This window comes from Cyrtonyx montezumae, unplaced genomic scaffold (genome assembly GCF_038088225.1).
Source record: "Cyrtonyx montezumae isolate F1298 unplaced genomic scaffold, pur_monq_1.0 scaffold_3, whole genome shotgun sequence".
NCBI classification, from domain to species: domain Eukaryota; kingdom Metazoa; phylum Chordata; class Aves; order Galliformes; family Odontophoridae; genus Cyrtonyx; species Cyrtonyx montezumae.
In genome coordinates this window covers 61,796,787-61,868,875 of record NW_027072034.1, presented here as the reverse complement: position 1 = coordinate 61,868,875, position 72,089 = coordinate 61,796,787, and positions in this window count along the sequence as shown.

Sequence of the window (72,089 nt, the reverse complement as noted above, 5' to 3'; positions counted from 1 at the left end):
CTGAATTGGAGCAATGTGATAAATTAAGAAAGAGGGAAAATCCAGTTAGAATGTTCTTGCTCAGAGATCTAACTAACTGCTCGTGACATTCCATAGTCCGGTTCACTCTCGAACCTGAAAGAGCAGTTACTCATATTCCATTTGCACTTATATACATAATTACGTGGAAGCCACACTTCACTCTGCTGAATTCATTGGCCTCCTTTTAAGGGAAAAACAGAAGTAGATACAATTCCTCATTAAACTCGTCAAGAATATTGATATATATATAGGAATATTTTAATTCTGTTTAACAATCATCTTACAGGCAACTAAGGAAAGAATATTTAGAAATGAAAAGTGTTGCTGAACAGCTCATAGTAAGAAGACATTTGTTTTTGGTGTCATTTATATCTTTTATTTAATGATTGGAGCCAACTAGGAACTTCTTGTCTTAATTCTTTTGCCATTGGGAATAAACATAATCAGCAAACTTCAAGGCTAGATCTGGAGACAGAAAGTTTATTCCGAGGGTGTCAACTAAACTGCCTTTGACAACTCAGAAAAATGCACCTGGAATAATAGATTTCTCACTGTAAGAATTCAGCTTCAGAGTAGGAGGTGAAAATTCAAAAATGTTTGTAATCACAAAAGGGGAAGAAACTGGAAGAGCTTTTGAGAGTCTTTCATGGCTTTATGGCTGTACGGACACAATAGTGGAAATCTGGCTAGATAGCTTTACATTTGCCTGTGAGAAAAAGAAATTTAAAACAAACAAACAAACAAACAAACAAACAAAAAAACAAAAAAACTGTTCTGCCACAGGCTTCAGATAGGAGAAAGACAAAAATTTGACTTTGTTAGGTGTACTGGTACACATTTAAACTTCAGATGATCTTGAGACAGTGAAACAAATAGAAGCAGATAGAAATATTTCTTACAAGAAATATTATTTCTTCAAGATTTAAATATTAAATTTAAATTTTTAAATATTATTTCTTCAAGATTTGTCTTGGTCTGTTAGCACTTCTTACAGACTGCAATGTACTTTGACATTTAACAATTACTTTTTACTATCTCATGAGATTCAGTGCAGGAATTGACCATGAAGGCGTATAGACTGCAGCTGGGCCAATGTTTGGAAACTTTTGCTTTGTCCACCAGTGTCTGTAGGAATTCTCACAGTTGACATTTTTTAAATAAAGAGGTCATCATAGAATAAAATGGTAAAGTTTCTACTTCTGGAGTAAAGCCATCTTTCTTCACCATTTTTTCTGTCTACTGCCAAACCATAAAGCTGTTCCTGTTTATTTAAAGAACTTATTTAGAAATTTGAATCTGGATGAGGAAAAGAAATTGAAGTCAATATTAGGTAAGGAAACAGCTTTTGAGTTACTTAGCTTGCACTGGGCTCACCCTTATTTATTTATTATTGCTAAATTAACTCTGGGCTGGGAAGAGGGGGAGAGTTATGATCATTTTCTTTTAACTCAAAAACTGTAGCCAATTTTTTTTTTACTGTTCTGGGTTCCTTTTAATTGCACCCACACACTGACAATACTTAAAGCAATTCAAATAAGTTGCTTTTAAGGTAATTTTTTCTTTCCATAGCAGTGAGAATTGAAGCACTTGGTATTAGATTTTAAAGCTATTTATTCATTCATTCATTCATTTATTTATTTATTTATCTATACCGTGATATAGGATTTTTCAATTAGTCAAAATGCCTCAGTGCAGCTTTCCTGTTGCACAGTATGAGCATACAATGTATGAGATAACTGTTGAGTGTTCAGATGTGATTGTTTCTACAAAACAAATTAATGACTCATGGTTTTTTCTCTAGGCACTCTCACCAAAGCATAGTTGCAAAATCATCTGTAAAAGTTTGGTAGCCAGCTAGTTGTTGCTACCTAGCTCCTAGGAGGAGGGGAGCTGTTGAAGACTAGGTTACTTTTTATTACTATACACTCTTCCAGATCACCAGGAAAAGAACTTCCTGTGTTATGTGGTGGTCTCATGGAAGAAATTGTAATCCATTTCCTTGTTGTTGGAATTACTGTTACACTGAAGTCTCTGAATGGATATGAGGATAATTGGGTCTTAAACAATACTGAGTCTTGTGCATGACCTTCCTATTTGCTGTTTCTCAACTATGAAGAGCCAACCTCACTGTGCAGAGTTGTTATTTATGTTCAGGGCATAGAATTTTATTGCTTCTGAAAAGTTGACTTAGACTTGACAAAATGCCCAGCTGTTGCTTAAATGTTTTTGTTTTCTTCAACAACTATGGCCACGGACACAGATACACAATGCATACCTTCAATATTTTGCTTCGACATGCCATTTCAAGGAGGTATTAAGTGATAGAAGTTGCTTCACACAGCATAATTAGTAATCTTGCTTGTATATTTTGTCTAACATTACTGTTAAGAAAGCAAACTTTGTTGTTGTTGTTGTATATCTCTCTTTCTCTCTCTCTCTATATATATTTTTTTTATTAGGAAATAACAACTCTGAATCTCAAGTCTCTCATCATCTCCACTGTACAAGAGTAACGTGGCAATTCCACAACTGGATTCTACTGGGATCTTTTGTTGGATGAATGCCCAATCACTCCTCTCTAGTTTTGAATATATGTGGGTTTAAACTTCTTTAAAAAGGGGAAACAAGAAAAAAAGGTAAATTAGATTTGAAATCTCAGGGCCAGATGTTGTCAGGTCCCCTTTGCGTACTTCCAGAGGACAGAGGTGAAGGCAGTGCAGTGTGTTGTTCTGTTACCCACACTGCCTTGTGAAAGTGCTAACTAAGAGTGATAACCTTTGCTTGCCCTAGAAATAATAGTCTACTCCAATTTAGCATGAGTCTTAATATGCCAACATGAGGAACATCTAGGTAGACTTTCAGTTATGCCTTTGTCTCTGTGGTAATATTGTTACGAGAGATTGGCCATGTGTTTTAGCTTTTTAGAAGTGAATAGAGGCAAAATCCCTCTGTGAAGTTGTACTTTTGGAAATTCCAAAATTCCAGAATGCACTTTGCTGCAGCATGCATCCTCTCTGCCTCCCCCTATTCCCCCAAACAACTTAAGCACGTAGTCCGAAGTTTTAGAAGCACAAGTACTTGTGCAAAAGTTTTTAATGACTCTCTCGATACTGGTGCTTATAGGTTACCAAAAAAGAAGCCTATCTGAAAGGATAAGAGGGATTCATCTGAAAAAATTCATATAGTGAACATTTCAGAGGTTGTGTCTTTACATACATGAATGAATAAAGCCCTCACATAGAGGTCTTCATGGATGCTCTTGGCTCACTACATTTTCCTCTGGTAAGTACACATTCCTAACTGAAAGACTCTGCATGTTAGAATAGCTGCAAATTTATTTGAAAATGCAGTTTAAATCTATAGATACAAAAAGCAAAGACTTTGTTGATATTGAGAGTATGCTGAATTGTTTGTTATCCATCTGCCCATGTATAATTTAATCTGGCACTGTTTCTCGTGATGTCATGACAGGAATGTCCAGCCCTGAGGAAAGATACTCAGAGGGCTGGATCTGCTGTGTGAGGCAGAGAGACTAGCAGATGTGGTAGTTCACTCCTGGAACTGAATTCATATCAAGTTACATATCTGAGTAAAGGCAGTCTTTGTCCTTTAAACCATGTATTTTGGAACACACATATGCAAAGTACCAGGTAGGCCATGAATTCTATAGCTAATTTGATAGCCAAAATATTGAAAACTTAAGGAAAAACGTTCATTGCATCATTTCATTTCAGTTCTGTTCTAGGCAGCCTGATTTGCGAGTGAGGAATATTATGAGACATCCCCTAACTCCCACCCCAGAATTTCCCTACTAAATTATGGTCTTACTACAATGGATTTTGGCAATAACTGATGCATTACTGTTTGTAAAGAAGTCTGCAAGAGTTTAATTGCTGTAGATACAGTTCCACAGTAGACCCAGTTCAGGTATTAATGCTGTCCAAAATTTTGTTTTGTGAGCTGACTTGTTAAAGGCAAAAACATCAAAACAGAGTCAGATATTACAGATTACAATGACATAATCTTGTGTTTTCTGATAAAAACACAGTCAGATGGTGTGATCACTCAATTTTTTCTGGACAATTCAGTCCATGCAAGAAATGTATGGAGTGAAATTATCTAATTTAGAAACAGTTAACAGTTCAACTTTTTGAAACTAAAGCCATGCACAGTGCAACCATCTGCTAATACCTGGTAGCTACTTTGACAATATCTTCTTGGATTTAGTGGATTTAGTGTTATGTTTGAGCAACCTACAGCTCTCTACAACTACCTGAAGGGAGGATGTTGTGAGGTGAGGATCGGCCTTTTCTTCTGTGTAACTAGAGACAGAACTAGAGAGAACGGACTCAAGTTGTGTTAGAGGAGATTCACGTTGAATGTTAGGCAAAAATCCTCCAGAAGTGTGTTCAGGGCCTGGAATGGGCTACTTAGGGAGGTGGTGGAATCACCATCCCTGGAGGTGTCCAAGAAAAAATTAGATGATGTACTGAGGGACATGGTTTAGTGAGAAATATTGATGATAGATGAATGGTTTGACTGCATGATCTTGGAGGTCTTTTCCAATCTTGGTGATTCGATGGATCTATATTTCTATGCTGGTAAAACATAGAAGAAATTAAATGCTACAAAACTTGTGTAGGTACAGAATGTACCACGTCTAAAGCCACATCTATCATGGCGTTGATATATTCAAAGTGATAAGAAACAGTTTTCAAAATTTCTGAAATTGAATCCTGAACAGTATTGTATAAGTTTTGATTCCTCAAGAAATTTTTATTTCTAAGAGGATCAAATACCTACTTTGGCCTTTCAGCATTAAACTACTGACAAGTTCAATCATCCTCCATCAATTATTCTGTTTTTAAAATAGATTCCCGCTTATTGGATGTTGTCTGTCTAAAGAACAGCCTTTTACTTCTCTATAGCATCACAAGAATTGAACCACAGATGTAGAATAAGGTTCTTGTACATTGGATTTCTATTATCTAGGGAGTATGTTTGAAATTACTCATAACTTTCCAATTATAGTTGTGTATTTTAAATAGTTTGCACTGTGTTATTAATCCAAATTCAGAGTGTATAATTTAAATTGGAAAAGACATTTTAATTTTGTGAATAAAAAGTACTGTAGGACAAAACTCCAAGTATCAGGTTAATCTATAAAGGAAACCAATAGAGAACAATCCAAATTCAACGATTAAATAATGGAAAATAAAATAATTGGAGGCACAGATTATAACTTACCTAAAATAAATTTTAAATCATTCCAGGTTAAAAAAAAATTAAAAAATCTCTGCTTTAAGAAACTTCTGTGTTAAGTTGTATTTTCCAAAGAATGACATTAATAATATTATTAATAATTAATAATAAGAAAAACGATTTTATTCCAAGATATATCACATTAAATACTCCAAAGTTCTTTCCTTTTTCATTCCAAATGTTGATTCTGTTCTACTATTTAGCACTGCAAAATGTTTCCACAGATATTTATTTTACATTAAAGATACAGAACTAATATGAATCAGGTTTATGAAAGAAAAGAAATGGGTAAGGAGAGATATGATGCCCTTTTCACCTAGTTTTGAAATTGGACTATATACTGAATTTGATAACTGCAAGTTTTTAAGATGTAGGTAGACTACGTTCCATTTCCATAAGACAGTCAGGAGCAGCATACCTGTAAGCACTGCTAAAAGAGAACAACAGTAATATCTCCAAGTATTGGCCTTTCTAATAAAAATTTCATAAAAAAGTGAAAGCATTGGGGATCACTTTTGATAGGAGAGCTCTACTGCTTACAGTTTTATAATAAATGTAAAATTCCTAAGAATATGCTCGGTTAAGCCTTTCTTTTCAAAGGTCTATGAAAGCACTACGTACCTTGAAACAAAAAAGGAAACAGTATGAGTACTAGGCCTAAATTTATTGCTTTGTTAAATGAATTACTTCCAAATAACTTTCTTGTCTTAAGATGTAAATATAGGAAATAAAGGATAGAAGCTGAAAATATTGCAAAAGAATTCATTTGTAAAGCAAGAATCTCCTAAGCACTCTTACCACCTGTGAGATATTAGCAGCAAGTTGTAAATAGATCTGATAATGTTAGTATGTATTGCTAGGATAATGCAGCTGTTGCAACATAACTCTTGGCTTATACACCAGGCTTTTTCATAATCTATTTTTATGATTTTCAAAATCCAACAAAATTAAAAAGACTACTGTCTAATTGTTACCATACTGTTGATTCAGAAGCTATTTGCAGTGCACTCATGGAGCAATTCTGTCTTCTTCCCCTCTACAGATCTCATTCCCCCAGCCCTTTCCCAAACTGCAGAGTGCTTCTATTTATAATGTTTGATTTCTAAAATTACACTGGGGTCCATCTGCAAACTCTTTTTTAAGCGAGATTTCAGATGAATGGAATGACATGTAAAACATCCTGTATCTGTCATACCTTTTTGGTGTTCTCTTCTGTAATGCAGAAGCACAGCATAGCTTCTTCATTGTCTAAATGTTTACTTTTAAGAAGCTTTTACTGTTATGCTTCCCTTTTTTTTTCATATCACTATTTTTTCAAGCATCAAATATATACATTTTTTCCCAATTATTTTGCATATACAAGAAATCAAAGAGATGAATTCTATGTTCAATATATGCTGATGTGAATTATAGTGATACAAATGCATTTACATCTAGACATGACACATGGACACAGAATTTTTTGTAATTGATCCACTACAGCATCTCCAAAATAAAGCAAAGATGACATTAGAAGAATTGAATAATCGTGTAAGTAGTTCTAAGCAAATGAAGTTTTAAATATGTGTAGCACATTCTCAATGTGATTTTAAAATTTCCATTTATGACCTAAGTAAATGTGTATCTAAACAATTCATAACAATTCATAATAATATACAATTCATAATATTCATAATTATTTCATATTTTTCTTTTATGTTTGATTTAACTACTATTTTATATTAGAATAATTTTACTTTCAAACAAAGAAGAGGGCTTCTTCTTCATACTTTTAGACCTCTAGCATACATCTAGTCTCCAAACACGCATAAAAAAGAATAATTCATGTACTCATCTGACTCACACTTGAACTATATTCATCTAGGTGTCAAAGCCCCCTTCTTCTTGCTACTAAGAGAACTACTGATCAACGTAGTGGGTGTTTTGTATGAGATAAAACAGTATGCTTTAAAATTTAATACACAGACACTAAGTCTAGTTTTTTATCAGAAGATACTTTAATCCTATATAGTCATATAACCATTTGCATGCACATACATGCACATGGATTTTACTCAAATCTAAATCAAAGGGAAGGGCTGGCTTCAAGGTTGAAATGATGGTGCAGAGATCTTAAAGTCTTATAAGTTTCATGAGTCAAAAACCCAAGAGACGTGTTTTCTAAGTCATTCATATCTCACAGGAAGCCACCGGAACCTAGACTAATCTGACCTGCACATCCACAAGCCTGAATAAATACCTACTTGTAGTGCTTTAGAACAGATAGAATGAGAAACACCAATCCACTGCACAGCAACACTGAAGAGAAATTGCAAGCAAATATTGTAGTAGATTCATTATTTTCAAATGCTTGTTCTGTGCTATTCTTTTCTTCCTAAAATACTTAAATTTCCTTTCCAGAGTGATCTGTAAAATTATTTTTTTATCTTCTTCCCCTTTTTTGGGTAATTTGTGTATTTCAGTATCTGCATCCTATTTAGTTACTTGTATAGTGCATTGTTTTGCAGTTACATTAACACTCACAGTCTAAAAATACAAAATCTGTTCACCAGCTTTCTTGAACCTTTGCCCAAAGCTATTTCTCTTCCAAATGTGTGCAAATTTACCACAGGAAAAGAGGAAGCAAAGGTTTCTTTGTCCCACTTTTCGTCTCACTGTGGATAAACAAAAAATTTAATCTTTTGTGAGTGAAGATCTATCTTAGAAAGAGAGATTCAATTTATTCTTAGCAAATAATAGATAATTTACTTAATGTGGTTGTGAAAACTAAAGTGAAAATTAATCAGAATTTGACATACAGCATAGCCTTGGCCAATTGGAAAGTCTCAAAAACACTAGATGTGAAATAATTCTCAAAAAGAGATTTCTCTCCCTTTCTAATATTTTTTTTTTGATTGTTAGGTATTGCAGGTATTCAATTGTCTTTTTTTCATAATTATTTCCAAAACCTAGGCTCAAAGTTAAGAGAGATATAGGACTTTATTGAAAGGAAGGTTTTCAACACAATTCCATGTAACAACTAACACAAATACTAATTCAAAAGTTCAAAATACATTCTATAAACATTTCTTGAAATTCAGTATCTTCAGTTACATATTGCATATAATTATTTCAAACATTGTTGAAAAGTGACTCTACCTGTAGGAGTTACTAACTTTTCAAAAAACTTTTACATCTGTACACAAAACAAGCCATGTCAAAAATACTGCTTACTTCTTCCAACAGATGTGAATAAATTTTTGTATACTCATCCACTGACACACTCCCTACTAGTTGGTGAGAAAGGAGCTCAATACAATCCATAACATTTCAAAAACCTGAAAAAAAATAACAATGAATTAGTCTGAGGAAGTCACAACCTGCCACCACAGATAGAAAAATGGACTCTATGTATGCCAAACAAATTATTTACTAGACAGATGTCAACCTCAAGTCATATTTTACACTATTTCTATAAAGTAATTTCACTATATACATCAAAATATAATCCAGCATTTTTTATACTCTGAAAGAAAGCGCACAATCATAGAATCATAGAATCATTTGCGTTGGAAGGGACTTTAATGGCTGTCTGGTCCAACCCCCTCTGCAATGAACTGGGACACCTACAGCTAGATAAGATTGCTCAGAGCCCCACCCTGCTTAACCCTGAATGTCTCCAATTATCAGATGTTGAATTCACACCCTTGTTCAACAAATAACGTATCCATGTTCACACTTGGGGCAAAGACAGATGTTAGGTTTTATTAAAATTAGTAAGGCAACGCCTAAGATAAAGCTAAGTAGATGCTCCAGTTTTGATAGGCTTAAATGCATTTGCAATACTAAAAGAAAACTAAATAAATGAAATAATTCTTATTAAATAACAAACCTCTTGGCTAGAAATACTGTGATAATAATTCCCTTATGAGAAGCACTTGTATGGGCAATAACTTAGAAATATCTCTGTGGAACGTGCAATGTGTAAATGTCAGAGGATTTTAGACGAGAGTTATATGTTACCTTTTGGCAATAATTTATACTTATCTGTTATCTTAATACTTTGCAAGTGTTATCAAAGACATTACAAATATCCCGTATTTCATCATTCCTGAATATACTGCCAAATGTGGAAAAAACAAAGAAAAAAAAAAACAAACTGTGATTTTTTGGATTATATTTCAGTGAACTAAATCCTTAACAAGAGATTTGCTACCACTGGCATCAAAGGTAGATGAGACTTCCAAACAGAATTCAAAAATGAAAATCTCCCAAAAGAGTCATTTCAGAAAACTGAAATATTTTATTTAGATCTGGAAAATCAAAACTACATTACTACAATCAACTCCTGATTACGTTAAGGGAAGATGCACTGAATATTATGATAAAAGATTGTGGTTATCAATTCTATTTGCATGAAAAAAACCTGTTCCTAAGACTGTTCAGTTCCTTCTTTCACTTGAACTTTGTCTTTTCCTGCTGACCTTTGCAAATAAGTTTTGAACTGCTGAAGCGTAATGAGCTGTACTTTGAGTACCTACAAAATAAAAATAATGAAGTAAAATAAAATAAAATGTGTTTGGCATATTTAAATTATTATAAAAAGCCAGTGTAGTCTGCCTTTGAACCCTTATGCCATTGTAAAATATACTATTGATTACTATAGAAACCTGTTACGAATGTCTTTCTGCAAAGCATCTTCCCTCTTACTGGAATGTAGCCCTTGTTTACTCTCTATACTTATTTTAAAAAGTCTTTTGAGAATTACTTTAAATAAAAAAAGTCTGAATTTATCTAGAAGAATAAACATTTAAAATTTACAGCTACAATCAATCTCAGAAATCTAGTGATCTACTATGAGAATGAAAACACACATTTTGTGATCTTCTCAGCGGGAATAATCCACTTGTAGTTTTACGACAGATTTGGGTATGACAAATTGCAGATTTTATTCCATGGCCTCTGGCATACCTGCTCACATTTTGTGTTTCAACTTTTCCATGTAGTGAACTGAAAAGAATTTTGCGTGGTCGATCATGACAGCAACAAAGCACTTTAAAATGATCTATTTTAAACAGCCCAAAATTTACTTTTCTTTTTTAACTTTACCCTGGACAAATGTAAATTTATTTGCTGAAAGTCTAAAATTACAGTCAGTTTGTGACATAATCTACTAGTGCTTTGAATACCAAAAATCATAGTCTATGATTTCTGAGCTCAGGGGCACTTTGCCTAAACAAATTCAGAAATTCATCTCTTTATACACCTAATACATAAAGTTGAGAAAAGATTTATCACAAATGACAAGGAATGTAGTAAGAATAGTTCATTTGGAACGGACCTTCAAAGACCATCCAGCCCAAGTGTCATAAAAGTATATTATTGAAGGCATTGTCCAAAAATCTCTTGAGCATTAACAGATATGGTACATCAACTGCCTCAGGAGGAAGGCTCTTTCAGTGTTTGACTACACTCTGACTCAAGAAATTTTTTTCTTGTTTCTGAACCTCTCCAGTGCAGCTTTGTGTCATTCTTGGATGTAATCAGGTTGTAATCAGTTACCAGGTGTCATGTTTTTATGATTTTTGGTATTTGTATTCCACATCATAGCATCATGTAGTGCATTAAGAGTTAAAGAGTTAATGCTCCAGCTCTGTGGATCATTGATAGTTCTAGATATACCTGTCTCAGAAGAGAAGAACTACATTCTCCAGAGAACCTTGTGATGCTTTGCATTTTTACGTATTGCCACTCAGAGGGAAAGCTAAATACTGTTTCCGTGTCATGGGACACTCTCTTTCCTTTGGGATGGACTCAGCAGTGGGTGCTCGCTGCTGTCTGCCTTCAGCGTTAGCGTAAGGCCTTCAGTTTATTGGACAATCTCTCTTGCTCATTTTATTTGATTTATTAGCTTAATTTCCAATTATATTGTATTACATTATTTTGCTTTCTGATATCTTATTTAGTAAATTAGCTTTCCTCCTCAGATCATTGCCACTGTTTTGTTTCTAGGCCCATCTGCCTTTTCCCTTTTCCCTTTCCTCCTTCCCCTTTCCTGGCGTGTGGGTCCATGGGTCCCCCGCAACAACTGTCATGGAACTGGGTCGAACCAGCCCATAAACTGTTGACACCAGGAAGAGCACAAACCTGTTCTATATTTTATCTTTTCTACCATCTTCTTACTTTCAGGCTCCAAAAAGTTCAAAATTGCATTGGAAAGGACCCTACTGTAAGTTGCACATCATTAAAAAATTTCAAGACAGTCTTTTGCTGTAGTGAAAGGAAGCTCTTCCCAAGCTGTCTCCACTGTGAGATTACTTAACATGAGAATTCATTGTAGCAGGAATGCATTAGAAATGTGGAGCATGACATAACATTTTAATTTAATGCTTATTTCAGGGTGATAGTGGCTGAGAAAAAAAACTTTGCATTTGATTTTGTTTTGTTTGTAAGTTCCATCTACTGCAAAACTGTCATGGTTTTATGATTTTTGGTATTGGTATTCCACATCATAACATCATGTAGTGCATTTAGAGTTAAAGAGTTAATGCTCCAGCTCCGTGGATCATCGATAGTTCCAGGTATACCTGTCTCAGAAGAGAAGAAGAACTGCATTCCCCAGAGGACTTTGCGATGCTTTGCGTTCTTACGTGTTTACGCTCAGAGGGAAAGATAAAAGCTGTCTGCGGTCACGGGACACTCTCTTTCCTTTGGGATGGACTCAGCAGTGGGTGCTCGCTGCCGTCTGCCTTCAGCATTAAGGTTTATCAGACACTCTCTCTTGCTCATTTTATTTGATTTATTAGCTTTAATTCCAATTATATTGTATTATATTGTGTTATTTTGCTTTCCGATATCTTATTTAGTAAATTAGCTTTCCTCCTCAGATCGTTGCCGCTGTTTTGTTCCTAGGCCCATCTCCCTTTTCCCTTCTCCCTTTCCCCCTTCCCCTTTCCTGGGGCGTGGGTCCGTGGGTCCCCCGCACCAATTGTCACGGAACCGGGCCGAACCTGCCCGTAAACCGTTGACAAAAACATACATAAATGCATACATATGTCAAATATGTATATATTACACAGTCAAATGTCTCAAGGGTATATCAGGAACATTCACATGCAGGGATGTTTCATCTAAGGTTCCTAGCCATACGTCCTACAGTAGAAACAAGTAATCTTTCCCTCTAACTGAACAATCCCATAGACTGTTGAAAGTTACCATTCCCCGGGTAAACTTCAGGGAACAGTTTTTAAGGACATATGAAAATTACATAACACAGTAAAGATGAAGATCTATTTTTAAAAGGGGAAGAATAATATGAATTGATGTAACACTTCTGAAAAAATGTGGCTTGAATTTAATCTAACTTCCCTCTACACAATGAAAAAAAGCCAGCATTTGGCTTCTGGGATTATATAAGGTAGGTAGGTATTTAACAGCAAAATAGAGTTTTCATGATATCTAGGAAACATACTCTGTCTAATCAATAGCAAAATGTTAGTAAGCTAACCAAGTTACTAGCAGGTTTCTTTCCACATTAGACACTGAAATGTAAAACTGAAATACATAGAGATTGAGGGAAATCCTTCACTGTTTGTGTAACATTTCATTTAGATTATTGCTCCAATTTCTAAAATGGATGGCTAACACTTTTGTTAAATTGTCAGTACAAATGTCATGGAATAAGCTCATAAAATGTGGGAGAAAATATATTTTGATGTACTAGAAATCAATATAAAGTCACAGTGTACTTTCTTGAAGTGCATTTGATGCCATATCCTATTTGAGTCTGAAGAATGGCTAAATATCTTGACTGTTTCAAGATTAAATCAAAGAACTAGGGGCCCTGAAGGGAATTTGGAGCAAGTTACAGACTTCTATTTCCTTTATGAGCTTCCTCCAAGAGCTACATACAAGTGTGCAATAACCCAGTTCTCATGAAATCTGATTACTTTGTTTTTTTGCAGAAGAAAGCACTTAGGCTAGGAACATAGAATAAATTTTAAAGATCAAGAATTGACAGGGTGAGAACTTGGATGAATTTTGCTGCTGCAAATGTGTTACTGAAATGAGAAACCTAGTTAAAGAAAATCAAGCTAGTAGATGATGGTATTTCTGTTAGCAATTAAGAATATTTCTGTAAAAAATGTCAGTATGGCATGGAATGAATCTGTATGCATTTGTCCACTGGAGGTCTGTGCACATACTGAATCATTGTGTTATATTTCAGTGGCATGGCAGCACTGCTCATATACAAACATTTCTCATTATAAATTGATCACTTCTGGGGTTTATAATGACTATGTATTAAACATTTTGCTGTGGTCTGAAACACATATGCTTTCCTTATGTCCAAAAGTTTTTCACCAATCTTGAAAATGTGCAATTTATTATTGTTACTACCACTTGAATTATCAAGGTGTCCAGGAATCCTAGTTATGGATGTGGGCCCCACTGTGCTAGATGCTGATAAAATACAGTTGAAAAGTATATCCAAAATTCCTTAAAATTGTAAAACAAGATGCTAAGCAACAGCTGAATACATTCAAATGGTTGTACAGGCAAGGGAGACTAGCTGGCATATCTGACTTAATTTCACCCAATAGCCTGTATATTATTAGGTTTAATTGTTGACATCAAAAGCAAGTGCACGTCGTTGTCACTGTTTTTTTTTTATTATTATTTTAAAGAATTCTATTTTTAAATATTTTGGAATTTTTATTCTATTTTTTTTTTTTTTTATGCAGAGCGACCTAGACAGGCTTGAGCAGTGGGACCGGGTGAACCACATGAAGTTCAACAAATCCAAATGCAAGATCTTGCACCTGGCTCGAGGCAACTCTCACTACTGACATGAGCTGGGGGATGAAAGTACTGAGTGCAGCTATGCTAAAAAAGACCTGGGGGAACTGGTGGATTAATGCTGGGTGTGAGCCAGCAGTGTGCTCTTACAGCCCAGAAGGCCAATAGTATCTATGCTGCATCAAAAGAAGTGTGGCCAGCAGGTTGAGGGAGGAGATCCTGTTCCTCTATTCTGAGCTGGTGAGGTTTTACCTGGAGTACAATGTCCAGATGTGGAGACCTCAGTACAGGAGAGACATAGACCTGTTGAATCGTATCCAGAGGAGGGTCACAAAAATGATCCAAACGATGGAACACCTCTCCTACAAGGACAAGATGAGAGAGCTGGGGCTGTTCAGCCTGGAGAAGACTCTGAGGTGACTTGAGAGCGGCCTTTCAATAACTAATGGAGAACTACAAAAATGACAGAATCTGTAGCAGGGTGTGTGGTGATAGAACGAGGGGAAATGGCTTCAAGCTTTAAGAGAGGTGATTTAGGTTGGATATGAAGAAAAATTTATTCACAGTGAGGGTGGTAAGGCACTGGAACATGTTGGCCTGTGATGTGGTCAATGGATTGATCATCTCCAGATTCCTGGAGACTTTCAAGGCAAGGCTGGATCAGACCATGGGAAACCTGATTTATCTGTGCATGATCCTGTTCACTGCAGGGGAATTAGATGACTTTTCTATGTCTATTCTAGCTCTGGGGATTCTATTATTCTAATTTTTTTTTAACTTCATCAGTCTTCAAGGTTGACAATACTATTAGTTCCAGTATATAGTACTACATGAAATAATAGTTTCTTGTTTGCTGACTTCTCATTCCAAATAACATAGCAGTCAAAAAAATTCACAACAAACGAGGAGGGAGGTAGATACAAGCTCAGATATGCATGATTATTGTTGGATATTTCATAGCAGTGAAACCTAGGATTTAGCATTTGATCACATTAATAATTTGCAGTGTTTTAGGGTTGAACATAAGCTGTCTTTTTAAGGAAGGCTGTGGGAATTTCAGTCTCTGCTGCTAAATGAAAGAGAACTTCAAAATAGGAAGCGATGTTGGCAAAAAAATGTTTATGGAAATATTTTTAATTTGGGTTATCTGGTGAGCTGAATGAAATGGCTATCTCTACACCCATCATTAACACTAAAATAGAAAATTGCTGTGGAATACATAGCATTGTATCTAGAGAGTTTTGACTTTATGTTCTTCCAGCCATTTGCCTCTGAAATCCTCAACACTTATAAACTTCAGGTCCAAGCAAATGAATTAGAATATAACATAGCATCTATCTCCATATGGTCATAAATTTTCAGGGATAATATACATGTGTCTGTATGAGCTATGCATGTGTGTGCATACATTTAAATTTGCATGTGCATTTATCATTCTCATATTCTAGACATGTAAATCTCTTTCTCCCATGATATGAGTGCCAACTGAACAACCAAAAAGTCTGTAGTCTGTGTAGTAGATATTCTTGAGAACAGACCACTTTTCTTATTATTTTACAGCTCAGGAAACAGATATTCTTTCTATTTTGTGTATCTTGTATTTAATATATCTAAGACATATATGGGCACAATTTCAGATACTTAATGCCTCACCATCTAGGATGACTATCGAGCAGAACTACAGTTAAACCATTAGCATTGTTCTTCAAAGGATATTTGTGAGCAAGACAGAATGCACTGATAAGGTATTGTCACGTTTAATTATAAAGAAAAAACACACAAAAAAAAAGAAAAGAAAGGCAAGTCATTAATATTGGAAGATTCAGGAAAGAGCTTCCTCATATGCTATTGTTTTCAGACTAGTTTTATACAAAATTATAGCACAAGGATGCCAACATTTCAGCATCACAGGCAATTATGAGGAGAGATAGACAAAGAAAAATAAATAGTAAGTAACCTTGTAAATAAAGTCAGACAATAATTACAACACAGCATTTATAAAATTATATTTTAAATCATTGTTGCATATTTGGTACTAGAATACTCTTGAGGGAATAATTGCCAATGTCTAAAAGCCTCACAATAATGTATCTTCAGAATGAAACTTGAACATGATTTAAACATATATGTCTCAGCTTCGTTTTTTTTCCTTCATCAGTCTGTACCTGTTTCAATTTTTATCCAACAGAACATATGACATTACATTACTGAAGCAGCATGAATGTGCACTCCAAAAGAAAAGATGTCTAGTAATTTTCCAAGAATCTAGAATACTCAGGTGATGAAACAGTGAATGGTGATTATTTTATTGGTTAAATGTAGTCTTCCCGGAAGCTCTCCGTATCTTAAGAAGTTTGAATGCTTGATGATTCATGGATCCCATATCCAACAGAACTCTTAGTCAAAATGTCAGAATATTCAAGGATTTAAATGATCTTGCTGATAGATTATCACATTTAAATAAAATATGGTTTTTTTTCTTCTCCTTTTCACGTTACAAATAAGAAAATTGTCTGGCCCCTCAAGCCATTATTTGCATTTTTTCACCTTACTATGTGTTGTTGGAGTAAAAGTTTAGTAGTTTCTAATGCCTCACCTCTGCTGACATTCTCCATTCATGTGTATTCGCCTCATACAAGCAGTACTTTAGGAGGTTGTTGAAGATTCCTTTGTCCGCTGTTTCCCAAATTGGCTCAGATAAAAATCTAAATGATCCAGTCAGCAGGGTGGAACCACACAAAAAGAAGAATGTTGAGGTAAATAAAAAAATTGACTTAAAATATATCAAACTTACTAATAAAAAGCCTTTAGCATCTTTAGATATCCTCATAGGTTTTACAAAAACAGATGCAGATAGCATTCTTTGGGGTTGGATTTATTTCTTTCTGAAGAGTTACAGATGTTTTGGATGTGAGCTATTGTCCATAAGAGCTTGAGTGTTTGTTTCTGTTGCATTTGTGAAAGAATGTGCATTTGTGAAACCAAGCCGAGTGATAACACTGGCAAGGCTAAAAGGACAGAATTCCTCTGGGTTCAAAATCCTTAAAGGACTGTTCCTAATGAACTATAAAAAACAGTTGTGATAATTGGTAGGATTTAGGATAGACAGTTCTCTTTACTGATAAGTGAAGCATCAGGGCAAAGAATGGAGTGTGTGATTATGTCTGGCATGTTAAAACAACACTTAAACATAAGTTGGCTTTTAAAATGAGATGTGATACTTCTGCCTCAACATTAGTATGAACACATAGTCGTACAAGGAAATCAGAAATAGCTAAATGAACTATGAGGCAGTCTTATTATTTAAAGTGTAGATAGTCTTATTTAAAGTCTTATTTAAAGAATCCAGCCAAACTAGTGTTTAGTACAGTTCCTAGATGAAATCTCTCACTTATCAGAATGTGTCTCTGGGTTGCTTTGGTTAGCTGTGACTGGATGCCATGACTGTATTTGCCCATTCAAGTTTAGAGCTTCTTTCCAAATACCATGAGTTTGAGTACATGAAATGTCCTGTTGCATATTCTGTGTGGCAAATTTTGATGATCATACAGTGGAAATGATTCATAATTATTTCTTACAGAAGATTATCATTGCAAAGAAGCAACCCATAATGAAATTGTCAAATATTGGTGAATCAGATCTGTAAAAGAAAAAAGATCTTTAAGGGAAGAAAAGATCAGATGTTTTAGAGAAAAAAACAACAAATCAAGTCTCTACACAGTGCACCAACCATTTTTTACAAAAGAAGCAAAAACTTCCATATTCTTCAATGAACTTCCATGATTTCTTTGTCTGTCCTTGCAAATATAACATGTGGCAGGATTTAAATAGAATATAGAATGCTGAGACAAAGACACTGAGCCCAAAGATTTCTGTGTAAGGGAGATTGTCATTTAGCTGTAAAGTCATGGTTTTATGTTTTTTGTTACGGTATTCTACATCATAACATCACGTGAGACACTGGGAGTTAAAAAGTTAATTCTCCTGGTCTGTGGACTGCCAAATTTTTGGTCTCTCAGAAGAGAGTTACATACCCCAGAGGACTTTGTGTTCCTGCTTTCCACCCAGAGGGAAAGATAAAATTGGGACTTGCCAGAGACTTCATCTTTTTGCTGTTCATCTCAGCAATGGGAGCTTCCTAGCCATCTTGCCTTCAGCTTTATAGTAAGGTCTTCAGTTTTGGACACTGTCTTATTGTATTTGATTTATTTGCTTCAATTCCAATTACATCTATTATACTGTATTATTTTGCATTCTGATATCTTATTTAGTAAATTAGTTTTCTCCTCAGATCATTGCCGCAGTTTTGTTTTTAGGCCCATCTCCCTACCCTCTCCATTTTCCCCCTCCTCTCCCTTTTCCCACAGCATGGGTCTGTGGATCCTCAGCCACATTAGTCATAGAATTGGGCCAAACTGACCTGTAAACCATTGACATGTAAGTATGGCACTACTGTTGCATATTTTAAAATAAACAGTATTCTGTGTAGATATGTCTAGTGCTCGCTTCATGGAGTCATTTATCCTATGCTAACTAAAAAAATAATCTGATATATATCATGTGCTGTAAAGAGTTTTAGTCACTTGTGATTTTGCAATAAAATAAAAAGACCCTTAAGTAAAATTTATGTTAGTTACAATTTAGAAGATCTGGCTTATTATTAAAATAGCTTCTTAAAACTATCTTTCTATTTTTTCTTCTTTGTTATCCAGTAAGTATAAGAAATTCCTTATATATGCACGTGATCAACAAACATCCTAAGACACAATAAATTAAAGAGGTGGAGAATTTGAAGCAAGAAAATTATGAAAATTTCACGGCCTTCTTCCCTTCTATTTTGTCCTGAAATTCAAGTGTGATATCAAGAAAAAATAAAAAGAATTTCCCTGTCTACTTTATGTGAAAAAGTAAAAATGACAAGGATCTTCTAGAAAGAGTCCAGTGGAGGGCCACAGAGATGATAAAGGGCCTGGAGCATCTCCAGTATGAGGAAAGACTGAATAACATGGGTCTCTTCAGCCTGGGGAAAAGAGGACTGAGGGGGGGATATGAAAAATGTTTGTAAACATCTGAAGGGAGGTAGGAGGCAAATGGATGAGGCCAAGCTCTTCTCAGTGGTGTACAGCAATACGACAACGAGTAATGGCGTAAAAATCGGGCATAGGAAGTCTTATAAAAACATGCAGACGAACCTCTTTGTGGTAAGGGTAATGGAGTACTGGAACAGGTTTCCCAGAGAGGTGGTGGAGTCTGCTTCTATGGAACTATTCAAAACCCATCTGGATGCTTGCCTGTGCAACCTATTTTAGGTTACCTGCTTTAGCAAGATTGGGCTTTAGAATCTCTTGAGGTCCCTTCCAAGCCCTGCAATACTGTGACTCCATGAAAACACTCGAGACTGTAACACTCTAAATGATTTTTTCAGTAAAATATATTCTCATTCTGAATACGAATCACTCAAGCTATAGATTTTTTTTAATGTATAGTTCCTCTGCTGCTATAAAATCTTAAGGATAGCATTAAGAATAACCTACTCTTCTTTTTTTTTTTTTCTTTTTTCTTTTATTCCTATTCTTGATTCTTTTCCTTAACTTTACCTTCTAGAGAGCTTACAGGTAAAATATGTGCACAACTGGAGTAAAGTGCAGGGACTAGTTAGCAAGTCTGCTCTGCAGTACAGCTGGCAGACCTTTTGCTGAGCTCTGTGATGTGGTTTGTCTTTCCTGCCCTAAGTACCAGGTTCCTGTTTCTTCAGTGTGCTAAAATAAACAGCTGGATTTTAAAAGAACACTTCTGTCTACAGTGTTTCATCAGTTCTGAGCTGCTGAGGAGGCGAGAGTCATCAAAGGGACACAAGACAGAAAAGTCATGAAACTATGGTAAAAAATGATTTTTTCCCTACATCGTTGTAAATGAATGAATATTATATGTTCATGCTGTATGTAATGTGAGAGACACATTACAAATTGCAAGTGAACAATCAGAAATGGACAAATCTTGAGAGAGGACAAGTGATCTGAAATGCATCTGTAGAAGAACTGAAAATTGAGAGTAAAACCACAGAAATGTTAAAGAACAGGTATATAAATCCATTACAACTGATCTAACATGCTAAGATAGAACAAATGAGAGAAAAAATAATTTAAGAATCCATACTTTTATGGATGTTGGCAGTTCTGCCTCAAACGTGGCTCTATCTGGAAAATGTACACAAATATGGATTTTATAATAATAAAAAAAAAGAACCAAGCATTGTATTATAATCCTTCCAAAAGAGGTTTCATATATGGAACAAATTTCAGAACTTTCTTAAACATCTCTAGGTTTTGACAGTAATGCTGGTAGGTCAACTCATATTCAAATTTGTTTTTATATCTGCGTTTTCATTTTCCATTTTCAGTATAAAAAATTGACAACCATTAGCATTCAAAATCTCATCAAGTTTCAAAATAAAATCCTGGCTTAAAAGTAATATTTCTTTATCTATCTATCTATCTATCTATCTATCTATCTATCTATCTATCTATCTATCTATCTATCTATCAATCATCTATCTATTTATTTATTTTAATTAGAACATAAAGGAAATATATGTTGTTTTTATCCCTTTTTTATTTGTACAGTTTTTTTCTGAGATGATAAAGTACTGTCTAGATATTCTTCTAGTTATTTTTGTGTCACTGCACAGATCAACAGAATATATATTTTTTCCATTTGTTTTCTCAGGATGAAAACTAAAATCTTCATGAAATAGCTCAGCTTCTGGAGCTAAGAATAAGGAATAGTCTAATTCTATTGACACATGCGAGACAGAGTAAATCCCTTACAGAACTGAATGTTGGGTTTAATTTTCACATGATAAGCTATTTGGTTGCAGTACGTACGATGTTATGGGTGAATTCACAAAGCACAGATATATCTAGTTACTCATAGCCATTGGTTGTCAAGGCACATTTCACCTTTAGTTAGGCAAAATTAGATGTGTCTTATGTCTCATCTGAATTTTCTGTATTTTCTAGATTTGTTTTTAGATCTCTGTAAGATTCTCTCCTGAGTAAGGCACGACTCATTTGTTAGCAGTATGCTGTTCTTTTGCCCCCTGAACTGCTAAATCTTTGATCTTACTATAATTGTTCCTGTAAAACTGTGGATAAAGTAGTAATGGAATACTACTTAGCACTATGGGAACAGTAACAAGGCAAAAAACACTTCCACTCTTGATACTAAATATTTGATTTCACACATTAGCTCATTTTACTCATAACATTAAAAACATAACTTAATTGCACTGCATAGTTTGTATCTTTTCCAAACACAGTAATTCTACAAATGCTTTGTAACTTTCAATAGATTATATTTTACAAGAGATGAGTCCAATAACATTTTTTAAGGTTGAAGCATAACAGTATAAAAATCTCCAGTGGATTGCTGGAGCACAAGGGGTTACAGATTAGTCCTCTACCTGGAAATACTGCAACCAGATTTTCTCTTTCGTCCCACCCTCCTAGAATATGAAGACAAAAATAAACTGGAGCAAGATCAGCAAAGGGAACTGATATAGCGAGGGCTGGAATGTTTGCACAGGAGAAGCAGTTGAGCTTGTTAGCTTGTAGAAGAGAGAGCTGCAAGGAAACCTACTGGCCATTCTGCCAGCACTTACAGAGACTTAATTAGGGAGATGGAACTCTTCCAGTGATGTGTGGTGGGAGAATGACTGACGCTGGCCATAAATTGAAACTGGAAATTCTGACAGGTTATAAGGAAAAAATACTTTCAGCAGAAGGACTTCTCCTTTGCTGAGAAGTTGCGCAGATTTCATTTTGGGAGGTTTTCAAGACTTTATTGACAATGCCATGAGCTATCTGGCATGAACTCAACGCTGATTCTGCTTTGGTCAAGAGTTTGAACTACAGACCTGAAGTCCCTTACAACTTGAGCAATTCTCTAATTCTACATTTAGATAATTATATATCCCAACCCAGTCCCACCTAACAGCAGAATATTGGTAACTCGGCTCTATTCATTATGGTTCTCTTAAGATTTGAAATTTGCTATAAGGAGCGGTATTAAACATGAACCTAGGCTTGTCTTGAGAACCTTCTAATATATATTGTATTATATTTGTAGTTTACTCTTCAAATCAGTCATCTAGAACAGGTTTTTTTGTTTGTTTTTTGAAAAAATATTAGCAAAGGTGAGAGAGAAATGAAATCACTGCCATTTATATTGACAGAATTATATTAAAGTCTCCACAGCTTTCTCCTGGTCTGTTGTTAACAGACTGTATTGCTCACTAGGCCTCCTGGACTTTCCTTTTCCATAGGTTCATAGGTTCATAGGTACATTAGGTTGGAAAGGACCTACAAGATCATCTAGTCCAACCATCCTCCTATCACCATCCCTACCCAGTAAACTACTAAATCAAATCCCTTAGCACCCCATCTAAACGCTTCTTGAACAGCGCTAGGGATGGTGCCTCAACCACCTCCCTAGGCAGGCCATTCCAGTGCCTGACCACTCTTTCAGAGAAAAAATTTTTCCTCAAATCAAATCTAAATCTTCCCCGGCGCCTTCTGGCCATTCCTTCTTGTCCTGTAATTAGTTATCTGGGAGAAGAGGCCGACCCCCTCCTCACCACAACCCCCCTTCAGGAAGAGGTAGAGAGCAATAAGGTCTCCTCTGAGCCTCCTCTTCTCCAGACTAAACAATCCCAGCTCCCTCAGCCGCTCCTCATAAGACTTGTGCTCCAGACCCCTCACCAGTTTTGTTGCCCTTCTCTGAACACGCTCCAGGGCCTCAATGTCCTTCTTGTAGTGAGGGGCCCAAAACTGAACACAGTACTCGAGGTGCGGCCGTACCAGAACTGAGTACAGGGGGATGATCACCTCCCTGCTCCTGCTGGCTACACTATTTCTAATACAGGCCAGGATGCTGTTGGCCTTCTTAGCCACCTGGGCACACTGCCGGCTCATGTTAAACCGAGCATCAACCAACATCCCCAGGTCCTTTTCCTCTCTACATTCTTCAAGCCATTCTGCCCCAAGCCTATAGCATTGCATGGGGTTATTGTGGCCAAAGTGCAGGACCCGGCACTTGGTCTTATTGAACCTCATCCCATTGAGCTCAGCCCAGCTATTCAGTCTATCCAGATCCCTCTGAAGGGCCTCCCTAGCCTCAGGCAGTTTGACACATCCTCCTAACTTGGTGTCATCTGCAAACTTACTGAGGGTACACTCAATCCCCTTGTCTAGGTCATCAATAAAGATATTAAACAAGATGGGCCCCAATACCGACCCTTGGGGGAGAAATTTCTTTCCACTTACAGTACTTGTAGAAGTTTTTTTGTATTCTTCTTTGCACTTCTGGAAGTATTCCTCCCAGGTTATCTGTTCTTCCTTTCACTGTCTGTGCATTTTCTTCATGCTTTTCAATTTGGCCAGCAGGTCCTGATTCAGCCATACAGGTCTCTTTCCTGACTTTTTACACCTGGGGTTGGAGAGCTCTTGTTCTCTAAGGAAAACTTCCTTAAGGATATGCCAGCTCTACTCCACGCCCTTGTCCTTGAGGACAGATTCCCAGGGATTTTTTTTTACTAGCTCCCTGAAGAGCTGAAAGTTGGCTTTCCTAAAATTAAGCTTTCTGGTTTTACTATTTGCCTGTCTGATATCCTTTAAGAGTGTGAACTCTACTTTTGCACAGTCACTACAGCCCAGGCAGCCTGTAATCCTGATGTCATTAATCAGTTCACTTGGGTTGGTGTGCAACAGGTTCAGCTTTTCATCCCTGTGGTGAAGATATCTGATACCTGGCTCAGGAAGTTATAATCTACCCATTCCACAAGCCTCTTGGTTTGCCTACAGTTCACCATACTATTTTTCCAACCGATGTCAGGGTGGTAGAAGTTCCTCAGCAGGATGAGAGCCTCTGAATGCAGCACCTCCTGTAACTGGGGGAAGAAGGCTTTCTCAACAGGTTCATCAGGTGGTCTCGAGTGGATAATGTCCACAGGGCTCATTTTCTTGCCTCGGTCTCTTAACCTTTACCCATAGACTTTTGACTGGTTCATGGACATTCCTCAGGGATAACTCTTCACAATCTATTCCATGCCTATGAATAACATCCAGATAATGTTAATTAACAATCATCCTGCCATTTTAAATAGGAACAATCCAGCATGGTAAACATAATTTGTTGAAGTACCGTTCTAGATTTTTTGTATATTTAATGAGGAAGTAAAGAAATGCCAGCAGTTATATGAAGAATTCTGCTATGAGTTAAGCAGCATGTAATTTTGTTGCACTGTTTTAGGTTGAGCATTCTGTTATTTTAATATGCAGTACATACAATCAGAGTAGAAAAGGTAGTTGACTTGTGACAAAGGTTAGAAAAATGTCATTGGCTGGCAGCACAGGAAAGCAAAAATACAAATTAACTTTATAACTTGGAATTTTCATTATCATGCATTATGATAAGCATATTAGTGCTACTTAGAAGCAGTGAAGTTTTTTTAATCATCTTTATGACATACTGCACTGACAGTAAGCCAAGAAATTCTTAATTTCCTCTTCAAGCACTTTTAAAGTTTTCAGTTATCCTGCTTCCTTTGATTTGATATTATGTAGTATTTACCCAGTCATATTAATATTACCTTGATTTTTGCCTGTTTTTTTTTTCCTTGTTATGGAAATTTCCATAAATCTTTTCCTTGCTTTTAATCTTCCCTTCTTCCCCTGTATCTGTTTTATCTTTTCTTCTTGTTCTTTCTTCTATCCTCTCTGCTTTGCAATTGCTCTAACGTCTGTCTCCTTAAAAAAATTTACCCTTTTTGTCCTTCTGCTAGAGACTTTAAATATCTGTATGCTTTTCCATCAGCAGGGAATTCCCTTTACTACTTAAAATACATGAAATTATTACATTTTTTGAGGAGAAACAGAAGTTTTATCTTTTTATTTGTATATCTCAATCACAGACTTGTCCTACCTGTTTTTTGTGAACTCCTTATTTCAATGAGCTATAAAGAAAATCCTGAACAAAATAAGGATCTGATGTCTGCATTTTCTACCCAGCAGCTATGCAAACAATCATTAGCCTTTTATAATTTGAGAGTAGTTTCTGTACAGTAAAGGATTTAAATGTGTAGAGTGCATTTCCTGAAAATTTGCATCATGGAGATATCTCTGCAGTCCTGAGATAAAGGCTACATCAAAGGTGGAGAAATAGTTTAAAATAACTCACCTGTGAGTAGGAAAAGTTTTTCACTATGGTCAATATGCACAAATTCATCCAGGTGTCCCTATGGCTGGATGTGCTGCTACATGTTGACTTCCTGTCAACATTTCTGATTCAGCCATAGCTAGCATATACAGAAAAGGCTTGTGTGACTGCCAGGAGATTTAGAAACACTATGAGTCTACCTTTCAAGCCTCTCTACAGATATTTTGCTTCAGTAACTGTGTTACAGAGCACCAGAACAAGAGGTCCAGAGAGGTTGTGGAGTGTCTTCCTCTGTTGATATTCAAAACCCATTCAGACACTCTAGGGCACATGTTTTAGCAGTGAGAATCACAGAATCACAGAATTGTAGGGGATGGAAGGGATCTCTAGAGATCATCTAGTCCAATCTCTCTACCAAAGCAAAGTCCCTAGCCCAGGTTGCACAGTAGGCATCCAGGTACGTCTTGAACGTTTCCAGAGAAGGAGACTCCACAATGTCTCTGGGCAGCCTGTGCCAGTGCTTTGTCACTCTTGATGTGAAGAAGCTCTTACACACATTTCTGTTGAACTCTATGCTTCGGTTTGTGTCCATTTCCCCTCATCATATTAGCATGCACCTCTGAGAAGAGCCTGGCCTTGTCTCTTTGCCTCCCACACCTTAGATATTTATAGACATGGATCAGGTGCCCTCAAATCAGTACTTACTTCAGAATTCCTAATTATATGATTTTTTTTTTCCTGTAACACATCTTGAAGTTTCTACAGGTAAATGTTTGAATACCCTGCTACAGTCCTGCAAGTTTCACTTCTGATTTAGAAGGGGAAACAGAATCCTGAGACTTCAGGTAACACCACTAACTAACTAGTTTGTGGTTTGTAGAAGATCTGGCAGAGATGAAGGGGATGATCTTCATGGAACTGAGGTGGTAAAAATTGGGAAGCTGTAACTCTCAGAGATCCAATGTGTCAGAATGGGCGGATTCTCATCACACATTTATCTTCTAACAACCAGTATTATCTGGGAAAGCATGCTTGGCAAGTTCAACTCAGTAGCTGAAGAAACGGAGCCTGGATCAAAGAGTAGCCATAGGATGAAGAGGAAATAATTTTTACAGTAGGAAATTGTTGAGAGGTAAAAAACTAAGTGATCTTTCTGTGTGCTTCAAATATATTATTAAAAATGTGATTAATGTAATTGATGTACTTCTAGGTCCTAGAATACTATACAATAAAATTTTACTTCTAAAACACTTTTAAAATAAATCTTTTTTTTTTTTTTTTTAATGAGAAGCTACAAGAAAAAGCCAAACCAAACAAAAAGCATAATAGCAAAAGTGATCTGGCCAGAGTAACCTGTAAGAAAAGATCACATAGCGGGTTATAGCAGTCTTTCTCTTCTTTAGGTGGCAAGTGACAGAGAACATTTGTAAAAATATTACACAGCATCATTTTAAATTCTAACAGAAATGTCACATTCAGCTGAGAACAACTTTTAAAACAGTTCAGTCACAGATAATAATTTTGACTGTGGGGTTTCTTATCTTTGTCCAGGATTTCTGAATTTCCTCTAATCTCCATGCAGAAAGGCAAAAATTCCAGGTTGATACTTGTCTCTATTAATCTGACCTCAAAAGCACCTCAGTAGTGAGAATTCTAAGCCTATAACATACCTGAAGTGAAAGTGGGAACTCCTTGCTTTGAAAGATTTGGGGAGTAACATGGCTTTATGCAACAACAGTGCACACACATGGCAAACATCACTATATTTAAAAGGAACTGCCTATGTACGATTGATCCTTGGTTGTCCAACATCTTTTCATAGCACAAGATAATGTGATGTAGAGTTCATAGACAATGGACACTGGCTACTGTGCACAGGATATAAGGAAGAAGTTTTCTATGATAAGGGTGGTGAGGCACTGGAGCAGGTTGCCCAGAAAGGTGGTAGTTGCCCTGTCCCTAGAGACATTCACGGTCAGGCTGGATGGGGCTCTGAGTAACATGATCTAGCTGTGCATATTCCTGTGCCTCACAGGAAAGTCGGATTAGAGGACCTTTAAATGTCCCTTTCAACTGAAAAGATTCTATCATTCTACATTTTCGTATTTTATTCTTGAACTTGTTTATACTGGAATTTGAAATTAAAATTATTCTCACCTAATCAAGAAATTGAAGGAGCAACAAGTGACACATATCCAGCTTCATCTACAACCTCACATTTCTGATGGTCACAATGAACCTCCTAAATCTGCAACATAATTGTAAGACAACATTTTTGCCAAATAGTGTCAAGAATATGTACTCTGCTGAAAACTGGTGGTCTAGATGGCCATTCACAGTCAAAAGAAGTGCTAAAAGTACGTCTTAAAATTATTATTTATGAAACATTTTTCTTGTTCTTACAGTCCTTTAATAATGATGATTATTTCCTCCTGTGTTTTAAATGTAGTCAAGCATCATAACGATGAACTCTGTTAAACAATTTCTATTTTGTATCCCTGTAGAGAAATTACAAATAGCAAAACTGTTGCTGTTTTCACTGCTAGGCTGTATTTTGGCTGCATATAATTTTTTAAATATGTAGATGAACCCTATATATTCAAGCTCTAGGAATACAGCTGGCACAGTTGTTTTCTTCAGACTAGCAGAGAAGAGGCATAATGTACTCCTCCCTCAGTTTGATGTCCTAAATACAAATCAAGAGGCCTCTGCATGCACTCATATCAGTTCAAGAAAAGCTTTTATTGAATTTCTGTGTTTACCAGAACTCCATCCTTCTCTCCACACAAACGAGCAGGACATAGAGACAGATGGTGAGCTGTAAATAATTTTAATTACATCTACCTGCACAGAGAAATGTCCTCTCCTGTGAGCTCTCTGGAAGCTGTCAGTGCTTAGTGATAGTGGCATTCCCAATATTTGATTGTCATTTAAAAATATGTCTATTTGCCTGCATTTGTTATCAAGAACAAAGGTAAACCTCAGAAGACACTTGAAGTACTTCATTCCCACAGAAGCTGCATATGATCAGTTTGAGGTCAAACATCAAGTTAGAGGTGTTTCATTAAAATTTAACCTGCAGTTATAAACTCTCTCACATGAACAGGCAAGCTAGTCAAGCAGATCACTGGGGGAGTGATTTGGAGACAGTTAAATCATTGACCTGTAACCTCAGGATGACTTTGTTAGTAAAGCATTGGCTTTGCTAGTGAAAAAAGTAGAGGGCAGAGTTTGACAGATGTAGGGAGGAATGTTAATGCAATTTTCATATCTGTTAGATGATTAACTGCAGTTCTTTTAGCTTTGTGTATAAAATACAGTGTACGGTAATACACCAAGGACAGATAAAACTCTCTTGAAAAGCTGCAGCAGTTCATAACTTGAATAAGGACAGCATTTCACTGTAAGGATTAAAGAGATTAAAGGTATTGAGATCCAGGTACAAGTAAAACTGCTTTTCTGTTTTTATAGCCAGGAATCTACAACCTACACCTTGATGACCAGCTTGAACAATGATTTTTTCAACTTTTCTGCTGGAATTTCAACATTCTGTGGAATGGATAGATGATATCTGTCACACAGGCCACATATGCTCCTGACTACAGACTAGCACTGTAATATAACATGCTTCTTTTTTAAGATAAATATGCAGTTCTGTAGCTTATGTGAAAGCTCTGGCTTTATTGACCAGCAACAGAACCCCTTTTTCACCTCTCTCCTTTAATTATTTCATAGGTCAGTTAAGGGAATTTCTATTCCTCTTCAGCAAAATTAAGATTTCATACTCTTTGTTTTATCTGGTTGCGTTATGCCTCAAATTATGGTCCTATGTTTCAGGTGTTGCTCACATTTACTTATCAATGCCACCTGCAAACATTCTCAGACAGTCACACTGACTTTTACCTCCCTTCCCATGTGCCATCCACATTGTTTGGAGCCAGTCATTTAAGAAAGAGTGATCATAACTGTTTCCTAATATGGTATTATTTAGGCAAACTACTCTACATTAAAAACTTACAAGTAAGCAAGCCTTCTGTGGAGCAGTGTCACTCTGTAGTCTGCATGGCAGGCAGTCTGGAAACTGTTTTACTTTGACCTCAGCAACTCCAATTTGTGGAAAACAGGTCTGACTGCATCGTGGATGCAAATCCTTGAGTCACATTTCTTGCTTTACTATAATAGTATTTTAATTAATATATTCCTAATACCATATAATGATTTTTTAATAATAAATAAAATCAACTGTTTTTACACTAGCAGTGTAATTGTGACTTCTGCCAGCTATCTATAGTAGACCTAATTTTCTGCTAGTTATGTTCTCTAGACAGTAGAGTGTGTAGTATTTTTACTTTTTTTCTTCTCTGAACACATCTATATATCTCTAAATATAAAAGAAATCTTATATATGTTACCATATTTATTTACTTATATCAAAATTTGCACATATTTTCCATTATTCTGTTGATAGAAGTTTATAAGTTTATTCCCAAACTAACCATTCTTTCACTGTATGAATCTGTACCAAGTAAATATTTGCTATGAAAAGGAGCCACATCACCACAAGTGTGACAGAAATGAGAAATCCACTGCATAGGATACCAGGGAAAAAGAAAATAAATAAATAAATAAACCCCAGCAACAATAAAAGGTTTCAGCCTACAAATGCTCAGAAATGTAACTCTATAAGATAAAATGTTTGGAAAAAATGACAGAGATTGCTATAGAATACACATAGCCCCTGTAATCACATTGCAGTTCTTTTTTATCTTTTTTTTTTTTTCTTTTCTTTTTTCATTATCTGCAAGGAGAAAATCAAATCAGTTTGGCAGAAATCAGACTGAGCAAGGTTGCCTAAAGTTTAAAGTCCCCTTTGGTATACTCTTTAGAAGTAGTGCATAAGGAGGAGAACTGCAGAACGGAAATCAGCAGAACAAAGAGAACAATAAAGTATAGATGTATACTGGAATATATGTATAAAGTATAGATGTACGCATGGAAGCTGCTTGTTTGTTTGCTTTCCTTTCTTTAGAAATGAATCTCCAGAAAGAATTCACTGCAACCTTTTGGCAAAAATAAGATAGAAGTTCTCATTTATTTGTGTATTTCCATAACAATACCTTAATAATGTTCTCAGGGGAATTGAGTTGCTGTTCCCAGCAGAAGAGCGTGGAGTACAAGAGCGTAAGGGTTTTCAACTTTTCAAATTGTGAATGACAACATAAGCTCCAACCATGATTTTATGAGTCGCTTACTCCAAGGTTCCCTGGGGAAAACAAGTGGTTTGCAACTTTGTTTCATTAATTAAACTAGAAACGTCTGCGTCCTTACTGCTGGGTGAATTGCCAAGATCCAGTGCTGTCCTTTTGTCAGCTACCTGACCTGCCATTGATGTCAGTTGCAGGAATTAGCCTGCCAGCAAAATCAAAGGGCGAGGGATACGGTGCCAGACACGCACCATGCTTACCCTCTTCTGTTTGTTGTTTGGAACAATTAAAAAAAAAAAGATTTTAAATGTTGCCATGTGTTTAATGATGTGTCTTTTCTTCCTTGCAATGCAGACTAACACTGCAAGTATCACCAGTCTATATATTTAACGTGATTATTTTTCACAATGTCAGAATTTAAGTTGTGAAACAGTGTGATGACAGAATTTACAGCAATGATGGCAGATTCTTTTTTTCTGCAAAATTATGGAGAAATAGAAAAAAAAAAAAATTCACTCCTTTTAAATTCACAGGAGGAGTGCATTTGAAACATACCTTTGATATTGAACACAATACAGTGTTTTCCAGTACAGGCAACTTAAGCAAATCCCTGTATTTAGGACAAAAGCTGATCCTGATCTTCTGGCAGGAAACTGTTAACAGACCTCACAGAGAGCACTCTGGTAACCTCAGAAGAGAGCTTACCTCAAGGACTTTTTGATGCCTATTCAGAGCTACAAAAGTATCTGCCAAAGCATCTTCCTGCTGACTGAATTAAAACCAATTCTCAGACTTTCAAAACACTGTACTTACATAGAACCTTACCTCATACCTTTCAAAATTGAGCATATATTTCTGCCATCCTTCTCTCATACTCTTCCATGTGTTCTGCTGATTTATTAGTAACCAATAGTCTCTCAGAGCTGTACCTTTCTGTTGACTAATTCTGTACACTGTTTTATACTGTCACACATAACATCAGAGTCACTACATCCTTGGACAGGAGTGTTAATAAACCCACTACCAGCAGCAAAATACTTCTTAAAGCATGATAATTTTCCAAGGGTGCACGGCCTTGTGAATATATTTGGCACAAGCAGGCTCTTAACATACCTAGCTCAAGTCCACTGCAAGGAGTTAAGCAGCACAATTTCTTTCAAACTCCTCTTAAGGTGATGTAACTGTTAAAATTCTGCTTCCTCATTTTGCTGCTAAGTGTTTTGGCCTTTGGTTATATAGAGAAATTTCTCATTTAGTGGTGCAAAATAATGTTTTCTTTTTCAATAAACTTTTTTTTTTTTTTGTTCACTCTTTAAATGACACTATAGATTCCAGATGTTCACATAGACATTTTCTTTTTGGAGATAAGTAATCCAAGTCTTTGCATTCTAATGACAAGATGAAGTATCTGAACAAGATATACATCTTTTGAATAGACACAGTTATATAATAATCTCTTCTCTTTGCAGTGCTGATTCTGAGAAGATTAACTGAGTTTTCCAATAAAACTGCATCAAAATTGAAAGATAATCAAGGATTGATTGTGGAATTTGTTGGTTGAATATGTTCAGTGACTGACAATAATGTCACTGAACCATTTTTGTTTTAGACTATAAAAGAAAAAATATATTCCTTTGCACTGTAGCTTTTAATGAATAATAATAAAAAAATAATAGAGCACAAAAAAAAAAAAAAAGAAAAACAGCAGAATAAATCACTTTTATCCTTAATCGGATACATACCCTGTCTTTGGCAAGTACTTACAGATTCTGGCCAGCTATCAAAGACTGAGAAATAGCCCTGTGCAAGTTTCATCAGTGTTTAGATGACCTAGTCCAATAAACATTCTGAGTACTGACAGTGAAAACAAACTCTACATGTTGATAAAACGGAATTTGAAGTGAAATGTTCGAATTGTTTAAACTCATATGGGGACCTACTATTTGAGAAAAATATTAGTAACCTTATTTGCCATCTTTTCCTAAAGAGCAGAAATGACAGCCCCTTTCTTTATCAATTCAGACAAGAAGAGTGCTCACAGGTTTTACAGTATTGGATTTTCCTGAAGAAACTCCTTCTCACAAATGGTTGAATCTCCTTGGGCTTTAAATAGACTGCATCATGATGCATGAAGTGAACAAAGTCCTATACTTGGCAGCCATTCCTTTTTCTCTTTACAAAATTTACTAAATCCTTGGGTCAGTAAATTTTACACGCTTTATAGTCAGACTGCTGAAATCAGAATCAACAGATACAACGATAGACTGGAAAAAATTCAAAACATCACAGTCAGTTAGTTATGTCAATATCACTTGCCACCTGTATCTATGGGTATGCAGGGGCCATGCTATCATTTTAAACTCTGGTCATATAATAAGTTCCAACCAAAACTACACTCACTTTCCTAGAGTGCAAGGCTTTATGGAACACAATTCACTGATAGAATCATATATTTGAGAAAGTGTATTAGATTTCATTTAAATTTATTATTATTAGCTTTTTAGATTCACAGTCAAATTGAATGGGACTTAGAGCAATCTGATCTAGTGCAAGTGTCTCTGCTCCGTGATAGGGGGGTGGATCTTAAAGAGTTCCTTTCAAGCCAAACCATCTGAGTCTTTGATTCTATGATATTTGCTTTCCAGATTTTTGTTTCAGCTGTTAAACTGTGTAGACTTCAAATCCATGTGAAAAAATAAATGGGACTGATCATTGCAGCACCTCCTCTTTTATCTTTCTGACAGCATCTCTGGTGAAAATTGTAGCTTTTTAACATCTCAGCTGAGGGTCCACAACCCACTAGGATTCTTTTCACAAACACAAATGCAGAGACTCCTGAGCTTGTCAAGCAATTTCTGCTCCCAGCTCAGTCCACCAGCAGTATGTCCTCTTTATCAAATGGAACCTGGCAATACACTCATTGAGAAACCTGGTCAGCACCCTTTTGTGAGCCTTGGGTTGTCTACTCCGTCAGACCACATCCAGTGAGAGCATCTATGATGATGGCTCCTAAAGGAAACAAACAGTACGAAGCTTGGAGATGGGGTTAGTTTAGTCAGTGAGTTCCCATATTTACAGTCTTCACACAATGAGGTCTGAAAACTGCATGCTACAGAGAGAAGCTTGGGTAGAGCAAGGTATCTGGAAAACCATCTCTTCCATACCCCTGATGTTTGGCACAGCTGACCCTTGACATATGGTGAGCCAAGGATTCTCCACAAAAGAGGACATATCTGGCTGCATGCCATTGAGGCAGCATATCACGTCCAAACTAACTCTTCCTCGAAATACTCTGTGGTCTTCTCAGCAGCAAACTGTTTTGGACAAGGTCTCAAGAACTAGAACATGAATATGGTATTTCTGTGCTTGGAGATGGGATTCTACTACCTCAATGGAGTCCTAAACTTATAGTCTTTAAAAGACAAGAAAATCCTAATGGTAATTGTGCTGGACGGTACTAAATTTCATGTGTGCAGACAGGTCAGTCTTTGCATTCACTCCTCCTGCCAAGGCTCACCTGTCTGTCTTACCTGAAGACTTCATCTGCTTAGGTAATAGTATCTCAGTGATTCATTCCACTGATGTGTTAGTTCCCAGTAAATGTATTCTGGAATAATTAATTTTTGAATTACAGTCATTGAATTAGTTGTTTTAAGTATTCCATGCCATACAATTTTATGAATTGGTTAAAGTCCAGTCAATAGGAAAATTTAACATTAGAATGTTTAACACTTTTAACGTCTTTTCAATTTCCATAATGGAGAAGCCAATATGGTAGTATACTAATCAAAGGGTATAAAAAGAAAAGATTCACAACCTTCCACTGTTCTTATTTTAATTGAAAGAAAATTAGAACTGGTAGAGAAAACACCTTAGCTTTCTACAAACCAAATCTTGATACTCAGAAAGAGCTGATATTTATTTAAATAATGAAATAAAAGGTGGAAAATGGAAAAAAAATGAACTAATGGATTGTGATACAGGATGACAAGCACACATGAATAGAGAACCAGTTTAAGGCAGATATTAAACAGAAGAGATAATTAAGAGCAAAAAGGAGAAAGGAGAAATAATATACTTGCAGGACTCAAATCTTTTTAACAACATAAGCAAAAGGTTCTTTGAAGAGTTATCAAGATCATGCAAAAAGTAGGAATATTCAGGTATGTTCACACCAGTACTTACTAATATCACAGTTATGCTTGATTGGAAATAGAGTTAAGGATGGCCTTAAGCCATTTTTAATACATTATAATTCTTATACTCTTGTACCCTGAAATCAAACACATGCAGCTTCCTGCCTGTTCTATTTTGAACTGGCTGCCAATGACTGAGTGGCTGTTCTGGGATGCATGCCAGGTGTAGGCCAGTCAGGTAGAGGGTTATATTAATTTTTTTTCAAAGTCATGATTAATTCAAGCACTAGAAACCTTGAAAACACCTTTTACCACTCTAGGTTTACCATGTTGAAGAAAAATCCTGAATGCTTGAGACATTTGATTCTTCTACATCTTTCTGGAAAGGTAACAAGAATCTTTCCCAATGGGTAACTACATATAGCACAGCACAGCAGATGCCAAATATTTTGGATCACTTCTCACAATTTCTCAGGCCATGAACACTCGTTCTGAAGAATGGAATTGAAAACAGTATAAAAGTAAATGATCTATATTTTGTAGTTATCCATTTGGGAACCACTAAAATACAGATCTTCTTCTGTAGCTGCACCTCTGTCCTAATCAAAATACTTCTGACCACCTGCATGTTTCCTCTACAAAGGGTCTTGTACACATGTTGTTTTTATTTCAGCTAGGACAGAATTAGTGATTAAAATCACTTGTCTTGTGTTTTGATATAAATACATGCACATATTATTATCATAGTCTATGAACCATCTGTGTAAATTGTGATAGTAATAAGTTAGGATAAGTAATAAGTCCTTAATAGTTAAGGATGTGTAGAAACTGTGGGACCTGAGCACGATGTAAATGGCAATTCCTTGTGCATTGTTATATACACACACATATATTTATAGTCATAAATATGTTTCTTTTCGTTTTCTCTATCTTAGTAAATAGTTTTTATTCTCAACCTGCATGTTCTTCTTTGTTGTTTTATTATTATTTTTAATTCTTCTCATACCTCACAGGGAAGGATAGAGTGAGTGAATGACAGCGGTGCTGAGCTCCGTGGCAGGTTAAACCACCACACATGCAGAAATTCTAACAAGACATGTTTTAATATTTCTTTCTCAAATGTTATATATAAATGTAAATACATATATATATATACGTATATAGATACATATACATACATTCGTATATTTATAAGTATATGCATACGTAGATTGCTTTGAAAGTGATGCCTCCTATTTATTTCCATGAAAACTACAACAGCTACAAAGAACACAATAATACTACTTGACAGGACAAATTCTCAGCTACAAAATATTACTTTTCAACATAGTCCCCAGAATTAGCTTTGTGTTTTCACTAGTGAAGAACCAGAGCCTGCATGCAGCTCTTGTAAAATTCTGTACCAGCAGAGGTGACCCAATGCTACTGTCGCTAGTGCTGAAAAGCACCACCTACTACCTCACTGTGCTCATATCCACTGTCTGGTTTCTGAAGTGCTCAGCAAGCATCAGTGAATGTCAGTGGGTGTCATTTTTTCCACGTGGAGGAATTCAGTGATGCGCTTTTGCTCCATATGTAAATCCATGTCAGACACCAATGTGTCAGACTGCCCCTCTGCTGTCATCTGTCACACAGCAACAAAATGTAACTGAATATTGGTGGGAATGTTCATCCTGTCATACCACCAATATTCAACTCTGACATTGTGAGCCATCATAAAATAAGAGGCATTACTTTTGGAGGAGTTCTTGTATGTCTTAATTATTACTTTTTTTAATGATGGCTCAATAAAGTTATGAATTATTTAAAAGTTGAATATTTCAGGAATAACAAATTCAAACCATAGGACATTTATATATTGACATCCCTTAAAGACAAAATATTTTCTAAGTGGCACTCTCCTTGCTGAGATGAAAAATGTGGCAAAATTTTATATAGAGTTTTTTACATTATACAGTTTGATTCAGAAATGCATACTCAAAATTATTTTCTTTTTCATATTTTCAGGTCTTATGATTGTTTTGATCACCTTTATTATACTGAGGAATCTAAAAGGAATGAATGGGAACCAATTATATGTAGTATTATTGTCTATTTCCTATAAAGAATTGCTATAGATATGCAATTCTATCATATATGGTATCATAAACCATAACTATTGATATTAAATCAATGTAATGGGAATTTGTATGGGTGAGTTATGTTGGGTATGTTGAATTGGGCACTGTATGAACACACTAACAGAAAAAGAAGGACACTGAGTGTATCAATGCAAACACTTAGGTGACATTGAAAAGTAGGACAGATGAAAATTACATCTATTTAAACATTAAAAATACTCTCTCTGTTGGTGACAAGAACCTTAATTTTGCACAGGGCTCTGCAGTGTTGAGCAAATGGACACTTGACAGGTGCTGAGAAGCTGAGTTGTAGCTGTTTGGAAATACTGAACTTAGATCTATTCTATGGCTAGTTTGAGTACTGCAAAATGTACATAATAGAGTTTGGTAGCAGCTTGGTTTTATTTATTTATTTGATTTTGCTGTCATAGCTATTTTTGTTGTCTCTACTGAACACAGGTATTAGTAAGACCATATGCTTATTAAGTGTCATAAAAACAGAAGAAAAGTTGAAAATCTTTGCATCAGTAAGTATTTTATAAGAAAGGAAGAACTATGCTTAGTTTAAAAAAAATCAGTCACATTTATCAATGAAATTGTTTTGTTATAACATTATTTGTATATGCTGAAAGATGTTTTAAAAGTAGTAAAAGCATATTATAACCAGATGATGAAAAATTATTATGGTTTTCAAAATCTAATAGGACAAAAATACATCAAAATTATCCTATGTTAGGATCGAAATCAAACCCAATGTATAAAATTGCATTTATCCTTTAAAAACAAATCATTAGGAGAACAATAATGAGAGACATGAGCTCTTCAAGCCATTGCTATGCAAGCTGAAAACTATTTCTACAAGAGCATTCTGTGATTTATTGACCATAGATTATTAACAAAATTGCCAAATCTAAACACACATAAATCTGTTGTATGCTGCAGATGAAAGAATTATGAATGGTTGTAAAATATCGTTTCTCTGAAACAAGCAGCATCCAAGCCAGTTTTACAAACAACATCTGTGAAAAAAATTTGCATGACAAAAAGAATTCAGAAACGAAAGCAATAACGCAGTTGGGGAATAGATGTTCTGGAACATTGCCTTGTCTTTCAGAGCAAATATTTGATTTTAGTGCAGACGAATAAATATTGTGTGCCTGAATAATCATTTTACGTACAGAACTGCTGAATCTGTGACAACGTATTTTAAAAGTTCTTCCCCAATGTTTTAACATATAAGCAAGGTCATTCAGTAAAAACAAACATTAGAGGAAATCCATATGTAAAAGGGTAAAGGACAATGTTTTGTTTTGCAATCACTATTGCTAATCTGCACCAGTTAAGTGTACACTTTCATCAGAATAGGGAGTTTATACACTTTTCATTTTTTGTCATCTTTTGAAGTCTCTATCAGTGTCAGCGCAGTTACTGTATTTTTCAGTGGGAGAAAAAAGCAACAACACAAAACCTAAAATGTGGCTTTGCCTCAATAAGATGTACAGGAGTTGCAGTCACTCTCCAGGTGCTGTGAAAACAACGAATAGAAAGACTTTCTGTGATGGGGACACAAGGACTTCTACCATAAAACTTACTGATCTAAATCCAGCACAGCAAAAGAGCTGACTATGAACATGCAAAAGTAGGTTAAGAAACAAAATCCCATGCTGTGGTTTCACTTTATTTTATTGAATCAGGCTTAAATCTTTAAATATATGTTCACTTGATTTAAGATACTGAGGCTTGAAGTAAAATCAAATAAAACAAACAAACCCAAACTCTCAGTCTCTAACCCTAGGAACAGCTGGCTATGTTACAGAACTCTGAAAGGGTGGAGTGAGCTGAAGGGGGAAAAATCATTTACAAGCATTCCTCACTTTTTGACGGATGTATTAAGAAAGCTGTTAAAAATGTATAAAGGCAAATTATGACCAGCTGATGGAACACTATGTGTGTACTTCCTCTAAAGGACATTTACAAAACAAATACTTTAATGTTGTGTAAGTCTCATTACTTACCACCTCACTTACCATCTGGAGCTTATGTGACACTTCCTCCAGAATTCCTTTCGGTTGAACAGAGAGCTATCTGATGCTCTTGTGAAGTAGTGTGAGGTGGTACAAATGGCTCTCAGACATGTTGATAGGAAAACAGCAGTTTATGAATCACTCAAGACTGGAGATGGTCAATAAGCAAAGGGTAGATTTAATTTAAAATGAATTGACTTCTTGAAGTAAGGAATTGATGAAAAACACTTTGTCTCAGGTTCACACAGATTTGTTTTTCCCATCACAAACCAGGTTGTGGGAATAACCACATGCATTGCATAGCACATCTCTGTTTCTCTCCAAGGCTTCAAGAAGAGATCTTTATGAACAAGGGCAGTAACCAGCCTGCTCTGTCCCTCAGTATCTGCATCAGCATTCTCAGACATATATAAAAAGTCACACGCAGAGCCAACTTGCAAACAAAAAGGTCAGTTCAGAAATCAGTGCCTCCCATATCATTAAACTCAACTCACTCTGACATGCTATTTTTTTTTCCTGTTTTTTTTTTTTTTTTTTCCCCTAAATATGGCCTTGCCTTCTGAAGTTTAATCTCAGTTCTCTGTATATTATATGTGCTAAGAACTCTCTTCAGGGAATCCATTTTCCATACTTCTTTCTGAACACTAAACAAGAATTATTTTGAATCTTGTGTACATTGTCCTTCATGATTTTGAGGTCCTTTCTGCAAAGAAGTGAAACTTTCCATCTCTTGCCAGGACTTTCACATATTTCTCACAATGATCTTTACACATGACAGCTTAGAGTAGCCTAGATTACTTAGATCTGTGTTATATTGTTACACATTTCTTTACCATTGATTAAAATTATAAACAACTGAGACTTCAGGAAGTTTACTTATAAGCTGTAAGGACAAACGTAATTGTCTGTATGTACACATCTGAGACATTCAGCAGCTAAATTAGAGGGTCCAGAGGTTTAATGCAGATTTAATACAGAAAGTTTACATCTCTTGAAAATTACACTGCTCTTTTTCATTACATCAGATGCTACTTGGTACACAGCTTATATTAATTTGCCGTGGAAAAATAAAGAAATATCAGAAACAGGCTTACTTTTCTCACACTTCCCATTGATATACTAGGAAAATAATAGGAGAAAATATTTCTAGAGGAAACTGCCCTTGCTGGAATGTGGAGACAGGCACCAGGAAAGTAGTTTTGTTCCCATTATTTATAAATCACCTGAAAATGTTCAGGAAAGCAAGAGCCCCAAGGTTCACTATTTATTTACCAATTTCAATGTAATATGTCCCACCAGTAGAACACTGACAAATTACTCAGAAGCATTTTATTAGTGATATTCTTTTCAAATGCCTTCAAAATAAAATATTTCTTACTAAAAATGGAAAACTACAAAGAAAATGATTATAACACAAAGTTGAATAGAAAATATATTTGTCTAGATCTACATGTTCTCTCCATTCAGAAGATCTCTGAGGAATTGTTTTGTTATGTTTTTGTGGCATTTAAGTATTCAGCTAATTCAAATAGTGATGAGTATAAGAAGACTTCCAATTCTTAGAGTGATGAAGAAGTCAGGACGTTGGGTCTGCTTTTATGTAATTGCCTTGACACTTTTACTGTACACAATATTGGTTAGCTTTAGCACCAGTCTTTTTAAAGGGCCGAGTATTATCTCTCACTTGAAGAAATAGGAGTTAAAAGCCAGATTACTTGTTTACTCTGTGGTTGTCTTTGTGTTGGATAGTAGCCCAGATTTCTCATCACAATTTTCATAAAGCTCTGGGCTGCATTTACTTCTGCTGCTCTTTCAAGCTTAGGAGATGATGGGGTGCAATGATAGCATTCATAGTCCTGCACTTTTGCATTGATGTCAGCAATGATGTGTGAAAGAGCAAAAGTCATCTCTGTAAACAAGGCTGATTCCAAGAGACAAGAGCTTGTTCTGCATTTCTCTTTGAAAATAAAAATAATGATGAGAATTGCAATTTTTTATTCATTATATCTGCAGTAAGTCTAAAATCAATTTCTCTGTATTATTGAAACAACCCTTGTTGGGGGCAATATATTTAGGACCTTTGTCAAGGTCTCAGAAAGACTGAGATCATCTCTATATTACATTTACAGTTAGGTCTCATAGTGGACCTGATGTGAATATCACAGATTGAATTTTAATGCCTGTTGTACCCTATGGGGCTACATTCTCTTCACCTCTGAGACAGAATATAGTTCTCCAGTGAAGCTATCACTGCTATCCCTTTTCTTTTAGTATCCAGTTAACCTCTTCAGAAGTTGCAAAAGTAGCTTCTGATCATGCTAGAAGAAATTTCTCTCTAATGGAAAGACTTTCCCCTGTCTTTTTGAACTAAATATATTCCATCCAGATGCAAAATTACTTTCTTATTCACCCAAGGTTCTGCAAATCTTTCCTGACATGCAAAGCTCCAACCATGAAACTGGAACATCATTTCGGTATGAGAATGGCAGGCATCCATTTTTGCCTAAAATTATTTAAGTATGCCAAATGTAAGTCAGTTGAGTATTACATAAATGCACCTATGAACCAAGGTCAAAATAACCACAAAATGTATCAAAGCAGACAAGAAAAAATACAAAATCATTAACATTTTCTTGAAATTACATGTTGTCAAATGCTGATCTTTTCTGATGGATCTCTGCAGGCAATTTAACAGTTAAATGAAAGAACATACATAAAAATAAGTTGTAAATTTAAACTCAAATTACCTTTGTGTAAAAAATGCAATTTTAGGAAATTAAATATTTGCTGCAAATGGGAGTGAATTTCCTTATCCAGTTGCAAAGACTCTACCAGATAAGATATAAATCAAATTCAAAAGATGACTCACAAACTTAATTAATGGTAACATTAAAGCTCATTTTACATTTCTGAATAGTCAGAATAATAATTAATAATAATCTTGCAGAGAAGCCTTCAAAGCACCTGTATGATTAAAGAACTTACAGATTCTTTAGAAAAACTACTTGTGTGATTTGAGGACTGTTATCTCTTTGATAGACCTAACTGCTTCTGAAACTTTTTTTTTTACAGTGGAGATGATTCTCTGTAGCTAACATTTCAGTCTTCTTAAAATAACTCATTCTGAGAAGATTCTTTAGTTTCACTTTAAAACATATTATGATATCACTTGTCAAATTCAAAAGCAGAAGCAATTAAATTTATTCTTTTATAGGTAAGCCTAACTTCTCCACTAAACAAAGTTCACTAAGACCTTCATATTGATATCCAGGAGAAGGTGTATTTTTATCTGCTGGAATGAATCAGACGAACATGACTTCCTCCTTCACACCTCCTTCTAAGTGCTTGTATGCAAACTAACAGTAAGGTCTAATACAACCTTTTAGGATTTGGAAAATAATTCACAATCAAATGTAAATTATGGCCAAATCTGCTTCAATTACAACCCTAAATCCTAAGTTTAATTACAACTGTAAGTCTTGGCCTTACTTCAAACAAACTTTCAAAGCAGCAGAGAGGAGTTCTGAGTGTACCACCTTGCAGGGCATAGGAGAGTAGTCTAGTAAGTCTGCAAAGGATGAAGATTTATGGTTTTGGATCTCATCCAAGCCAAATTTGGAAGGCATCACTGAAGTTTTCTTTGAACCCTGCACTTAAAGCAAACCTGGTGAAATCCCAGGTGAATCAAAAACAGCATAAAAACCTGTTTCTGTATCCTCTTGTGAACCCACTTTATTTCATCATTCTAAGTCCATGCAAAACAGACACATAAAATAGATACACATGGTACTAGAAGGCCAGGATTTTGGCTGCATAAAGGTAAAGACCTAATTTGGGCATTTTGAAAGTGAGGAGTGTAATGGAAATCTACGTTAGAACAACTATTAGGATGATTTAAAATATACCAAGGCATCTAAGGGTAGCAAAGTTTGATGCTGTACAGGTTGTGTACGTTTATTTGAGCACACTAAGAAAAACATTTTCTCACTGGGCTCTATTCAGAGAATGTCTCTGCAATATGAACTATGTGTAAGTCTTTCCTCTTAAGAAAATATTATAGAGACTGCAGGTAGGCTCATTTTATTACAGTTTCTTAGGTTATTAACTTCTGCACTTAACTATTACATATCACCAGCTTCAGTGGTCATTGAAGAACCTCTATGATATTCTTCATTTACTGCTGTGCAGTGGTCAGTAATAAGAGCACTGTCCCTTCATAAGGTGCACATATTAAACTGCCTGATACAAAAATTTATCTTGGAAGAAAATGTCAGCAAGTTGAAGAAATATCCTTATGAGTACTTCATTTACAATTATCACCACACTGTATTTACAAAGGGGAAGTATGTTGTTAGCTAATAGCAGCACAAGCCTTTCCAATTTCCTCTTTTTTAAGCTGTGGATTTCCCTTTCCTTTTCACTGTTCATTTACCTTATACTTTGCCTTCTCCTTTGCCCCTTCTTTTTCCCTTTCTCTCTGTCAGACTTTTGCTTTGACGTAAAGTTGAACAACAGAAGAGTCAATCAAAAATAAGGTATCGCAAGACATCATCTTTGATAAATTAAAACTTCATCAGTGTCAACATTTTGGCTGTTAAACAGTGCCTGTAAGTTATGAAAGCTAAATAGCAGTAAATAAAAAAATAAATTGATGACTATTACCAGAAATGCAATAGAAAATATTAGGCGAGCTGAGATTATTCATTGTTCCTAAAAGATGGATGCTGTTTATGGTACAGTATTATGACTTGTAATGTTAATTTTTGAAAAGTGAACTTGTTTTTTTGGATCAAGAAAAGTAAATGGTTGAAGATACTATATTTGAATACTAGTTAATTCAAATTATGTCAGTGAGTATGGTCAGAAATAGTTGAATGTACCCAGGTAAAACACAAAAGTAAACATTCTCACATGAATGAAATATTTGCACTTTTTATTATTAGAAAGTATAGCTCTGCTATAAATTATTACTCATTAAATTATACGCAGATAATTTGAGACAGAAGAAAAAACTTGTATCTTCTTTGATTTATGCCTCTTGTTGATACATTTGAATGAACTAGTAGTTACATAGGAGTAAAAATGACTGTAGAATATTTAAATCACTTTAAAATTGATTTTCCAGTGTTATGACATAAGATGAACAGTTGAAAGCTTTACCGTTAACTAATTTATTTATTTATTTATTTATTTATTTATTGTAGTGTTGAACCTATGAACCTATGTGTTCTGAATTGGAAAAGTTTCCAAAAGCCAAGCTTTTTCAAATTTGTCTTCTGGTTTTATGCTTATGTCTCTTCAATACTCCCCTCCAGGTGTTTCTGGAGATCACTTTCAGATCTTAGATTTTTTAACATATAATGTTGCAGTTTCTTTCCTCTTTCTTTCTCTGTTTTTTTTTTTTTTGTCATGTAAAATATCTTCCTGAAAATTTTCCTGCCACTGTAAAATTGGTGTGACAGAGCATTAATGAAGAAAAAGCAGAATATTGAATGTGTTTATGAATGAAACACCTGTCATATAATATAGCACAGTGCATAGTAGAATATCATAAGAAAGATCACGCATGCTTATTTTTAAACTTCATCTTTGTAAGCCTACAAAGGACTTTATTGCGCATTGACATTACATTTATTGCTTCTGATATTACTTTAACTGTACAAAGTTAATCTAAATTCTTTCTTTAGCACTGAACTTGTATTTCTTGTTCTAGTAATTTGTTAAATTCTTTTACTCTTCACAACCGACTCTGCCACTTGTTTTATTTTCAGTATGTCTCAAACTGAAGAAATAGTACATAAATTCTGAATTCAAAGAATGTGCTCTATTATGCTTTCAAAGAAGAAAATGTGGGCCTAATGCTATTATTTTCATCAACCATTTAGAAGCACAAGTTAAAATATTTTATTAGCAATTTTTTTCTAATGACTTGCCTAATGAAATCACCGCAATTAAATTTCCAATCTGGGAAAGGATATTAACTCATGAATAACTTTAAAAGCAGGGTAGTCTTGCTGAAGTCAATGTAAAGTTTGGCTCATGTCTAGTAACATAGCTGGATCAGGTCCAAAGAGATTATTAAAGAAATAAATTGCTAAGGCAGACATTTTAAAGTTTGACTGTTAGAAGAAAATATATGTATACTTTTACCTTCACAGTGTGCAGAAGCAAACACCAGGAAATAGAATCCACAGGTGGTATGTTCAAAAGTGCCCCAGAGAGTGACACTGGTTCCCTAGAGGCATTAATTAGGAGTTGGCACTTCTTACAGAAGAATTTTTGAACATTCCATCTTAACAGATGCCACATAAAAGTTCCTTAAGAAGCTGGTTGGACAAGATCTGTAATGTTGTTAAATATGAATACAAAACCAGGTGCCTAAGGCTACAGGAGAAAGATAATAAAAGAGTGAAGGAGTTGTTGAAGATGTTTATTAGCAACAACAATAAATAGGTAAATAAAATAAAATAAAATAAAATAAAATAAAATAAAATAAAATAAAATAAAATAAAATAAAATTAAATTAAATTAAATTAAATTAAATTAAATTAAATTAAATTAAAATAAAAAAGAGAAAGAAGAAAAAAGGAGAAGAAAAAAGAAAATGAAAAGGAAAAAGGCTTTCCATTGATTTTTGTGATAAAATTAAAGACAGAGCAAAAATAAACCAACAACCCATTAGAAGAATTATTGGTGTCTCTGAAGGTGGAGTACGGAATCACCACTTTTACTGGCACAAAGAGATTTGAGATTTTGCTTAATAAAAATAAAAACAGTTAACCTGAAATTTAACAAGTAAAATATATGACATCATCTCATATGGCAGCAAATTTATAAAGAAGCATAAAATTTCCTTTGATCTTGTAAATTATATATATAAATAATATATATAATATATATATAATATATATATAATATATAATAATATATATAAATTATATATATAAATTATATATTTCTGCTAGTGTTTGCTTGTCTATTTTTTCTTAAACAAAAGAAAACAACAACAGACACTCTGTTTGTCTAATATTTAAGATATGGATTTCATCACAGGAAGATCCATACAGATGCTCAGTACTGCTACTACTAGTGCTATTCACAACGAAAGTCAATTAACATATAGAATATAAGTGAAACAATATGTGCAGAATAGGTACATAATGAATGTTTAGAGTTTCATTAATGGTGGAAAATTCTCTTCCTTCAATTTTATTATTTAATCGTTACTTCTCAGTATCTTATTGTGTGATATTCCAAACTTTCCTGCTGGAGGAATAAAGTAGTAAAGTATGTTGTTGCTCTGTATTCAGTGTGTTTCTGCACTTGATGCACACATGTGTGTGTCCAATCTATATTTGATTTCCAGTAAAAAGTTACCTTTTTTTTTTTTGCATGACTGCATAAGAACAAATATTAGTAAAGCAAACATTCTGAAAAGATTCTTTTTTTCCCTCCTTCATCCTTGTTACCAAAAAAATCCTTTACTAGTAAGAGGAACTTTCAAGAATGTTACAGCTAATTTAGCAGAAATCTTGGTCTGTTCCTATTTCCTTCACCTGAAGAGACCAATTCCCTATGCAAAGAGTGTAATCTTCATATGTGACACTTAAAATATGCATGAAATTGAAAATGATGTAGTGAGCAAGCTATTTCTGAAGCTATGAATGCACCTTGCCCTCATTTGGAAGATCTCAAAGGTCTCTTAAATCATTGAGATTTTACTGGCCCTGCTTGTCAGTGTTTTATCTTCAAAATAAAAATTAGAGAATGTGTGTCGAAATTCTACACTGGAACAGAGAAAAATCACCAGTGAGCAATATGCTCATGTAAAGAACGATGAAATTAGGAATCTACTTGGTATTTCAGCACGAAATTTTGCTTGTTTGTTTTCAGGACTATGGTAGCTGTATCTCCTAGCCAATTCAAAAAGCAATTGTGTCAAGTACAGAAAATGAAATGAATGTAACATGCAGTATCTAAAGAGGGGAAATGTATATATTTTGCAGATTTCTATTCACACTGACATTGACATACAACATTAATATGTCTTACCCATAGTCATAATCATCCAGAGCAGGATGCCCAGGACCATGTGTAGTTGGGTTTTGAAGATCTTGAAGGAGAAGACTCCACATTGTCTATGGGCAACCTGTGCCAGTGTTTGCACAGAGTAAAAAATATTTTCTGGAGTTCATGTGGAACCTTCCGTATTCAAGCTTGAGTCCATTGCCTCTTGATCTGTTACTGGGCAACATCAACATGAAAGCAGGCTAAATCCATCCTGTTTGTACCTCCCTTCAGGTATGAATATACACTGATATTCCCCTGTGACATCCATAGACTGTGCATTCACAGCTTTCTCAGCCTTTCCTCATAGCAGAAGTACTCACTTCAGCATCTTAAGAATGGTCCTTCATTGAACTCTCCCTAGTATATTCATGTCTTGCATTCTTAAGTCCAGAACAGGACACAGAACTCCAGGTGTGGTGTCACTAGTGCTGAGAAGAAGGCAAGAATCATCTCTCTCAACTTGCTGACAATATTTTTCCTAACGCGGCTCAAGATATTCCCTTTGTTGCAAGAATATGTTACTCATACCTGTTCAATTTGGTATTCACTAGGACCCTCAGGTTCTTTCTTGCCAAACTTCTTTCTAACTGTGTGGTCCTCAGCACATATTTGTGCATGGGATTGTTCCTCCTTAGGCGCAGGAATATGCGCTTTTCCTCACTGAACTTCATAGAGCTAGAGCAATCCTACAGTAATGCATAAATATGTAAGTACTCTTAAGATTAATGTACTCCAGTAAGATTGCTTGAAAGTGTAAATAAAGGTTATTCAACTGCAAGTTTAATCTCTTTAAGAAGACATAATGATATTAATTTTTGCACTTTGGTTTCAGAAATAATGTTTAACAACTGCAATGATGAGAATGTCTACATACTCATTTTTGTCACTTTTGTTTACTTCTTTCTTTGTATGTCATTTGTTTCAAACTGAACCCACAGATGGAATACATCTGACCCTACACTAACACTATACTACATACCAGTATCCGTACAGGATCCTTATCTCAATAAATCTGTGAGAAAACCAGAAAATTAGGCATTGGAGAAGTTACAGAAAATTGGCCTCTTTGTAAATGCTAATGTCTACTTTTGCCAAAATGTCTTCAAGTAAAACTGAATGTCTACCATATCCTAGAGATGTGGTTACCTTGATGGTATTACATGTACTTTTCCTTATATATTAAATATCAACTCTGATATATTCTGTATTTCAGATGTTCTACAATATCAGTAACTGCATAAACGATTTTTATAATCCTACTCATTGAAAATACTGTTCTTAATTTTTGTTTTCTCTGTACACTACCACCAAAATTCTTACTAAATCTGAATTCCCTTTGAATTACAGAATGACTTGGGTTGGAAGTCACTTTAGAGCCCACCCAGCCCCAATTCTCAATCCTGTCCAGATCACTTTGGATGGCATCCTTTCTTTCTGTTGTATCAACTGCACCACTCACCTTATTGTCATTTGCAAACTTGCTGAGTGTGTACTTGATCCCACTGTCCATATTATTGATAAAGATACTGAAGAGCACTGGTCCTGAGAGGGACCGCTGGAGGATGTTACTTGTGACTGGCCACCACCTGAACATTGAGCCATTGGCTACAATCCTCTGGCTGTGACCAGAGGATGATGAATTATTTTTCAATCAAATACTCCATCTTTTAAATACAAACTGTTTCAAAACTGTTGTGGATGGGACATATTTTTCTGTTTCTTGTGAAATATCCTTGATTGGACAATGATATCACAAAACATTATTTTTCTTTATATATTGCTGAATGGGAGAACAAATGTAAAGTGCAAACCAAAAATTCACATATTTTCTATAATTACTGAGATATTTTTTAAAACAGAATGTGAACTAAATAAATATAATCCATAGTGCAACTTGTCAAATCACTGGATTCTCATAATAATAATAATAGTAATAATAAGGAACAGAACAGAAAACAGCTATTATGTTTGAAGCTTTGTGGGAAAAGAACACTTTGTGTATTTTCAATATCTTATATCTTTTTGAATCCCTTAAGATGATTTATGTTGAAGTTGAAGCACTGACTAAAATTAGGTGGGTTATGTTGCTGTATGAAAGCCTGCCAAGTAAAGCATAGAAAAATCAATAACTTCTTAATGTGATTGACTTAATTCCCCTCCAAAGCAATGGAAAATAACACAACAAGGCTCTGAATAGATAAACCTACATAAATGCACACAACAAAATACTCTCTGTTTAGTCCTCTGAAATGTCCTCCAGTGTTATAATATTGATACTTGCTCTATAGAATTTGAATTTGTAAGAAAAGGCACCCTAAATTCATTATTAAGTAAAGACATTATCAGCATTACTCACCTCAAATCTTTCTTGCATCAGAGAAATTTGTTTCTAATGTAAACTCCCATGTTCATAGAAAACTGACCTGGAATGTGATAGCTTGTTTCATCACATCTCACAAAGGCATCCTGTGGAGGAACAACTGGAAGTGGATAATTTATTAAAACTGTTCATACAGGCACATTCTCTCCACATTTGTAAATGTACACTAGTTTCTGGGGATAAATTAGCTTATTCTGTGACAAATGCATCTAATTTTAGAGATAGCTGTTCATTTGCACAACACTCTATTTTACATCTACTGCCAGTTACACTGGGAATCAGGAGGCAGATTGCATTGAGCACATAGGTGACATATACAGAGAAACTGCTGCATGTAGAAACCTTCAAAGTGAATGTAGCCTTCTCCTCCTACTGCTCTAAGGGTAGTTTAGGGCTCCAATATGACACCAATATTTGAAAACTCTTCAGAAGCAGGCAGGGGATCTTTAGGCGGCTCTAACCTGATTGTTTGCAGTGATTGTGCAAAATCTGCTCTGCCTCCTGGTTATCTTAATCATCACAGACAAAACCACAAAGCCAACTCCCTCATATGGGATGTTGCTCCCTCAGCAGTTTTCCACATTCCCCAGTGGAAGGCTACTTGTCAATCAGAGTTAAATTCCAAGCCATATCCTCCCAGTGACTCAGAATTAACCAGTAGGGATTAAAGTAAGGTCAAGCAAGTTATACTCTTTACAGCTTATATGTGTTTTTTCACTCCAAATGATCTTCCCTAATGTTTATTCTGCCCATATCTCCATGGTTTTATTTGAAGATATGAGAAGAGCCATAGGCAATTGTATTAAAATATCATATAACAATGATAGATGAATAAAAAATAATTGCTTTCACAGGTATTTTATCCACATGTAAAGTATTTCTTAAATATTTTTAAGGGATTTTTCTCAACCAGGATCCAAGTAAAACATGGGGTCACTTCCAAATTGAGTAAGGAGATTCTGAAGACTGTGTATGAAAGAAGTAAGACCTAACCAACTTTTGGGCAACATAATCAATATCCCATCCTGAAAATACCTAATTCTTGTCTTACAATAGGTTCCAACTGATAGACTGTCTATTGTCCCTACATTCCATAATATTAATTTAAAAAACACATTACTAAGATTTTATCTTTCTGATCTAGCAAAGGATAAGTGTTTGGCAATTTCTGGATATTTCAAAATATTATTTATTAACATTTATTTAAAATATGTAAGTCTTCATATACTTAGTTATGTATTTTGTGCATCCTTTGTGTTTGCTCTTTAATTTCCTACCAATAAAGTTTATTGGTAAGAAAGAAATGTTTACTCTTTTCTAAGTTTTAGAAATGGTCAGGGAAAAAATGGTTATTTCCCATATCCTTACGTACTCTGGGAAAGTACAAGCATTTGGTACTCAATTCTATCTCTTCACAATTCTTGTTTTGTTAATGTCATAAACATATACAACAGGAAAGTACATAAAAAGTGTTTACCTCTGCTGTCATTGGATCTAATTACAAGTTTACATTATTTAAAAGAAAAAGAGAAAACAAACAAATCTAGATTAATAGTGCAGACTAATAGTCTTTTGGAGATTACATTCAAATCTTGATAAACTACTTGAATACTGGAGTTAGTTAACATTGAGTAATGCATACTAAGGATTGTGAAATTCTCTCTTGATTTCAAAAGGAATTGGGAACAAATTCAAAGGTTAAAACTGAAAAGGACCAAATCAGCTCTCAGTAATGAGATAACACTGAGGAATTTTTGAATCACAGTATCTACTGAATGAAAACAAAATGACAAAACAAAACTGCCATGGGAGGAAATAACCTCTGATCTTTAAAAAGCTTAGAAAACTTCCTTTCCTTTGACTGCATTTAAATGTAAGGGTAAAAAATAAAAACAGCAAAATATATAGTAAAAAACATAAATATCCTACAGGCTAATTATATTAAAACATTGAGTCTGATCTCACCAGGAGAATGAGAAGGAAAAGAATCATTCTGTACCGTGCACATACATGGGTCAGCACATGCTTCAGTATGTGGTACCAAATGCCATGGTGACTTCTACCAAGGTCTACCTGGAGAGGCAAAATAAAACAAACTAGTTACTTGAAGTGGATACCACAGACTAGATTGCTTTTACTCCTACCTCATTCCACAAGTCCAAATAAATAAGTTCTCAGACTATGAAACGTTAAAGGAAAATACAGGAATTCCTATCTATTTCTGTTCATTTTCATTTTCTCTTCATATCCAAAAGCAGAACAAAATATCTTCCTTGAATGCCTTATCTGCTCTGGATTTAAAGTTCTAAAACTAGTAAAGAATGTGTTTTCAGAATTGATTGATAATAAATTAGCTGACATGATGTCTGGTATGTAATAAATGATCTCTTTTCCTCTGGAAATCTTTTATCTTTATTTTTATTTTTATAAACAACACAAGTCCCAATTCAAACCTTTGAGGAATGCCACTCATCATTGCTCTTCCTCTGGTCACCAAGTAATTCTTTGAGTACAACCATCCACTCTGTTCCTTATCCACTGAGTGGTCCAACCTTTAAATCCTTGTCTCCAATTTAGAGACAAGAATGTCTCTAAACTGCCAAACACTTTGTACAAGTACAGATCAATTCTTAAAGCGTATTTTTTAATATTGAATTAATTCTTATTTTTTTTAATTTTTCTTTTTAAAGTGATTGAAAGGAGGCAGTTACTTGGTGAACCTATATCTAGGAGAAAACCTTATTGTTACTCAGATCTGACATTCTCTTCATAGATGCAAATATGTTAAAATATCCTCTTAGTGGAAATCAAGATTATATCAAGAAACAAATTATTCCTTAGTATAGACTGAAATATAGATTTCTTAGTATAAATTGAAATTTTGTTAAGGTGTGCAAATTGTCATTGCTTTCCTTACATATGAAGAGTTCTCTGAGATCCTACTTTATTTTCTTTTCTGTATCTACATAGAAGGTGGATAATTGAGATAATGTTCATCATAAAAAGAGTTACGCAAGAACTTCAGATATTTCATAGTATTTCACTTCTCATTCTTTGCTGAAGTAGGAATAAGAACAGTCCTGTCAAGAGTAGAACTGCAAAATAAGACACACAAAGTTTCTCTCTATGGCCTGGTCAAGTAAATATAATCAATATATCTCTATGTGTAGGAACTTCACATTTAAACTGAGATACTCTGTTGACTCACAATCTGGGCTCCATCAGGGAAGACCTCATTGCTTTTGAGGCCAGTGCTTTCCATCATATTATTTGTGAGAGGAAATGGAGCAATCCTTATCTCTGCAATAAATTGATCTGATCATTAATATATCAAACAAGGTTCAGTGACATAGGGTTAAATTTAAACTTTTACCTATCAATACAGAGGTACATACCTTTTTTTCTATTTTATTTAGTAAACAAATTAACATTACAAGTGAAATTTTCACAGAATTTTTCTCAGAAAATGTTTCAATTCCTCGGTGATAAAATTCATCAGGGAATGAAGAATTATTTATTATATATATGAGCATAAAACAAGTTATCAAGTCATTCCATGATTAGTCTTGCATTTTCTAGCATCAAATAACTCAAATGATCTCTGCATTACTAATTAAACGCAATATGTCAAGAAGGAAGATACAGTTTGCTTATTTTATCTTAGTTTTCATGTTTAATTTACTTTACCTCTCTATTAAAGCTATTGGGGCACTCAATTATGCAAAACGCTTCTGTGTAGAAGAAAAAACATACCATCAGGTCATCACTATGTGAAGAAGCGTTTAGATGAGGTGCTAAGGGATTTGATTTAGTAGTTTAGGGGGTAGGGATGGTAATAGGAGGATGGTTGGACCAGATAATCTTGTAGGTCCTTTCCAACCTGATGTATCTATGAATCTATGAAGGAATATTAGAAAGAGATATTTGAATGTATATCAGTTTGGCTAATATTACCTATTCCCTAAAAAAGACTATTGAATTTAACTTCAATAAACAGAATGAATGTATTGAAGAGCAGCAACAAAATATTGCTACGACAAGCAGTACGAAATATTTCAGAAACTAGTTACCAAGAACTAGAAGTATTGAGATAATATTTGTTATTTATAGATATGCAGCACAGAGAAGGTGCCGATCAGTTGCAATATTATGGAAAAGAATAGTAACTCATCTTGAGATCTATTACTCCAAACAAAAATGTACCCCTTCAAACATAGATGAATTATTATAAATTACATCCCAGCAGTTACTCTGGAGGGTGTTTTGAAATGTCTGCTATAATCACACATTTCAAGACTGGAATTTCCTCCTCTCTGATTACAATTTGAGAACTTTACATTAAACACCATGGAACAAATAATCTTCCTGCATGGAATGGAAGAAATGAGTTTCAAAATGATCTTTTGAAAATATTATTGGAATTTTGCACGTTCCATGTTTGAGAGAAGGAATGCACTGGTCCAGTGTGAATAAAAAAATGTTTAAATACATTCCAAAATAAAAAGTAACAACAAATATACAGGTTTGCTTTTTAAGACATTTAATTCAATGTGTTTAAGAAGAATGGTATTTGAATGAAGACTTTCATAATATTTTGGGGAACTTGTTCATTTATAGACATGTTATTAGCTAAAGCTAATCAGTCAACAGTCTTTGTCCTTTCTCCTGTGTGTGCTTGAACATGTATTTCCAAGACTTGTTTTACTGTGCTTTTACATTCAAGGAACTGTTGTTCATTTATGTTGTAGGAGCAAAATATATTATTTATTTATTTATTAATAAGTTAGCTTTGTTTGCAAAGGTTTGGAATTTCCCCTTTCGTTGTGACTCTACTTTTGTTTGGATTATGAACTTCCGCATTGTGTAACTCAACAGAGATTCAGTTTCTAAAAATAAAAACAAATTGATGAATTGTAGTGTTATTTTACTTATGAACTAAAGTGCATTCCAACCATTTTTCCCATGACAAAAATGTTCTTTTTGTATAATTAGGTTATGTATATACAGTATGTATACACATGTGTATATGCAGAATAATCTTGAACATATCTTCGAGACTATAAATTTCTCCCATGACCTGATTCCTCTGCATGCAGAAGTTCTCTTGATATCAAGAGTTATAGCGAGCAATATACATCTAAATGAATAAGTTAATATATGTAAGAAACTCTGTCCTGAATAAGAAACCATAAGTAATTTTAAAACAGAAAATTGTCAAACATCAAGTCACAATGAATTCTCCCTGCACTATAAAGATGTACAGAAAACATTGTGTACTACTACTGTGAAGTAGTTCTGTGGGATGTATGAAATGGGATTAACTGTGATATAGTATCTGTTTTTCATTTTTTTTCATCAGTATTCTTCCCTGTTGTTTTATGTCCTAATTTCTTTGAAATACAGTATTATAATTTTATTATATTTAGAAAGAATATGGGGTTGTTGAAAGCATGTCTTTAGACTGTGAAAATGATAACCACTTCTCAACACTTTCTATCTCCATCCAAATACACAAGTTTTCTAAAAGGTATACTTGTGATAAAATGGAGGATGAGACAGATCAGTATGGTAGGAGATAGGGACTCTGTTTCTTTGAATGTTTTTAATTATGTTTTTGTAACTAGCTAACACTGAATAGTTCAACTGTGTTGTCAGATATTTAGCTCATATTTTTTTGTATTGTTACATGCTTACAAAACTGCAAAAAGATTTGCTAAGCCTTTCTGGTTAGAAAGTACTATTAATATAGAATAACATTAAGAGAAGAAGAAAATAATTTATAAAAACATATAGAACATAAGGTCAGACTATGTATGTCTTTAAAGAGTAAGAGATTAGTAGTTTTAATATGCTTTTCTCATAACTTATTTAACTGTTCCTTAGTTTTCTAAGAATGTGCAATTGTTCAAAGCGTGGATTGATTTCCTATTACTTTAATTAGTCTATATTTGTTTTAGTAAACTAAAAGTTTATGAGACTGAACTGTTTCTACTAGCAACAGTAATATGACTGTTTTCAGTTTCCTCCTCTTTCTCTGTCATAATATCTGCATACCAGGATGGATTTCTAAAATTTACTTAGTATTTAGATCCCTTGACTGGACACAATGCAAGTATGACTTAAAGGTGTTGTATGCTTATGGTTATCTGGTTAAAGGTGAGATTTTTATACACATGAGGAACAAATACAACTACTATAATACACAAGGACTAAAGAATTTATCCATTAAGAATTTTAATACTTTTTTTGTTGTTGTTTAAAGAAGTGATTTACATAATAAATTGATTCATTGATGGATAAAAGATTATCTTATATATAACATATGTATTATATTACAAATATATATTAGACTGAAATTGTTGCTTTTATTTCCTTTACAATTTGATACAATTCCTTTCCAAGTGAGGAATGTGAACTCTGTACACTTTCCACGTAGCAATAACTATTCATTTTTTTTCCAATGTTTAACTTTTAAAGATTATTGCAGTCTTTTTTGATAAGAAATATTTTCTCCATTTACCTCCTTGAACTACTTCACTTTATACCTTAATATTGTTGCTACTTGTTTTTTTTCCCAGTATGATAAAGGATCCTTAAATTTAGTTTCATTCTTACAAAAAATCATTGGCTGTTAGGATTCTCATTCAAGGAGAATCTAAACACTTAGGGGAGGTGGAAATCTTTGGTATCAGTTACTCTTTTTCACAGTCCTTTCAAATATCTTGGACACAGAGAAGGAAAATGCAGAGCTGAGGTTTATATCTTCAGGTATGAAAAATAACAAAACTTAAACCAAACTAAATCAAAACAAAACACACTAGAACTCGTTCCAGAAACCATATACCAAGGAAAGCTAAGATTCTGTGACTATAACTACCAGGTACAAGGCATGAAAAACTACTTTCAGAACCCACTGAAGTTCATGAGAATGTTTGCAATTAACATCAGTATGTAGTATCAGACCATTATTTTTCTGGTTAACCACAGAATATTAGAAACTAAAATAATGGCAGTCATATTTAAGGAAAAGTAGCTTGAGGTTTTTTTTTTTTTTTAAGACTTTAATATTGCATTATCACCTTCCTTCTTTCTTTTGATGCTGCTGTTACTGCTCTCCTCTTAAAACTCAAGTATTTTCAACTGTAAATACTAAAACCATCTGTTTTTCAAATCACATAAAACATCATGATGCTGAGATATCATCATAATTGTAGATCTTCTCAAGTTGTGTGCTTTTGGTTGTCAATTCTGGGTGGTAATGCTGTTTCTGGTGACAAAGAGTTGCAAGGAAGTGCACACCAAAGTATAGTAGTGAAAAGTATGGGGCAAAACCAAGGAAATTACCTCCCTGCTCTTGCCTTCAAGCTTGACACAGCCACTTCCTTCCATCCACATTTCCTGCTCTGTTCCAGCCATCCCACAGAAACTCATTCCGCAGTGCTTCAATATGTTGCAATAACCTCCCTGAATTCTATATATTACTTCAGAAATATTTGTGGGGGTGTTGGAGACAAGAATGAAAAATGGAGCAGAATGACATAGAGAACCAGTGACATATGCCAGGATATTTTTGACTGAAAATTTCACAGATCCTTGTTTGCTATAGGTGACAATGGATATTTCCAGGAACTTCATTGCTTTATGGTACAGTATTTTTGCTATTTTGCATCTTGAATATAGCAGATTGTTTATAGTTCTCAAATTTTCATTTTCAAAGTTCTGGATAACATCACTTTAATTATGTAGTAGAAACATGAAGAAGTTGAGAATAGGCAGGATATAAAATATTTTGCCACAGGAACTCTGTATTTGAATATTACTTATTTTCCTTTTCATATATGTGTAGTCAGCTCTAATGGCTCAGTTTACATTTTGGCTTCAAATGCCAAGTTTAGCTTGGCTCTGCAATGAAAGATTTTTGGTTACCAGAATCTAATAGTAATCTTTACATAAAAGCCATCCACATAAAGAAAAAAATGAAAAGTTTTTCATAAATGAAAAGTTTAACATGTTTTACATAGTTCTCTGATATTCTTTTTTATTTTCTTTTGGTTAAAAAATATTGAACATTCATAGTAATAGTCTATTAAAAATAAACCTAGGATGCAGTCTGTATATAAAAAGGAGAACTAGAGTATAGAATACCTGGCATGATCCAACTGTTCACATTGTTTTTAAACCTAGTTGCCTTTTCTTGTATTTATTCTATGAAGATGAATTCATATATGTTTGGGCAAGGCATCTATATAAGTCTGCTTAAGAAGAAAAGACTGAAATTTCCTGAAGAAACTTCATACAAAGTACCAGAAAATGCTCTCTAAAAGGTTATATTGCAAAAAGGACTTATTATTTAAGAACAAGCTCTATGCATCAATCTGCCTCATTACTTTCTAGAACTGCATCTCTGTATGTGATACACAATGCACTGCAAACTAAGATATAAAAATGAATCTTGCACCTTGCAAATGTTTTGTTTAAACTCTATAGATGACCCAAAATAAAAATAAATTTGAACTCATGGATTTCATATTTGGAAAACAGGTCTGTGAAAAATAAATAAATAAATAAATAAATAAATAAATAAATAAATAAATAGATTAATAAACAACAAACCAAGAGAGATTTATGTGGTGTTGAATTAACAAGCTGAGGAAATATTTTAAGAATATCTAAGTATCCAAAGGCAAAACAACAACAAAAAATCCAACGTAAATAAAAAGACAAACATTTGTCAGTGGCAGCTGATAAAACATATTTACCATTTTCTAAACACAAACAAAGAAACAAACAAACAAAAAAAACCAAAACCCAGAACATCAACGTAATACAAATCTTTTCTTGTTCAATGGTGGATTCCCAGTTCTGGTCATTTCTGAAGCATGGTTTCTTATCCAAAATTATTAGTTTGATCGAATACAATTTCTTATATGCTGATATGTCTGTTTATTGAATTGTCATATAAACACAAATAAAATAAAGACATATTATTGCAGCTGTTTTAGTAAAAATACGATAAACTTTTGGCAACTTGTTCTTGACTGTTATCTGTAAAGCACTGTGCGACAGACTTGTAAACAGAGAAAGGAGCACATGTAACTAAGGGGAAAATTTATAGATACCTTTTTATAAAAAATTTGCAAGTCAGTGCGGATGAGGTCTTAAAGGCCAAAATCTGGGTCCTCTCCTTTCGTGCTGTTAAATTTGCTACTGAACTTGACAGCAGAAAATAACAACAAAAGCAGCAACAAAAAACTTCTTATCTTTCATGAGTCATACTTAGATTTAAACTTTAATTTGCAACACATTCTAGTTTTGTCTTTCTCTAGTTCTCACCTGTAAGTATGATTCTCTGTCAAACATGCCCTACAGACAGCGCAATACCATACTTCTGATATCAAGTAATGATAGTGACCACATCATAAAACTTTTCTGTCTAGAATGTTAATACCGTCACTGAGTGGAACCACTAATATTAAGCAGCGTCAGCTGGATGTATATTTTGCCAAATAAGCATGCATCATTTTATATTTCACAAGACAAAACGTGAAGATATAATAAACTGAAATATCATTACTCTATCATAGATAACTGTTTTCAGCTTTTATACCCACAGTCAATAAAACACTCAGAAAAGACCAGAGGGATACTTCATTTTTTTTAAATTCTAGATTAAGTCTCACCTACTGGCAACCTCATAGCAAAGAACACAGTACTGACCAAGAAGAGTGGTTTGCTTTTTTCTAGTGGTTAGTGTAGAAGTTGAGATTATGTTTGGGAAGGCCAAAGGATACATGACTGTGTCCACTATGCAAAATATGTTTGTGAAAGCATGCAAGCAGAGGCATCCTTTCTTCTTCCCTAGATATCCTGCACTTTTGAAACTGGAACAAAACAATGACTTGTGCTACTGTTTTTATTTCTAATAAAGGATAAATGGGATGGATTTTTCTATATTCTGTCACCCACTTTTTCTGGTATGAGAAGCAGTAAGGCAGACAAGCAATACAGGCATTACTCTGTTGATAGAGCTTATAACAGAGACAGAAAAGATTAGCAAATTAGTAAAACCAAATTCTTTCCAAATAATCACAGAATTCTAGAACTGAATCAGTCATCTGTGGATATCCAATAGCATGTGTCAGTGAGTAGAGAGAAAAGGAGAGAAGGAAATGGAACGTATTAGCATGGATTAATGTGAACAGGAGGAGGAGTAACTCTATCAGTAGTTGATGGAAACTGATGTAAATATATGTACAATGTTTTGAGGAAAATTACATATTTTCAAGGCAGTGTGATGATAAAGTTGACATAGATAGCAAGTTATGTTTTAAACAAGGGTCTTATAAAAGAACTTTTATGAGATACAGAGGACAAAGGCAACAAAGGAAAATGAGAAAAATGAAAAAAAATAAGAGGAAGAAATGTTAGGCAATGCAAATATAGAAGAGGAATTTTTTATTAATATATTATATAATTAATAGTTTTATATATTTTATAATATATTTAATATATTATAAATAATATAATATAATACATGCATCAGAATAAAAAACGTTTAAGCTGGACTTCATCCTTCCATATTCTGCTCTTCAGTTAGATCTTTCTAGTGCCTATCTTGCATATACGGAAAAGACGTATGTCAAAACCTTGAAGTAGCTAGCCAGTGTAGTGATGCTAACTCTGAGGAAAGGACAAAAAAAGAAGTTTTTGGTGTGGAGTGCAGTACCACTTACAGAATTTGTCTTTATTCTGTGACTTGGTATCCAAATCTCATATCCATCTCACCTTATTGTTGTGAGATGGATATATTCATATATATATATTCATCGTACATACTAGATAAGCAAACATACTTGTTAATATTCTACACTGGATGGAGTGTGATAAGATTTTTTGACTGTATGTATTAGTTATGTAAAAGATACACTCAACTGAGAATAAAACAAGCATATTGATTTTGCTGGCAAACAATGATTTGTTTTCTACAGCTGGGAGTGTCTTTTGTACTCCTTTGAGTGCCACTTCCTTATTATTATTTCAGTTATGAGGTGTCTGAAGATTCACTTTGTTGTTATTTCTTCCTCATTTAGATTAAAAATATTCAGCAAAGCATTGCCAGTTTCTGCAACATTAATGAAGCAAAGGAGCAAGCTGCACTGCATTGGTCCTTCTCTCTCTCCTGTCAAAAACAGGATAGAAGAAAAGAAGAAATTAATTACATTTACCTCTTACCGAAAAGTTTGTTTATATTTTTTATAGGTTGTGGTTCTTTTTCTTTTTCTTTTTCTTTTTCTTTTTCTTTTTCTTTTTCTTTTTCTTTTTCTTTTTCTTTTTCTTTTTCTTTTTCTTTTTCTTTTTCTTTTTCTTTTCTTTCTCTTTTTCTTTTTTTCTTTTCAGCTGTCTACTAATATCAAAACAGAACTTCAATGAGGCTTGAATGAGGAGAATATTACCTGACTTCACCAACTGACTACAGCCTCCTGAGAACAGTAGTCGATGTGTTCATGCATGTATGTATGTATGTATGTATTTGTTTAATTTTACACAAACAGGTACTGGAAACTCCTCATCTCTTGGATTTATTTAAATCGCTTCACATATTGTTCAAGCTCTCAGTTTGCCAAAAAAGATCTTGCTTGTAACTGGCTATGGATCCCTGACAGAGCCCAATACTTTCTAACCAGGTTCTTTTAGATATTTAATGCAGGATTAATTTAGTGTTTAATACTGTTTACTTATCTGTAGATATCTGATTTTAAAACATATTTTTATTTAATAGATCGATACTGCAACATACTGAAATCACAATATGTGTATGTTTAGAAATTTCAACATACAGTTGAATATGGACATGTTTCTCATTACTGGTGTATACATGCTCACCATCACAGTGCATATAGTCAGGAAGCAATACATATGCTGAAAACAGCTAAAGCTCATTACTCTCTTCACATCTCTTTTTGTTTTGTTCTAATATTTTATGTTGGCCTAAGCTATGAGTACAACTCCTCCACGCTGTTCTGTATGGATAGGATGTTCCTTTACATTCTTTTAATTAACTCAAGAAAAAAAATGTTTACACGACCAGTGGATCCACTTAACTGAAACTACTGTTTAAACAAAGCAAAGGCCAACAGCCTTGAGATAAGCTCAGTTTTCTTGGCAACAACTGTGGCCAGACACTCCCTGCATTCCTTCCTGGGCCTCATGAGCACATGACCCTAGCCTATCTCCTTCAATCTCCTTACATTGTCAGAGATTGTTGATAGGACACAATCGTATCTTTGAAACTTCTATCTCATTTTTTTTTACACTGAGAAAGATCTTGCATTTTCAAAGCTCAGTTCTACTGAAAAAAAATTAAGAAAACGTATAAGTCAAATATTGCTTTGTTGTGATCAAGTGAAACAGTTCAGCTCACTTAAATTAATTTCCTACTATCAGGTATACTAGGCCAAATAGTCAGTTGCATGCCGTGTTCCAGATGAGAAACACACTGGCAATTATATAAAATTATACTATTAATACCTTTAATATTTTAAATTATATTCAACTGAAACTTTTTCTATTTTCTATATAGAGCAAAATAGAAACAATGTTTCCTTCCTTAATATTTAACTCTGATACTGAAGTCTGATAAATTCTAATTTAGGTTTCCCTTCATTGCCTTACTGTACACTTTCCTGGTTCCTCCTGCACACCTTTTTGTTTTGCCTGTCTTTCCGGAATACCCATTGCTTGGAGTCAGAGTGGACAGCAGTCTGCTTGTGACAGATGATAACTTGTTGCTTTTGCATCAGTGTTTTTTATCACTTTCCTTCAATTGTTAGACTGTCTTTATCTTGACTAAAAATGTTCTTGTTTTCTCTCTTCTAGTCCTTTTCTCCATCCGATTTGGGGATGGGTTGCAAGAGCAGGTGGCACATGGGAATATTGTAGCCAATGAAAGAAGTCTATGCAGATATATTTACTTAAGTACTAGAAGAAACATTACCCTGTGGATATAAGATTGATTCACTAATGCATGTTGGTTATCACAGCTTGACTATGGCTCTGGTGCCTAGAAGTTCTGGTTAGGTCAGCTCTACTTGAGTACAGTAAGAAAATTCTGGGCAAAAGCTTCTTTTCTGATTTTAGCACCTTGTGTGCATACATTCTACTAAGAATGTGATGTTCTCTTTCTGAGTTTTCAGTAATTAAAATTCTATTATTCAATTAGTCTCTCCTAATCTTCCCTCAGTAGGCATCATTAGGAGGAACATTCTCAGTGCATGCAGCATGCAAACATGATTCAGACTGTTACTCTCAATGGCTAAGATTACAGAGATTGATTATTACAGAAAACCTTTACGCTGATGTTATAAACACTGTGTCTGCTTATTTTGAGAAATGAAATAAAAATTCAGTATGAGATTTCACAATTAAATAAACAAATACATAAATATATAAAAAGGCATAAGTGAAGAAGTTTTTTATCCAAACATTTTATTTCCAGGACCATAAAGTGATTGAATGAACAAAAGCATAAGACAACTGAAAAGCTTTACTATTCAAACATTTTATTTCCAGAACTATATGAACTATCTTCTTACAAAGCTGTAACCAGGGTTTGCTGTCCTCACTCTCTGCAGTGGGTCCCACTGTAGGGTGCCAGCCCCTCACATGTATCTGCCCTGCAAGGGCTGCAGGAGCATGTCAGTGTGGAACTACACTATAGGAGCTGCAGGTGCCTGTCGGGCAGTGTGGGGATGCCCAGGGCCACCTGTCAGATTGTGTCTGCATGGGTGCCAGGGTACCACTTGCTGTGCTGGGAAAGGTGTGGAAGTGGAAACCACAAAGGGCAGAGCGTTGACAGGTGTAACTTCTATGGAAAGCTGAGAGTTTTAAAGTTACTGGTATTACCAGCGCTCTCCTCAGAAGAGGTTTGAGGTGAACATTTGGTTTCCTGCTAATCAGTCAAATGTTGTGAGTCCTTTTCTTCCTCTGTTGGTGCCCCAGGAGCATCCCAAGCTGTTCCTTGATTCTAAGGAGCACCAGGAGAAGGGCAGCCCAAGGCCTCCTCCAGATCCCAGACAGAAGAGGCTCCTGCTGCAGACGGTTGACTTTCAGTGTCTTCTGTCTCAGCCTGACCAAGTTTGTACTTGCAGCCATGTCTGAGAGGAGATGCTCTTCACCCTGCCAGTCAGTGAGTGAAATCCCACAGACCTGTTGAGGGTTCTGCTGGTAAATGCTCAAACATCATCATGACAACCTCATGTTACTGCAGCAGCATCTCCACGTGGTGCCTAGCTGTCAGTCTCTGGATAACAAGTGCAGGTCAGCAATGCCTGCTCTAAGCTTCTCAGGATGACATCAGTGTTGAAATTATATATATATATCTCATAACAATACCTGAAGACCATAATCACTTAGTGTTATAAGTTCTTGTCCTTTCTATTTTAAAACTAATAGAGCAACTTTAGCCAAAGTTGGAGGCCGGTATGCAGAAGTCCAGACTACTTCTGGAATATATATATTTTTTATTCATTAACTACTCTCTTAAATACCAAAAGGAAAGAGACCTTCAGTTTGCTAAGTTAACTCCTCTCAGATTTATAACACTAAGAGGAATATACTGATTTTACACTCTAAGCAAGAAATGAAAAAATGAAGATAAAAGATGATAATGGAAGACCAGATTAATCAATGTCTGATGAGAGAATATAAGGCCAAGTTACTAAACTGGTGCTAAGCAGATCTGGAGGAGTGAGATTTGCACCAGAGGCAAAACTCTATTGTCTATCTAAAATTGGGATAGTCATCAACAGTGACCAATGTATATGCTAACAGTGGACTGGCATTATTTAAGAAAAAAACACTGTACACTTTTTAAAATTCAAATTAGTACGAGTAGGAATAATTTGACTTTATTTGAGAATGTCTGACTCAATATTGTCTACATTTTGACTAAGGAATATAAGACACTGGGAACTCTGTAGGTGGGACAGATATATAGCAAATAAAGAATAACCCTGGGAAAAACAAACAAAACAAACAAAAGACCCTTACACAAGTGCTTGGAGGCAAAATAAAAAGCTTGAACCGAAGTCTGTTGAAAGCAACGTAAATATTTCAGTTAACTTCAGTAGGCTTTTCATGGATCTGATTTGTGATCATTAAGAACAAAAAAACAGGAGTCTCATGATTCATCATTAATTAATCCAAAATATTCATTTAACAAAATCCTAATTTGAGTGAGGTCAGTGAAGCATTGCTATTGACTTACCAGAAGCCAGGATTCCTGCCAGGATGACACAAAGTGGATCTAGTTGAAGATTCTGCTCTTGTCGAAAGAACAGGTAGCAAATCTGGTATTTAATCATCAGACTGAAATAATCACCCAAGAATAACTAAAATATTCTACAAACTATCCTTATTTATTAATTTTAGAACAATATTGATGTATTTGAGTTTTGATAAATAGATCTCAGACACCATACTATGCTACTGTTTGTCATCGAAGTAATACAATCTTTTGTTTGTGTAGTCACATAGTCTTTAAAAAGCACTTCTTTATCTATTAGAATGCATTGACTGGAAAAAAAAAAACATTCTTTAAAGCAGCCTACTTTCTTCTTTATAACTTGGGAAACTTTATTAACTTGGGAAATAAATACAAAAACAGATTAGTTGTGCATGTTTAAATGCTAACAAAAATCTTTTAATGTATTTTCAAAACTGAATCTTGCAGTCATAGGCATGAGTTGTAGGTATAAATTAGCAAATAAGACTTCCAATTTGTAGATGAAAAATGTGCGTGAGAATGAAACTTTTGCTAGATTAGCTAAAATGATGTATGAGGTGAGTCTTCAGGCAAAATTTACTTTCAATTTTTAAAGTATTATAACGTGGAATAAACTTTTACTGTTCTTCAGTACATTTCTGATGACTATTAAGTTAGTTACAGTGTGCAAAATGTGATATTCCCTCACAAGTGAAAAAAAAAAAAAAGGTTGCAAATATGTTGTAAACTTAATAAACAGGAAAGTAAGGCCATTTTTCAGCTTCTTTATGGTACCAAAAATTGTGCTAAACAGTCAGAAAGCCATCTTACATTCTTAACAGGTAGATAAAGGTGTAACATGGCTCTTTCTGGTTACTCTTAGGATAATTCTTATAATATCAGAGCAAGGCATTCAGATAAAAAGTCAATATGTCATTTAAAACAGCATCACACCTCACAGCCTTACAAACTCTGATGAGACATAACTGTAAGAGACATTCAAGATCAACCTGGACGCCAACCTGTGCAACGTGGTCTAGGGAGCCTGCTTTGGTAGGGGGTCTGGACTTGATGATCTCTAGAGTTTCCTTCCAACCCCTACAATTCCGTAGGGGTCAATGGGAATGCAAGATTAACATGCATTTTGATTAATTTCGATTTTTTTCTACTTAAGTAGCATAAAACAAGTTTGTGGAACAGTAAAATTCATGCTTCCTGTCTCTTTTCTATTACCCCATCTAGTTTGTTTTACATATTTGTCATGATCCACAAATGTTCTGGGAAACTAACAGATTTGTCTGAATCCTCACATTTGTAGCAGATAACATGCTGGCGTGAATTACAGGTCAGAAGCAAAAAACCAAACAAACAGATAACATCAACTCAAAATATACAGCATCAACCCAAGCTGGGTCTACATCTGGCTGATGGATTGTCACCAGTGGTATTCCCCAAGGCTTAATTCTTAAGCTGTCCTTTTCAACATTCTCATCAATGATCTGAGTGTAGGGCTGGTGTACAAGTTTGCTGATGATGCTAAACTGGGAGGTGCTGCTGGCTCCCAAGTGGGATGAGAGTATTTTCAGAGTACTGAAATAAATTGGAGTACTGGGCAACTAGAATCAGCGTGAAATTCAGCAAGGGAAAGTCCCTGTCACAGAGTAGTGCTGCAGACAGGTGCAGACTAACAGAAGAGTGGCTGGAGAGGGCTGAAAGGGATCTGGAAGTGCTGGTATGTTCAACATGACCCTGCAGTGTGCCTGGGCAGCCATGAGGGCAAAATGCATTTGGGGTACACTAAACACAGTATAGCCAAAAGAGATGATTCTCCTGCTCTATTTAGCACTAGTGCAGACTCACCTTCAATACTGTATGGAGTTCCAGGCTCCAGATGTTCTAATGTACTAGAAAGTATTTTTTATTAAACTATTGATGACATTTCAACTAACTGAAAAAAAAATGATCCTATCTACTACAAAAAATGAAGAGCAACAGAAGTTTGCTATTAATATTTCAGTCAGTACAGTTTTGTTTAGTTTAGCAGAGTTGAGTGATCTTTAAGTGCTAGTCAGGTTGCCACTATCTTCATTCTACATTTCTTATTAAAAGTATGGTCTAAGATGAACCCATTAATAAATATCAGAGGCAAGTATAGATACATTTCAAGTTGAACAGTTTCCTTTTTTTCCTTCCATGATAGGAAAGTGTTTGTGAAAATGTACTAAAATTTATTGCAACGATAAATCTATTTGACAGTGGTTGAAGGGCCTGACAAATCTCCTCTGGGGCCAGGTGCTTTTCTGTATTGGGATCCAGAGTTAAATAAATGAGAAGATTCATTTTATTTCTCTGTAGCTTTCAGAAAATCCTATTTTTAACTTTCAGAGCAGTTATGGCCCAGAAAAAAATAAGGACATGTTAGTGTCTTGTTCTTCTTTGCATAACATTCATTCAGTGTATTAAAGTTCATTCTCTAGAAGATAAGAACTAAATTTAATTACAACTACACACGCTTGTGTTTAAAATGTTATGATACTTGCTTTAGCACTAGCAGGTACTGCTAAGTAACACAAAGGAATTTTCTTGGACAGTTACTCTCATAATGCCTTTCTACAAGATTCTGTTCATTTCAGGAGGAAATTTGTAAGCTGGACTTCTGCAGTCCTTTTGTTTATAATTTTGACTAACGTATGCTGATAAGCATTCACATTAAACCTGCATGTGATGCACTCCTTCTGAGTACTGCATTTCAATCCATTACTTTTGCTACCTTATCCTCTACTTGTATCCCCTACCTCACAGACAAAAAGAAGTTCTGCACTGCAGCAGCTTCTTATCTTTCGTTATCCGTGATGGGGTAGGAAAAAAAACAATTCAATTGAGTCTGCCCATAGCCAAATAAGCTGTGCTCACATACACAAATATACTTAAATAAGTAGGTCAAGTATTACATTCTCTCAATTTCTTTCATGCTTCCTCCTATATCAATAAAAATAAATGTAATGGATGGGATATTTCAAACAAATAGATACGAAACAACGGCAGCTAAAGGAAGAAGTGATGCTGTGGTAAGCAAGAGGCAGGCTGTGAACAGATGAAGAATTTTTTAAGAACAGCTAAAGGCAATAAAGCACTAAACAAATCACATAGATTCTTTTGTATTATGAACATTTAAGCATCATCACCTGGCTCTTAATAATGTTATTTAGAAGCAAATGCACAATAAAAAGAAGCCTGACAGAAGAAAGGTGGAAAAAAAAGGAGTCTGAAGATCCATTTACTGGTTAATCTGATGTGTAACTTGCATTGATTAGTTAGCTAAATCAGTCAGCAGAACATTGTGTTCTCTGACAGATACGGTCTGGAATCTTACTTCTTGGCAGTTATTTTCTGGCAGCTGCAATTGTTGGAGTTACAGATCTTGGACCCTGAAGGTCTGGACAGAGCACAGGTGTTCCCCATTGCTTTCAGACTAATGAGATAGTCATGTTGGAAGAGATTCTCCTTCGTGAGCAGTGGAATGTTCCAGGGTTGATTTGCATATAAAATATGTTCTTCATTAGTTCCTTACTTGTCTAAATAATATTTCTTGATTTTGCAATAAAAAATGTTCATTTGTATATAATTTTAATTAATGCAAATACCAACACAGTTTAAAATTTGAATTTCGTTATGCCACTAGTCCAGCAGGCAAAACTAGAGGAATAAGAGCTTGGTTTGAGTATCATGATCCTGAGGCTGAGCACAGTTTGGGGCAACTATACAGATGCTTTGGCCTTTGATGTTCCAAACAATCTTTACCCCATATTTGCTTCTTGTCAAATGTAACAATTGCAAGTTTCCACATAACTTCTCTCTAAAAATTGCAAATAAAGAAGCCTGTCTGGTCTGTTGAACACTACATGCAGAAAAGCAGAAGTCAGAATCACAATGGTAATTTCCAATTACCAGAATCTATATATTTCAAAGATAATGATGAAAATCCACTGCAACCAGACTAGGACCTAAAATTTTCTGAGGCACTAAGCAACCTGTGCAGCTCCTGTTCAGTCAGTGAAGATACTGTATTTAGAGTACAATACAAAACTTGACATTTTACTGTATTAATGAGAGGCAGAGACTAACGAATGTTCCTGTGTGAGCTTATCCCACCTCACCAAACAAGAAAGCACCATGTAACAGCTATCATGTTATCTGAGATAGATTAAAAAATCAGAATGGTACCGTTATTTTAACAAGCACACTGTAGGGTAGGGTGTCAGGCAGGAACTTTAGTATCAAAATAGTGACTGCTGTTCTATAGCCAGATATCTTGTAAGTGATAGGAGAAGAGACCTATCTGTGTGTTTGACTGTATGGTTAGTAAAAAAAAGCCAAAACTGCTTTCCCAGAGGAGGTAAGTTAATTCTCTCTCAGATCCTCAGAACAGCTAAAAATGCTAAATGTGTTATTTAGGAATATATATAAATATATATAAATAAATGAATGCATTCCTATTTTACTTCATTTATCAACAGTGGATTTGCATGTTTTAGGCAAATCATTTTACATATATTTCAGTATCTCTAAAATGGAAATTTTTATCTTTCACTTAATCTAAACACATTTATGTGGGAGAAAATGATTCTATATCAGTCAGATTTTCTACATTAAACAGACCTCTCATATTAATGATGATATACAGGTATTACATAGATTTAATGTCAGTGCTGAAAATCATAGCTCTTAATCCCAACTGACTTAAAATCGAGTGAAACAGTGTTGTGGACAGCACTGGTTAATGCGACTGGAAAGTCTTCACAGCTGTTATTGACAATTTCCTCTTTTCTGAAAATTCTGTCTGTCAGCCAGAAGGAGGGACACAGAAGAATTTGAAGAGTATCACAGATCTCCATTAAACATTAAAATATTGTAGGCTGGTATTTTTGGAGTAAACTATTCATGAAGTCATTAACTGACTTGAATAGCTTCCTTATCTAGTTCACTTCTATTAGAATTTATCAACAGTGTCGTAAAATATATTTATAAATTCTCAAAAAACTGAAGCAAAAAAAAAAAAAAGGAATTTTCCTTGTCTCTGTACCTCATTACTCTTTTGGGATATTGACTTCCTCAATTCTCTGATTTTAACCCATTGAACTTATTGAATCTAGAGCTTATATAACTACTGGAATTAATATTATCAAGTATGTTAATATATCACTGTATGTTGAGAAGAAGCTCTTTTATTTAACTGAACACTGATTTACAATATATTGTTTATCTCTTTACAAAGTGTATTTACAAATAAAGCAAACATTATATTATATAAGCTACTTTTATAGGCAATTTTTGTTGTTACACCCTGCTGGAAGTTAACTGCAAAGAAATTCCTGGAAGACAACACTTGCTTTTTCTGATACACTTTAAGAGAATGAATAGTCAAGGGAGACACACTGCTCATTACCTCATGCAATATTCAGCTGAATATGGAATGAACATTTAGCAATAAAAGAATTTCCCACTAGTTACAACATTTCAACCCGTTCTTTGCTATGCATTTAGGCAGAAGAATATTTCAGATTGTAATAAAATCAATGACAAAGAAAAATTCCATGTGAGGCAAAGCATGCACCAATACAGGTTGTGGGGTGACCTGCTGGAGAGGAGCTCTGAGGAGAGAGAGCTGGGTGTCCTGGTGGGTAACAGGCTGGGCAAGAGCCAGCAGTGTGTCCTGGTGGGCAAGAAGGCCAATGGGATCCTGGATTGCATTACAAAAAGTGTGGCTAGCAGGTCGAGAGATGTCAAGGGAGGTGATCCTCCCCCTTTACTCTGCCCTGGTGAGGCCTCACCTGGAGTATTGTGTCAAGTTCTGGGTTTTCCTGTACAAAAAAGAAAGGAATCTCCTCAAAAGAGTTCAGCAGAGGGCTACAAAGATTATAAAGGGTGTGGAACACCTCTCTTTCTGAGAGACCTGGGTCTGTTCAGCCTTGAAAAAAAAAAAAGATTTAAAGGGGATCTGATCCACATCTATAAATATTTAATGAGTGGGAGGCAAAGGAATAAGGCTGGACTCTTCTCAGCAGTGTGTGGTAATAGGATGAGGGGAAATGGACACAAACTGATACACAGGAAGTTCCGCATAAATGTGCATAGGAACTTCTATACAGTAAGGGTGATGGAGCAGTGGCACAGGCTGCACAGAGAGGTGGTGGAGTCTCCTTCTCTGGAGATATTCAAGACCCACCTGGATGCCTACCTGTGCAACCTGGGCTAGGGAGCTGCTTTGTCAGGGGGTTGGACTCCATGATCTCTAGAGGTCCCTTCCAACTCCTACAACTCTGTGATCCTGTGATTATTTAGGTAATGTGCTGATTAGAAAATTTTTATGGGCTAGAAAATTTCTTGTATTTTGAATTTCAGTGTAACTTGTACATTCCGTTATATCACTGATGGCAAGTATTCTGGAGCTACACATAGCAGAGTCATAGAAGATAACTAGTTCTTCATATCTGCAAATTCCTTAATAATTCTTTGTTATTGTGAAAGAATTCTAACTTGCATGTTACTGTACTGTCAAAGGTCATTTCTGTAGATTTAGCCGTTCTCCTTTGCAGACATCTGATCATCTGGGATATCCTAGAGAATTCTGTTTATTGATAAATATACTTCATTTCAAATTTGTCAGTCACTAATACCTGTTTGATTAAGTCCTCAGTGATTAAAGCATGAAACTAATAAGTATGCATTTACTCAGTCTGTACTGAGGTGAAATAACTGCCTGAAGACTTAAACAGATGTTAGATGGTACGATTTTTTCTAAAGAGACTACATAACTTAGAAATTTAAATTCTCTGCACTGAAGATAAAATTTAGGACTGTAAAAACATTTAAAAATTACTTTTAAACATTTTCTCTTTTATCACATTATGAGTGGATTAACTGATAAAAATCACTACTGTCACTCTCTCACCCCAGCTCTTTAAAAAAATATATAATCAAGTAAAAGAGTCTTTGCTGTGACCTCAGTGATGTCAGGATGGGTACATCTTCACTGTTTCTTGCAGTATTGAATAAAAAAGTTACACAAGTATTACATCAAGAACAGATTGTATATCATAGATTTCCTCCAGACATGGTGTTCCTCACAACCTGACTAGCTAAATATCAAATTGTGTGGGAAAATATTTCTTTCACTTTGAATGGCAGTAGATTGCATATCCATCTATAAAAGAACTGTCTGGGGGACTGAAATGAGAGTTAGCAGTCTCCTAGGGAAAGCACACTGGTGGTAGAGAAACAGTGATGGAATGAGGTGTCAGAAGAGAACAAAAGAGAGTCAAAGAGCATGAGTTCTCTTTTTCTTAAAACTGTTTATTTCTATTTGCTAAGAAGGAAATGCGAAATAAAAGATCATAAACACTAGGTTCCCGATAGGAAAGAGAAAAAAACCATACTATTTTAGAGAATATTTCCATCCCAATGTACTATAAATTGAAAATAGATTATATGAAAAATATGAATGTGATTTTATTTCTTTGAGAGTCAAAAGCACGAAGATAGAATTCTACTGTCTTTAATACAAAAATTAATTCTGCATTAATTATACCATTGTTACTCTAGAAAAACTGAACTGAAT